Genomic DNA, 60,948 nt, shown 5'->3' with positions numbered 1-60,948 from the left:
GGGGCCCCAAGTTAAAATTCCTTATCCTGGGCTGGGGTTTGAATGAACTGCTTACACCCACCCACAGGGAGTGGTGCTAATAGGAGGTGCGGCCTTGTGGAGTGGGTGTAGCTTGGTTGGAGGAAGTGTGTCACTAGGGGTGGGCTTTGAGGTCTCAGATGCTCAAGCCAGGCCTAGTGCCTCACTCTCTTCCTGCCCACTCTGAACCCAGACATAGAACTCAACTACCTCTCTAGCACCATGTCTGTCTGCCTACACACCAACGTGCTTCCCAGCTAGGTGACAGACTAAACCTCTGAAATGGAAGCCTGTCCCAATTAAATCTTTCCTTGTAAGAGTTGCTGTGGTCATGGTACCTCTTCACACTAACGGAAACCCCTATGACAGCGGAAACTCCTTACTTCAGGGGGTAAGAGAATCCCAATTGCAATGATATCCATTTCCCATCTCCCACTGCACTGTCCTCTGAAGCTTTTTTTTTTACCGATGTTGCTTTGTGTGGTGTTTACATACTGTGTAGCCCAGGCTAGACTAGACTATCACTGTCTCAGCCTCCTGAACACTGGGATTACACACTGCGCATCCAGTGTACAGGTCTGCTGGATGTTGCACAGAGGAAGACAGACCTGTGCTCTCGCCCCCACGACCCATCTTCCTGCAGAGTCAGCTAGAGGTCCGGAGGCCAGGCTAGAAACCTTCCTTAGTACAGCAGAATCCTGGGTTCCACCACGCAGCCAGATCTGGGTGCAGAAGCATTTTTCTTGTCCCCATGTACGATGGGAAATAGTCACTTCCCCATATTAGGGACAAGGTAGACATGAGGCTCAGTAGGCCTCCAAGACTCTTTGCCGGGGACGCCCCCAAAGACTCAAATAAGACACACACTTTTTATTTTTCCTTCCTTTAATCTTAAGTAAAAGAGACACAGGGGTTCAAAAATAAAAATTTCTTTCCCCATTCCCAAGCCTGTACCCAGTATCCCCAGTGCCACCACCCTCTCTATTAGAAGCAGGAACGGAGGTACAGGTTAACTGCCACTGGGGGGCGCAGGGGGGCTTCTGAGCTCAGTGTTGGTCTCTTTCCAAATATAAATACATGTGTCAAAACTGGGAAATCCTCCACACCCATCACCCTGACACCCTCCATTTCTGCTGGTGTTTGGGGTGGGGAAGCCAGGCACCGACTGGCTGTGGTTTACTGCACCCTTTGGGCGTGAGCCCCATCATTCTCCTGCTGCTCGTTGTAGAAGAGATGGCACTCGGGGTCTCCCCGGATGGTGGGAGCTCCCTGGATTGGCTTCCCAGTATTGGGGTTCACACACCAGCACTCCCCACGCTGTCCATTCAGAGACATCTTGCACTGAAAGGTAAGAGGAGCAAAACATGAAGAGTGGCACTAAGCCTCCTCACCCAGCCCAGGGCTGAATGCAGTTCCCAGGTGCTTGCTGGGTTTTTACTGCACAGGGAGGAGCCTGTCCCAGCCATAAGTGAGCTTGTCAACACGCAGGCTCTTGTACAGGTGACCCTAAACTTCTGCCTGGCTAACAGGCAGCAGAAGAATGCTGTGCCCATCACCAAGGCTGTTGGAGACAAAGACCCAGAAATGACTCGGGTCCTGAGGGAGACCCAGCATAGACTTCCACCATGGTCTGAGATGAAAACCCTCACATCACAACTGACTGTGCCAGGCGCTATGAGAGCAAGATCTCCCAATCACCCACGGCATCATTTATAGTCACATAATACACAGTCGCTTTGTGTCCTAAGTACCCTTAATGTCCCCACTCGACAGCTGTGAAAACGAAGCAAAAACTGGTTAGGTGACTTGTAACTGTGTAGCCTTGGCTGTCCTGGCACTCCGTCTGTAGACCAAGCTGACCTCAGACTCACAGAGATCCACCTGCCTCTGCCTGCTAAGGTTAGAAGCACACACCGTGGCTTACAGTTTGCATTCCTAAGAAGCTCCCGAGTGTGTGGATACCAGTCTATGCTCTGCATCTTGGAACCAATTTAGCCATTGGCCAAGTAGCCACGTTACGCAGCTTGGACCTAAGGAGAGAGATAAAATCAAACTCCGGGTGTTGCCATCCAGGATCCCTGATCTCAAGCTGCAGTAGTGACTACATGAACGGGTGTAGTGGCTTATGAGATTCAGTACATCCGTGGTTCATTAGACATGACCTTATCTCTTCCGAGTCCCACCTGAAATAACTAGGGAAAGACAGACAGACCCTGGCATCATAGCAGGTGGGCTAGGTCCCTGCCTCATAAAGGAGGTGAGGAAGGCCCAAGAGAAGTACAGACTCGTACCCCAGCCCCTGGCTCCACATGTCCATTCTTTAAGTCAACCCTGACTGGCCATTAAAGTCACGCGGAGAATTCTGTAAAATTCCCCATATCCAAAAGATCCAAACCTCCCCTGTTAAAACCTGGCATCTAAATTTGCTGTAGCTCCCCAGAGCACCGTGTGTGCTCTCATCTCTAAGGTGATTCCAAGAATACAGTTCATGGACCAGTAGCAATACATGGGAGAGGCTTAGAAATGCAAACTGTAAACCAGATGGTGGCGGTGCACACTTTTAATCCCAGCACTTGGGAGGCAGAGGCAGGCAGAACTCTGTAAAGTATAGACCAGCCTGATCTACACAGTGAGTTCTGGAACAGCCAGGGCAGGGAAGGGAAGGGAACAAAAGGGAAAGGAAGGGTAGGGAAGGAGAGAGAAGGGAAGAGAAGGGAGGAATGCAAACCGTATATTCCTACCAAACCCATTAAGTGACAACCTCCAGAGAAGGGCTCAGCTCTCACATAAAGCAGAGATGTACTAGTTTAAGTTTAAATCTGCTTCTATAACATCGAAACCTCTGGAAAAGCTGGGCTGCAAAGGCTCAAACCTATTTCTCTCAGTTCTCCAGGGCACTCTTCCTGACAGACACCAAGCACAGATAGAAGCTACCTGAGAGAGTTGTCAGACCTGACGCGCGACCGAGGCCGAGGAGGGAAGCCTCATGGGGCCGATGTGCCATCCTTCTGGTTACAGAAGCCTTCACCCAGGCTCAGCTATTAGCTCCCAAGGGTTACACAGGCAGGTGCAGCACAGACCAGGCACGGTGGGGCTCGGGGGTGAGGGAGGGACTCCTTAGCCCAGGTTGGCTCCCACACTCACCTGTTTGAGGTTGTACAGGCCATGCTTGTCACAGTTGGGGATATGCAGGGAGTAGAGATGTTCCAGAGGACCCCGATCATCCGGAAGGCGCATGGTGGAGATGCGCTCCAGGACCTGGTCCAGCTCCTGCTGGCAAGGGGTCTGAAGAGACAAAAGGAACGCCTAGCATGAGAAAAAGGAGACCACAACACCAGTACTAGACAAGGCCTCAAACTGCCATATCCGTGGGGAAGAGACTCCCTCTGCACCAAACGGCTAGTGGGGCAGCGTCAGTGGCAGCTAACCCCACTGTGCTCATCCCTCTAGAAAGTCACATGACTGTGAATGTCTACTGTTCTCTCCTAACTCTGACAACAGCCATCAGGAACCAAAGCAGGCTCTACCTCAAAGATTAGAATTTACATCTGGAGCCATGGCCCAATCCAATTCTGATTTTATTCCTGGAATCTATCTATACCTCAACTCAATTCAAATGCTGGCCCTGAAGTTACCCTAGCCAATGGCCCAAGCTCCATTCTCTTACGGTGAAACTGAGCTGAGGAAAAGCTCACCCCAGAGGAGGGGCAGGTTTCATTTGCACATCTGGGTTTTTCTCTGCCAGTGCCCCAAAATGTCAAAAAAGAAACATGAAGGTTTTAGGAGAAACATCAAGAAACCATGTTCAACCCATTGTAGTGCCCCGTAGACCAAAGGTCATCAAATATGTTCGATTCTGTTTGCTTGTTAGTAGCACGGCATATGGGACATAGTGTGATATTCTTTACTGGTGCGAGGCTCCCTTCCCACACCCTCCTCCCTCCTCCAGTCGACCCCAGCCCTCCACTGACCCTGGCAGGAGGTGGGCGCAGCTTCTTGGGCTCCTCCAGGCTGAGGTGTTTGGCACCTTTGCCCATCTGCCGGTGCTGCTCGTTGACCTTCTCCCGGAACACAGCCAGTTCCTTCATGCCTGACTTAGGGGGCTTCCGGCCAGCACTGCTGCCTCCCAACATGTTCATGGTTCCGTCCACATGGTTCTCCACCAGGCCTCCCTCCGAGTGGTCATCCTCACTGTCTACAGAGAGAAGAGGAGACACTCCAGATTCAGCTTCCCAGAACCCTCCTTGAGGAGGGTGGCGGCTATAAAAAAGGAGGCTAATAGCTATTTTGTGTGACAACCGTGTGCTGGGTGCCCACACTCCACAACTTAGCTGGGCGTCTCCTAACTCTGTAGATGGCATCATGGGTTGGATGTAAAAAGCTCTGACAGACTTGTATGCTTGAACTCCTGCTCCTTCCCTGAGTGGTGGCACTGTTCAGGAAGGCTGTGGAGCCCGGCTGGCAGCGGGCAGTTGCTGCAGGTGGAACTTTAAGGGGCCTGGTCCACCCTGCATCCAGATCCCAGTCCGTTTTCTGGTTGAGACTGTGCTATGACAAGGGTCCACCACCCATGGGCACTGCACTGCCTCCCTCTTGATGGTGGATGAAGTCCTGAAACTATCCCTCCCCCCAATGAAAGCATCCTCCCCTGAAGCTTCCGAGGGACATCTGAGCACAGTGACAAACAGACGGGGGCTCCACTCGAATCCCCTTATCTTTCACATGAGGAGAAACTGATGCTCACAGAAGCCAGTCGCTTGAGTAAGATTACATCCCTGTCAAGTGATGGATCAGGTGTTGAGCTAAAGCTGTGTGACTGCAGAGCAATGGGAGGATCCAAATTCAGTTCTCCCCTCACCCTCCATGCTGCTGACATAAGCATGGAAGGATGAAGACAGTGACAAGGCCCTCGGCAGGGAACGGAAGTAGGCCGTGCCTGGATCCATCAGAAAACACCACGCTCCCCCACAACTAATCCCAAGTTTAAGCTCCTCATGTATGGTCTGATCATGGCAGACTAGTTGAGGTTTTGAAAACTACTACCACAAGATCCCTGGGCTGTGGCATGGCTGGTAAGGGACTACAAGGTGGACAAGCCACCTGCCAGTGAGAGTCAGTCTCTAGCCACTTCACTTGCTCATCCCTCCCTGACGAAAATGTCTGTCTTTTGCTCTTAGGCTGCTACAGCACTAACCACACTGTCTTTTACTGTGTTGAAGTCTACCTGTGTGTTGCAACCCACCCCACTGAAAGGCTCCAATACAGAAACTGTGTATGGCTTCTTTAACCCTCACCGAGCATGAAACCTAATCAAGCTATCTACTAAAGAACGGCCATCCAAAGGGGCTGGAGAGATGGCTCAGTGGTTAAGAGCACTGACTGCTCTTCTAGAGGCCCTGAGTTCAATTCCCAGAGACTGCATGGTGGCTCACAGCCATCTGTAATGGAGTCCTGTAATGGAGTGTGTAATGGACTCCCTTTTCTGCTGTGTCTTAAGACAATGAGAGTGCACAGTGTATACACATAAAACAAATAAATATTAAAAAAAAAAGAATGCCATTCAGTCTCTTGAGGCTGTCTTAGAACCTACTGTGTGCAGCGGACTCTAAAAGCAGCCCTAATTTCCAGTCTCCGCCTGGCTGACTCATTCCTCTCCAGGGTAAGGTGACAGATTGGGAATTGTATGGTCAGTCTGTGACCAGGGGGACAAGTCCCAGCATGTTCTAAAAGTCATGGCGCCTTAGCCCCACCCAGAGCCACAAGCCCACAAAGTCCTAATAAAAAAACTAGGTGAAGTCGGGCGACGCTGACACACGTCTTTAATCCAAGCACTTGAGAGGCGGAGGCAGGTGGATCTCTGTGAGTTAGAGACCAGCCTGGTCTACAGAGTGAGTTCCAGGACAGCCAGGGCTACACAGCAAAATCCTGTCTCAAAAACAAAGCAAAAAAACAAAAACAAAAAACAAAAAACAAAAAACTAGGTGACTGCACAGAGGGGTTTTTCAACAAATTCTGCATCAGCTTCTAATGCTCATTCAAAAACTTTACAGTCCCTATCCCCAAATGGGATAACTCTTAGTAGAAATGACTCAAGGCACATAGTTCCCAGTGGACCCCTCAGAATTCACAGTACAGAGGGCACCGCTAGTCCACCTCCTAGGCAATACTACAAACTGGAAAGAACAGGCAGGAACTACAAAAGGTAGGGTGTATTGTCCTGTCTACGTTGTTAGAAACTAGGTGTTCAGCTAAGGGAGGAGTCAGCTCTTTCACTCCAGGTACTGAGAACTGGGTACCAGTGTCAACAGCTGCCCCTGCGGCTGCTGAGGTGTCTGTCCTAGCATCCAAAAGCCATCACAAAAGTTTGTCCTACACCTTCCTTCTCCCTCCCCTTCCCATCCCTCTGTGTCTGATGCCTGTCCTGCTCTCACTGGGCTCAGCGGCACTTAGAGAAACTGTACTCATGAACTGGGTGCTCAAACCTTGCTGCGTCACTTCCCCAGATGAGTGTCCCTGCACATCTTCTCTCTGAGTCTCTGCTTTCCTGTATGTAAATGGATGGCTATCTAACGGCTCACAGAACTGAGCGGAGTTTATTAGAGGTGAAGCAGTTAAATGATGACTTAGAACAGAGCTATCACGCCACTGTTGGCTGTCCCTGTAATGATGGGGCTGGACATTGTCCCCAGTTATCTGCTAACTCGCAGTTAAGAAGCAAAGGGAAATAAGATCCTGGGCATCCGAAGAGCCATCGCCATGTCCCCAAATTGAAAGGACCTGGCGTTTTTCACACCAACCCAGGGAGAACTACTGCACAAGAACCTTGCCAGTTCACCACACTCTTGCTTCAGTAAGCCTGCTTTCTGAATATCTGGTGTCCAGGGGACAAGGGCGATTTCTCAAGTGATAAAGCCATGTAAGCACGAGGACCTGAGTTCAGATCCCTAGGCCCCATAAGAAGCACACACAATAATGTGTGTCTATGACCCCAGCACCCGTGTGACAAGATGGGAGCGGGAGGCAGGAGAATCCTCAGAACTTATGGGTCAGCTAGTCTTGTTCATACCTCAAAGACTGATACCCAAGGTTGGTCTATGACACCCACAACCACACTGTGGCGCATGTCTGAACCCCATACATGAACACACACACACACACACACACACACACACACACACACACACACACCATTCATACGTACACATTAAAGGTTGGGGACAAAACCGGATGTCGTGTCACATCCCTATAATCCCCAAATAGAAGACAGAGACTCAGAAGTTGAAGGCCATCCTAGGCTATGTGTGAGTTCACGGTCAGCCTGGGGTACAGGCAATGCCATCTCTAGGGAGGTAGGGAGGTAGAAAATGAATGAATTAATCCTTGGGGTAGATCAAATAAGTGGCATGGCAAATAAGTCCACATCCACCGACAGCCCCTAAGGACATCCATGTTTTATTGCCCAAAGAACTATACTAAGTATGATGACCTTGGAACTTCCCAAAGGGGGTCAGGTATGCGGCATTAAAGACAAAAATCTGCCCAGAGCTATTAATGCTGAGCCATTTCTCTAAACTGCCTGAAACCTGAAAAATTATTTCTTCTAGAAAGGCTAACTCACCGTGGCTCCTGGGTAGCATGGACTTCACCATAACTTAAGTAAAATTAAACTCCACTCCAGTAGGCCTGGTATCAGGCACAGAGAAAGCTAATGCGTTCACCTCTGCATCAAAGCTGGAGGAGTCCTGTCCTACCTGGGTTCAGTCAGACCCAGGAACCAGACCCTCAAACTCCTCCCATATCCCCTTCTCTGATGCTGCTCTGGGAAGAGAGGAAACTCAAGGCCCCAGACATAGGTCGAGCTCCCCTATTCAGCTGCCTGCCCTGTTCCTTAGCGTATGGACACTGAGTCACCATATGAGCTACACATTCCCTCTGTAGTATCAGGGCCCTGCAGAGCCATCCTCTGGGACTGGTGGTACAGCCGGGAACCGCTGTAACCACAAACCCTTGCATTCTTAGATGGAAACAGAGTTTGAGGGCAAGAGACCTTAAGAAAAGCTCAGGGAAGTCAGAAATAAGCCAAACCTTAGCAAAGAAACCTGAGACCTCAAATGCTGACAGCACCCCCTAACCTCAAGCTAATCTTTGAAACATGACACTGTTTGGTCAGTCCTTACCCCAAGGGCCAGAAGCTCCCCACAGCCCAGTGCAAAAATGAGTAGGCCCCACACAGTGTAGATCAAATTGTCCCACAATAGCTAACTCCCCTGTACCTTGCTTCTACCCATAGCCACACTAGTTCACAGCTCCACGGAACACACGGAACAGCACAGGGTCTTCCCAGGGCATCCAGAGCACTCGGCTTGAAGATCTATGGTCTCCAAGCCTTCCTGGGCCCCTAAACAAACAGTAGCCAAAAAAGAATCCCTCAGCTTAGTCTTCAAGGTCAGTTCCACACTGAATGCTCAGAACACCCTCTGCCAACTCTGGAGCCGTGTCTGCAAAGGCACGGGCACTCTTGAATGACATGTACTTAGACCTGGAGCCTACACTCAGGGCTAACCTGTCCATTAGACACGGTGGACATAGGGTCTGTAAAGGGTTTTCGTTCACTTGAAGGTCAGAAGAAACAAATTCGGCCTTTTAAGTCAAGAAGTCTTAATATTTAACACTGACACACTTGCATTTACGAAACCAGATGTTATAATTTTACACTGCTTTTTTATGGGAGGGTGCACAAAGGTGGAAAAACCTAAGATTCAGGCAGTGTGCTGCGATCATTGATGGATTTCCCAGAAGACTGGGGTCACCTGGGCAGTTCTCTCCTGGGAGACTACGTGGCTTCCTGTCTGTCCTACGAGGTTCCCACCCTCCCCAAGGTGAAAGTCAGTCCGTCTATCCTCAGAGAAACCACCTGGATTCAAGGACAGGTTTCATTCTCTTCCGTTATTGATCTCACCACTACCAGCAAACATGCCAGTAAGACAGGGAAATTCACGGCCAGGGCCGGCTGACTTATGGGCTCCTTTTAAAGGCAGCGGGACATCCATTTCTTTCTCTGGAACAGGTTGCAGGACCCAGGTCAATATACATCGATAAATATACATCGATCATAAGGCAGGCACCCAGGACAGAATGAAATGCCGGCCAGGAAGAGAGCAAAAGGATGCTCGGCTGAAAGGAAGCCTTGTACCTTACTACTCACCCCCGATAAGGTGTCTGTCAAGGGTTCGACGCCAGGGTCTGACTGAATCTCCACTCCAGCTTCCCCACTCAGCTTTAAGGCCCTGAACAAATAAATCACTCGAGCTCTCTGTGCCTCGGATGCTCACCCGTAGAAGAGCCAATGGCATCCAGCTTCTGGATCCTGCTAGAAGGGTCCCCGAGAGCTGTTCATGGTGTGTATGGAATGAAACACAGTGGGAGCATCTGAATAGACTCACGGATGCATCTATTTCTCCATGTCGGCCCCACCTCACCTGAATAAGCATCATCCCCCCACCCACATCCCACCCCATACATTTTCTTATAGCTACAGAGGCGATCTACAGGAAAACATTCCAAATGGAGAATTCCAGCTAGAGATGGAATTTTCCCTCAGAACGAAAATACCAAGCTGCATTCTTTTCTCCCTAAAGGAGTTAGATCCAGAATAGTATCTGTTAAGCGACTCCTTAGACGTGAGGCTAGGCAGGCTCTGTACAGAGGTCACTTCAGGAAACATTTCTTAATCACCTCCCCAAGAATTGGGTAGAAAAGGCTTCAGACTTCAAGGTAACCAGTAGGGACTTGCAAGGCCCCTGAAGGGACATTGAGACTCCTCGACACGGGTTGATAAGCATTAGCCGTTCTCCCCAGCATTGAGGAATGGATCAAGACGGGAAGTGTGGGATTTCACAATTCTATTAATATATAAGGTAAATTTTCCAAAGGAAGAGAGGGGGGCAATGGAACCAGAGCCCTGAATGGAGGGTCTGCAGCACATGGGGAAGCCCCTCCCTGACCTTGCAGTATTACCACAACATCATCTAGACACATGGAAACGAAAAGGGCAGCTCAGATCGAAGGGAATGGATGGCTTGCCCTGTTTTAGAACCCGCAAACCTGAGGCTCATGTCCACCTGGGTCTACAGGAGCAAACATCGTGGCCATCATCACAGGAGTTTCACAATCACCCAGGGCCCCATGCTGTCCTCTGAAGGAAACACCCTTATCAGCACGGCCAGGGAGCCCAGCAGGAGGCTGGCATCAGAAAAGGCCCACATGCCCACTTCATGCATTCAATTCAGACATTATCAGTTTCAAGGCTTAATTTAGACTTAATAAATGTCTCTCGGGTAAATAACCCTGTCTGATTGTAGCGCCAAGGACCTTATCCAGGGAATCAAAATCCCCATGTTCCACAGGACCCTGCATTCTGTCAGGGCCCTGGTTCTGCTCCCAGAGCTACACTTGAATGTCCATGATCTGTGGCTAAGCCTAAATAAAGCACTATTAGGAAAACCAACCCCAAGAGCCTAAAAGCAATGCGTCCACAGTCTGTTCTGAGTATTTGACACTGGTTCTTACCTAGGTATAGGAAGAAAATGAGCCCTTACGTCCAAGTCATCCCCATCTTCCTAGTAGACTAACAGGCATCCCCTGTCCTATTGATTACAAACAATATCTAAGTACTTCCTAGCCTTCCCTCATGATGATCTCAAACTGTGGGAGCCCGGGGCACCAGTGAGGTGAAGACTCACAGTCTCCAATGAGTGCTGGTTTTCTAGACCCAATTCAAGACCACAAGGACGAGTGCTGGGTGCTTTCCTAATTTTGCCCTGACTGGGCACAGACCTCACATGGCCACTGTCGTCAGTTTCTCCAAAACCGTGCCTAACCAGGACAGACTTTAGTACTCTTTCTCTTCTTCCTCCTCATATAACTTCTCTACTAATATCTATGACAACAGACAATTAATTCTCGAACTCAAGTGGGTAAAGTATCCCAAGAGCCGATTAAGTTCCAGAATCAAGGTATTATTCTTCCATTGTTTTAGCCAGACCCTTTAATTCTGATCTCTTAAGTCTAGACAGTGGGAATCATGGGTGATTTTTAAACATCGTATTGTTTTATTACTATCCTCATTCAGATTTTCATTACCAGAGATGGGGGGGGGGGTCAAGCTTTATACAAAATGGATGATCTTTTTCTTGAATGTGCAATGTAAGGTTATCTGCTGTGTAGGGGAAAGGGAAGAGTAGCTAATATCTAATAAGACCAATTAGAAGACTTCCTCAATATTCTCTGCTGTGATGTCTCCGTTTTGAGTTTTAAGGTTTTATTATTTAAGTACATCGGGGGTTTTTTTGTCTTTTGTTTTTTTTTGTTTTTTTTTTTTTTTTTTTTTGCCTGCATGTATGTCAGGACAGCATGTGCATTCAGTTTCTGCAGAGGCCAGGTGAGGATTTCAGATCCCCTAGAACTGGAGTCACAGACTGTTCTGAGCCACAATGTGAGTGCTTGGAATCAAACCTCGTTAAGGGCAGCAAGTGCTCTTAAGCACTGGGCCATCTCTCCAGGCCCCTCAGTCGGACGTGTGAAGTCTAGGTTTTGTTTTCTCTCAACTTTTGCATTGCTGGGACTGCACCCAGACCTGCCTTCTTAAATTTGATTACCCATCTCAACTGTTTCCTAGTGCATGCTGTACGAAGAGAGACAGAAGAGAGAAAGAAGAGAGAAAGAGGGCCCTATTTGTTTAGTTATATAGAAACATTTGCATATTTTAAGACCCTTACATGGAAGCTTAAAGTAGATGACTTTGTATTGTTTTTCTTTTGTGCTTCTGGGGAGAGGGCCCTGAACCTTGCACACACTAACTGCATGCTCTACCATGGAACTACATGTCTAGACTGGTTATTTAAATCCTATAGGTAGCTAAAGAACAAAGGTCTCTGCTGCTTAACAGGAGTCTCTGGAGAAGACAGAACTTGCCTAGATACATTTTATGCAGAGAGGGAAGGAAGGGGAGGGAGGAAGACAGAGAGAGGGGGGCACAGAGGTTCCCAGAATATAGGGGCAAATGCCCAAAACACAAAGGAAACATTGCATTGGTGAAAATTTGAAGCCACTCCCTTTGGATGGCTGATCACAACACCACACTAACCTACAAGGTAAGTAGCTATTCCCCTAGTGCATGCGCAGGAAGTAAGCCAGAAGAGCGAAAGGGGGTCCTACTTGTTGGTTTAGTTAATATTTAACCTGAAGACCTTAGTCTTTTGAAGTAGCATTCTATTTCCCCCATCTCTTTTTTTCCCCAATAGGTCCAAGACAGCAGGGCAGCAGTGGCCTCTGGCTCTGGAATCCAGAACACAGGGCTGCCTGAATTCTGAACTCTGCAAAGTGTGCCTGAATTCCAAATGGTGTATGGTAGGCCTGAGTCCTTAACACAGTAGAGGGCTGTTTGTCATGGGATAAGCTGGCCCCAGAACATAGTCCAGTTTAGTTACTGAGTGACCCCCTTCGGTTGGTAAGTCCACCCACCTATTTTCTTGCTAACACCCAGTTTCTGCCCTAACTCCCATTCTTTATCACCCTCTGCTCCCAGAAAAGAGCCCAGCCAAGTAATGCCTCGCATCTCTCAGACACTGCCACCACCACTGCCACGTTCTAGAAGAATGTCCCCTTGTCCAGCAAGCCAGTTCCTCCACCATAGATAGCCCTCCTCTCAGAATCATGATTGGAGAAGGAAATGTCAGTGTCCCTAGACCCACCAGCCTCAGGGGCCATCCCAGAGCTACTGTCTTGCCCAGCTGAGCATTAAAGAATTCAGAAAACACAGTCACGTGGAAAGCTGAGGCAGCACATGCTATCCCTGCACGGGACAGCAATCACACAAGGAGAAGGGCAGTGACCGCCTGGCCGAGGCATGCCCTCCATCCCTCCACTCTTGCAGCATAGGCCCTTGAGCTCCAAAGCCTGACTCTGTCCTTGTATGAATGGAGCAAGCAGTGCTGCCTTTGAAGTCAGAGGACCAAGGTTCTGACCCTGAATTTGCTTCCCCTGGTGCTGTGAGGGAGGCCAGGCTGGGTGTCGAGCAGGATTTGGCCTGAGTGTGGGGGCTCATCTGTAAGTTGTGGAGTTCGGCTAAGTCACAGTTTCCAAATGAAACTACACACAAAGGACCATCGGAAGTCTCTAAGAATAGCCCTGGACCCAAGCCCTGGAGATCCAGAGACAAGCCTGGGCTACCAAGGAACCTGTATTTTAAACAAGAGTCTGCAAGCACTAGCACCCCTGAGGTCCCATCTTGCTGTGGTTCTTCTGCAGGTTACCCCGAATGACTCACTTGGTAGAGAGAGAAAGAAATCTCTTCCATTGGAACAAGAGAACCTCGGATTAATACTCAGCAAAGTGTCAGCCTTAAGCTTTGTGCCCATTGGCTCCAGGGTTTTTAGAGACACTTATGAATGCTTGCACACATGCGTCCTCGGCCTGGCACCACGGGGACCTCTAACGCATGCCCTTACACTGCTGCCTCATCGAAGGCTCCCCCTGAGTGAGCACGGCCTCTCTGGAGCCTCCCTGCCTGTGCTCACTCAAAAAAAAGGGCTGCTTTATAAACACCAGGTTCATTCCTGGAATCGCAAAGACCTGCCGCGGGTCAGGGCTGAGGCAGACAGTTTGAGCAAACAAAAACATGCTCAAATTCAGCCCAGGTCCTCTGGGATTCTGCAAGCCCAGTTGTCCTTGAAGAGCCAGAGAAACGGATATCAAGATGGCAAACAGCACTATCGGTTTTCACTTCTTCCCATGAGGCCTAAATATTTCTCCTCCAGCTCACTCCCGTCATCCGGGAAGCTGGCAAAGTGACTTAGTGGCCAAACGCCCAAGTGAAGAGTTGGGCTAGAAGCTACAGGGACAAAATACAGTATTCCTCAAACTCTTTTTGTACATAAAGTATATGTATAAAAAAAATTCTTTCCAACTATCTATAGTTGGTGCTGCAATTGGCAAATGACACAAAATCAATAAGGTGGTATAATGGGGTGACACACGGTGACCATAAAGACAAGCACTCACCTGTTTGTCAGCACAGATTCAAAAGTCTAATTTTGACAGGGAAATTAAATTTACTATTTTTCTGTCCCTGTTCCTATTTGTCTGTCTGTCTCTGTCTCTCCCTTTCCCGCTTTGTTTTTCAAGACAGGGTCTCTTTGTGTAGCCCTTGTTGTCCTGAAATGCAATCTGCAGACCAGGGTGGCCTCGAACTCAAGAGATCCACCTGCTTCTGCCTCCCAGGTTCTGGGATTAAAGGTGTGAACCAATGGGGCAAGATTTCCCAGCTTACTTTAGAGGACCTGGAACAATATTGATCATCCATCATACACACATCTGCACGCAATGCAAAAATATGAAACTAGCCATTCATCATATGTGTGCAATTCTCTATAGATTAAAAAAGGTACTATTTAAATATTACATGCTCATAGACTTAGCATCCACATTTCTGGGTGGTAGACTGCTATTTTTGTTTCTTATTATTTCTAGACTTTTCTTTTTAAAAAACAGAAAGTCATTTCTCTGGGCCAGGGGTGTATGTAGCCCTGTGGTAGAAGGGCTTGCTTAGCATATACAAGGTCCTAAGTTCCATCCCCTGCACTGCAAAAATAAAAATATATTAAGATACTTCACCCTCTGTGCTGGCCAGCTTTACATCAACTCGACACAAGTAGAGTCAGCTAAGAGCGAGTCTCAATGGAGAAAATGCCTCCCTAAAATCAACTGGTAGGAAGGCCGGGAGAGCATTTCTTAACTAGTGATTGATATGGGAGGACCCTGCCTATTGTGAGTGGGGATTACCTCTGGGCTAATGATTCTGGGTTCTGTAAGAAAGCAGGCTGAGCAAGCCTTGCAATCTAAGCCAGTAGGCAGCACTCCTCCATGGCCTCTGCCTCGGCTCCTGCCTCCAGGTTCCCGCCCTGTTTGAGTTCCTGCCTCCCCTCAATGGACTGTGTGATTCAGGGATATATCTTTTTAGTATATCCCTTTGCTCCCCAAGCTGCTTTTTGGTCACAGTGTTTCGTGACATCGATGTAACCCTAAGACAACCACGATCCGCCCTTCACCTATCTTGTCAAACAGAGATGAATAAACTTGGAGAGCCCTCGAGCATGACAGACTAGACAAGGCCCTACCAGTGACATGCAACATCAAGACGACTTTCACCGGCTGATGCAATGTGCTCCGTACGGCTTGCCCATCAAAAGGTCTCAACGTGGAGCCCTCGTCATTTATTTCTCTGTGACATACAAAAGTGGAAAGTGAGTCAAGGAAAGATCCAGAAACAGTGGCAGACAGACAGTCGATGATTTAAGAAAGACAAAATGAAGGAGACGGCTCGGCCCAGAGAACAGGACGTCAAGCATACCATGGTGCAGTGCAGATCATCGGTGGTTCAGGGACTCAGCTGACGCGGGATAGAAATGTCCAAGGGGCAGTAAGGGGACAGCTGTTCTGCGTCCCCACAAACAAGCAAGGAGAGAGGAGAGATCCAGACAACGACCTAACTTGGGATTTCACAAGAATAAAAATAAGTGACAAACAGCAGGTAGGAAAAAATAAAAAGTGGAAAGTCACACATCTCTTCTAGGAGGGGCCTTTGAAAGGGTAAGGAGGAGGGGGCGTGGCTACCGAGGGTGCAGGGACACTTGACTTTGAAATGACAAAAGGCACCACTGGATAAAACGTCCTGGAAATTCGGCTCTACTCTCTGGGCTCTGTCTTTGAACGCTTCCTCCCGGGTTGGTGGCACTCTTTAGGAGGTCTGGTCTTCCTAGAGAAAAACGTTATTGGAGTGGGACCTTGAGAGTAAAGACTCTGATCACGCCGAGTTTCTCTGCTTCATGCTTGTAGTTCCAAATGCGATTCTCAGCTTACAACTCGGCTGCCCTGCCTGCCTCTTCTCTGCCATGGGGACTCTGGTCAGTCTGGTCAGTTCCACCACAGCTTCAGGAAAGGAACTCCTACGAGGACTCCCACGAGCTGAACTCCGACTTGGCTCATACACATGAAATCAATGAGTGTAATTAAAACAAACAAAAATCCCTGAGTCTGTGGCTTAACTCCTCCTCTGAAGCACGGAAGCCCCTTAAGGACACTAGCTTAGCCTTGACTTCCACGAAGAAGTATCCCTCATAAAGTGTCCTTTATAAAAAGGGACCACCATGGGAGGAGAGCCAGAGAGGGGAACAGCAGGATACAGCTGATCTGAAGGAGAAATGGCGGAAACGGGAGTCTCTGATTAAGGAGGGGGAGAGAAGTGAATCCAGATGAAGGTGGGTAAAATGGCAGGAAGGGTATGTGGAAAAGTCATAAGGAATCACGCTATTAACTATCGACCTAAAAATACCTGTAACACGCGGAAGCAGGTCTATGAATATACAAACATAGTTTAAGTGAAATTCTACATCTGGGCTGGTCTGGAAGGAGGAAAAAACCTCATGAGGCTTCAAACCTGAACCAAGAACCCAGGCAACCAAGGAGTGCTGAGAACAGGAGAAACAATCTTCCCCAGGGAAGAGCGCACCATCTGGCCACCCGATACCAAACGGTCAGCCCTGAACATTCTATAGTCTGAACAGGTTATATTTATATGTTTAAGAATGTACACTGGCTGGAGAGATGGCTCAGTGGTTAAGAGCAGTGACTGCTCTTCCGGAGGTCCTGAGATCAATTCCCATCAACCACATGGTGGCTCACAACCTCTGGAATGGAGATATGATGCCCTGGTGCGTCTGAAGACAGCTACAGTGTATTTTTATATAATAAATAAATCTTTAAAAAAAGAATGTACATATATCCATGTGTGCCTATATGTATGCATGTGTGTGTGTGTGTGTGTGTATGTCGTAACAATTAAAAGCAAGAGGCAATGAATTTGAAAGAGAGCAGCAGCAAGGGTGGTGCTGGCATGTGCATGGCATGTGCTCCCCCCGTGGCTCACACATGAACCCCTCATGGCCTGCCCTAGTGCCCCTCCCTCATGTACTGTTTTTTTGTGAACCCCCCACCCATCATCATCCAGGCCCCACAGCAGCAAGAGTGGTTAGGGAGAAAAGAAAACCAGCGAGCAATAAAGGCACGCGGCAGGAGGAACGTGTGCTTCTACCAGGGCCTACACCTCCAAGCCACAGCCCCAGACTGGATTCTGAGGATGTGATCTCTCAGTCCCGGGCCAAGAAAACGATACCCACTGACCTTTCCAGCCACTCCTCCACCACCTTCCCTCCTGCCGCGCTCCTGTCTCCGGAACACCACTCCCATACTCCACACTGACACACTGAACCCAGAGGAAGAAAAAAGAACTGTAAACCTGTGAGGATGCGTGGGCTTGCCAGCCACACTCTCAGACCAGCACGCAAGTGTCCTGAATATAAATAAGTGTCTTTAAATAGGTCACCGTGCATCTCTCTGGCTTCCACTTTAAAGTCCACTGATTTGTGACTGATCGAATGTTACATCCCATCCCATCGCTGTCCCTGACTGCGCTCTCTTGGTTTAAGGGGCAGCAAGCCAAACTAGAGACAAAGGGTCTGGGCCGGTGAGATGGCTCAGTGGGTAAAGGTACTTGCTGGGTAACCATGGTATCTTGAATTTGACCCCCAGAGTCCACATAAAGTAGGAGAGAAACAACTCCACAAAGTTGTTCTCTGGGCTCCACATGTGCTCCTTGGCATATACAAACTCCCCAGACAGACACCCCAAAATAATAATAACAATAATAATAACAACAACAACAACAATATTTTAGAAAGAATCCTCATTATTTCTGGCATATAAATGGGCCACCAAGCCATCAAAAGAAACATAGGGAAGATTTCAATGGCCATGACGACCCACAGGAAACCCTCAGACTCACAGCTCTGGAGTCACTGAAAGCTTTACCAACCAAAGGGGAGTTATGCAAGTAACTACATCCTTGACAGAACTGCCTTTTTAACTTGTGTGTATAGAGGTGTGTGAGTGTGTGAGAGTGTGTGTGTGAGTGTGTGTGTATGTACGAGCGTGCGTGCCAGTCACCCTACCCTATCTTGTTTCTTTGACACAGATTCCTTCACTGGACCTGAAGCTTGGTGGGTTTCAACTAGACTCGCTGACCAACAAGCCCACAGTGGGTGACCTTCTTGTCTTTGTTCCTTCCCCTCCATTATAAGCACTTGTGGCTTCTTTGAACTCAATTATATATATATATATATATATATATATATATATATATATATATATATATATATATGCACGTGGGTGTTGGGGATCCAAACTCAAGACCCCATAGCTAGTGGCTCTTACCTACTGAGCCAGCTCCCCAGCCCCCACCCTTCCCTCATCAGAATCCTTACGATGACCGATCAATCAGAATTCATCTAAACAGGCACTGGCTCCCTTAGCTCCCTCCTGCTCTCTGCTGAGACTCGGAAGAGATCAGAGTGTGGATAACATCGTTTGGTTATTTGAGTTTCTGTGCTAAGTCCTTTGTACACATAACTCCATTTACTGCAGTCACAAGAGGTTGGTGATTTCTTACCCCCCTATCACATTCAATAAGAGCCCTGGAGTTTGACAGCCAGCCGAAGAAAGACACCTTATCAGAGGCAGGGCCCAAACCAAACCCAGGTCGCTCGGCTACAAAGCTCTTAGCTCCTCAGAATGCCTTCTGATCATTAGATCACTTAAGGAAGGGTGACCAAGACATTTCAATCCCCAAGGAAGTGGGTTACCAGTTAATATGCAAGGTGGTCCCACCCAACCACAAAAGCCTTTCTAACCCAGTGAACCCAACCCACCCACTTGACCCCTTTAGCCTGCCGGCACAGCTCCCACCACTGTTGGTATAAAACTAGTCAGCGGTATCAGTTACAGGAGAAGATCCCAGGACACAAGGGAACTGCTATTCTGGGTCTTTTCTTGGCCTCGGGCAATTCGGAAAGCAAGTTCATCATCCAGAGGAGACTGGGCATCTCCGTCCAGAAGTAAAGACAATAGTCCCAAAGGAAACTTCCTGGGGAGTTGAATAAAGGAACATTTTTGAGAAGTTATGCCTCAATTACTGCCACACAGGAAAAAAAAAAAGAACTTTTCCAAGAAGCAGTACGTACCCCACTGCTTTTGTGCATTCGGGAACTCGGGTGAAACGGAGCACGGGAACGAGGATCTGGGGCCACGGGTTAGCCTTGGCGCTTGGCCCAGAATGCAGCCTTCATTTCTTCCTTTGACTCTGAGCTGCGAGGTAGGAAATGTCTGCAGCAAGGCATTTCCAACCGTCACAGATTTATCGTCCGCCCGTTGGGATAGTACCTTGGCTTACAGCTACCAACTTTCTCCCACCACAGTCTAACTTACACCCTGTCAGTTGGAAGCCACCCCCCCCATCTTTCCAAGCCATGGGGATGAACACCCTAAGTCCTCTAGACTTCCAAGCTCTGACAACCTGCCAGGGCCTTCAGTCCCCGGCCCTCTTCCCTCCTCGGCATCCTGGCTGTTTAATTTGAATGAACACAAGCTAACACACCTAAGCCATCTACTAATTAGAAACCTCCTCGGGCTTCGCTCCCAGCCAATTCCACCAGGGTCTGTGGGCTAATTCCTCTGCCCAGCACCTGGAGGTGTGCCAGCCCCTGTCCCCTTCCCCTCAATCTTCACTTCTGCCCTGCTTCCCAATGGCCAGGAAGGGATATGGGGCAGACAGCCAGAAGGGCTTCCAACTGCCTACCCTCGGCAAAAGAAAGAGAGAGAGAGAGAGAGAGAGAGAGAGAGAGAGAGAGAGAGAGAGAGAGAGAGAATGAATGAGAATTCCAGACTGTAGTGGACTGTACTCCTCTCAGGGAAAGCCAGTTTTCTGAGCAAGGTCTCCCTCTGAGTACTGACTGACACCCAAGCTGAGCCAGCCCAGATCTTCCTTGGCTTTATTGTTAAGGAACAGAAGGGGAGGGGCTAGGAGCCGAGGAGGATGAGATGGGGGATGGGAAGTGCCCCCTTCTCCCCTCAGTCTGTTCCTTATGGGAGGGGTGGCTCCAGAGACTTTCCCTGGGCTCACAATTCAAATCAACGAAGGGTTTTTCTCCTCCATCTCTCAGGATCTAATCCACCATTCCAGATTCCTCAACGACCCTGAAAACTGACAAGCAGCAGCCCCTCTCAGCAGTGAGGTCAGCTCTGAAGACCACGGAGCAAGAAGACATCAGTTTGGACAGAAGATCCAAACTCTTTTGCCAGGATCACCCTCAAACTCCAGGCACGCTAGGCTCAGAGACACCACTGACCTGAAAATCCCTCTTTTCCTGAAACAAAAAGGCAGAACCACGGAGGTCTTCACTGGGTTTGACCACTGCATGCCCATGGACACACCGTGCGTGCTAAGTAATGCAGCAGCTGTGTTAATGCACGCCTACTGTTCTGAAGCCTATGTCCAGCCAGCTTCCTTTGAGGAAGACCTACAGAGAAAGGGCAACCCAGCACAACCGCCTTGCCCCAGGAACACCTCAGCAACTCTCCAGCCCTCCAGGCTCTGACAGGCCTAGGTTCCAGGCCGGCTGGCCAGGTGGAGGCGGTACTAGCCCTCGGTTAGCTAAGTGAGCATAAAGGTTGCCACAAGCACCTAAGCGTCCAAGCTCCAGGGTCATCTCTGTCCCTCTGGCTTTCACTCTGGGCACCGTCAAGTGTGAGCTACAGCCCTGAACGGTCAGTCCCAGAAAGTTGGATACGAGCCCCAAAAAGCACTCAAAATGCCTAACTCACCCATAAGAAATGCAAACCATTTCTTCTTGGCTGCTTTTATATCGCTAATGCGATATAAATCCATTTGAAATCCATTTAGCGATAAAACCATTTTATATCGCTAATGCACAGTTTAAGGACTAAGCCCAATGAATATAGGTCAGACAGATGGACTTATTCCCTTCATAGGTGAAGACGTAGAAATCACGTAACATCACCACCAGACCAAGTACTGAGCATTACTGTACTATCTGCTTTTATTGTTGTTCATTTCTTTCTTTTGTTTTGTGCGATCACTAATCTGATTGGTCAACTCAGGGAGCTCTAGAATCAAATGAGAGATGATGTGCTTCTAGGCATACCTGAGGGGATTATCTCAAGCAACTTCAAGATGGAACAAACCTGCCCACTGTGGGTGGCACCATCCCGTGGGCTGGGATCCTTCACTGTGTAGCAGGAGAAAGTGAGCAGAGAGGAAAAGCATTCATCCCTCTGTGCTTCCTGAATGTGGCTATGTTTACTCCTACTGCACGGCTTCCCCTCCATCATTGACTGCATCCTTATGCTGAGGGCCAAAATAAACTCTGCCTTCCTTCAGTTGCTTTTGTCAAGGAATTTCATCGCAACAATTAGAAAATTAAAACATTTTGAGACCTTAAATCCATGACAAACCTCCTACTGCAGCTTCCCTAAGATCGTAAGCATGAACTACGTCTATCTGCATTATCTACTTTGACACAGACCCATGCAAGTGTAACCCAGCAGAGTCATGAGCGCCACCAATTTCTGTTTTACATACACATAAGGAGACCGAGGTTCGAGGAGACTAAACCTCTTACATCTGGATATACAGCTGACATGTGAGATTGGAACCTACAGAAATGAGTGGTCTGCCTGTCTTATCTAGTCTGGCCTTCACTTTAAGGGCCAGACCAAAGAGCAAAAATGAGATTTGTCAGGGTTAAGTCAGATAATATGTTTGACAACTTATTGTGGGTAAGTTCCCATGGTCACCTGTGACTTCCCATGGTCACAACTGGTCTAAGATACATACACACCCTGAAGGAAATAAAAAATTACCCCTACTTTACCAAACCTGTTTTCTGAGAAAGGCTCCTGCACACCACAAGGTTAGTCTTATGGTTTTGATTTTGATTTGGGGGTACTGGAATTCCCAACGAAGGCCAGTCTGTCCTCTAAGACTTGATACACCCTGCCTCTGTCTCCTAAGTGTTGAGATTCCAGCTATGCACCATCAATCCCGGTCCCCACACACGGTTGTCTGCATTGGGACCCAGTTAGCTTGAAGGCAAAACCAGGCTACTCCCCCAACAGCTGCCGATCCACTCCTTTCTTCTCGGGGACCCCGTGAGCCTCTGGCTTCTCATCTTCCCACTCATCACATGTTTTTGAAGTGTCCTCTCCTCACTAAAGCTGGCAAGGGTGTACCATGTCGTACCTGTCACCTACACACAACAGTTATCCAGGAACAAAACCTCTGCCCCACAGGCTCAAAAGCCATTATTTCAATCCCGACCTGACCAGAGGGCTTCAGCAGTTAAAAGCCAGCAAAAATCTTAGCTCTTTAACATGGTGCCTCTACTGAGCCCACGTAGACACCTAAGATGGAAATACAAAAAGCTCTCTCCCCTAGGGGGGAAAACTGGACCAAAGGAAGCAGTTGTTTCAGAACAGGACAAGGACACAAGAGGGGCTGACCCATCTTCTGATGGCTGCCTGCCACCTCAGGAAGACGTCGGCCAGAGATAACAAAGAGAAGCAGAGGGGTCCGGAACATCTGCCAGCCAGATCTCTGGCTCCCTAGTGAAGCATATGGAACTCCCTCATCTTTGTCCATTTTAGCAAAAGCAGCACTGCTAGCCCCTCTCGAGCAGTGCCACGTCCCCTGTCCACGTTAGCTCCGTCTCTAAAGCCCAGCCCCCTCTCCTCTTCCCTGACCATCAACCCAGCTCTTTTCACCCCATATTGAATTCTGTTCAACACCCAAGCCTCCACTCACCTTCACAGCCTCCCTGATTGGAGCTGAAGAGGGCCGACCGATTACCAGGCTACTTTCTCTGAACACTGTGCACCTACTTAGCATATGGTCAAGCATTGGCCAGGCCAGCAGTGCAAGAGGCACAGAAAGAGACAACCATATGGGCTGGAGAGATGGCTCAGCCGTTAAAGGCTAGGCTCACAACCAAAAATATAAGAGACAACCACATGTGTGCTGGGTGTGGGGGGATTTGGTCTAAAGAGACTTCAAGGACAAAGACAGAGAAGAGCTAGAAACAGGGAGGGCAAACACTGGGAAAGGTGGCAGAGCGCTGCATCATGAGACCCAAGCAAGGGGACTATAGGTTTCTGCCCTCCTTCTTTCCCCTTGGCAGTCCCATTCCACTAGCAGTGAGAGCTTTCAGAGCTTCCAATCAACTCCAATAGCAACTAGTCTGATGCTTTGAAGCAGAAGGACCATTCTGGGAACCAATCAGCTTATCTAATGGCGAGGCTTCTCAGGGTAAGCAATCAGATGGTCTGACACTGGGTGGATGGATGGACCCCCGCTTCCAAACACTCCAAGGCATTTATTAAAGATGTACTTATTTGTCTTATTATGAGTGTTCTATCTGGATGTGCATGCTAGGAGAGGTCATCAGATCCCATTATTTGCTGGGATTTGAACTCAGGAACCTCTGGAAGGGCAGTCAGTGCTCTAAACCACTGAGCCATCTCTTCAACCCATTACTACTACTACTACTACTACTACTACTACTACTACGACAAGGTGTGTGTGTGTGTGTGTGTGTGAGAGAGAGAGAGAGAGAGAGAGAGAGAGAGAGAGAGAGAGAGCGCTCGTGAAGAGGAGAGATACATAAGTGAGAGAGGAGAGATACATAAGTGTGTGCACACACCACTGCATGCCTCTAGAGGGAAATTTGAAAGAAATTGGTTCTCTCCTTCCACTTGTAGGTTCCAAGGACTGAGCTCAAGTCTTCAGGCTTGTTGCAGGGCAAGTGCTTTTATTTCAGATCCAAAGTGCCTACAGGGTTAATTTCCCTGAGTTGCCCCGCCCTCGGGAAAGGCTTTGCCTGAATAGTGCAGGACTTGGGCTGAGGGGAAAGGCAGGGTGAGCCTTCCAAGCATCTTCCTTTGGCTCACTAGCAAACTCAACATCCCAAGCTGAGTAAGAGCTGCCTCTCAAAAATCACAGCCAGTGGGTTCCTTCTCCCAACCCCAGCACCCGTTCTAACGAAGAGCATCCTTAGCCCTGGTTTGTTGAAGGATTTTTATTTATAATGTCTTTAGTATGATTGCACAAGTTTGGTTTCTGTTTGTTTGTTTGGGTGTTTATTTATTTGGGTTCTGGCTTTTTGGGGGGCATGAGGGGTGTGGAACAGAGTTTCACTGTGTAGCCCTGGCTCACTCTATAGACCAGGCTGGCCTCAAAACGCAGAGATCCCCTGCCTCTGCCTTGAGTGCTGGGATAAAGGCCACTATTGTCCAGTCAAGTTTCTCTTTTTTAAAAAAATTGTTATTATTGTGTATGGGAGGGTGGCCCACAGGCCATGGCACATGTGTGAAGTTCAGAGGACAAATTCATGGAGCAGGACCTCTCCTTCCACCTTCACATGGGTTCCGGGAATCAAGTTCAGGTTGCCACAGTAGACACCTTCACTACCCACTGAGCCATCTCAGTCAGCCCACAGGGTCATCCTCCTTCAAGCTTCCTTCTTTCAAGGAACTGGGTCACCGTTGACACACAAAAGAAGCTCTGCAGGAAACTTTTCAGACACTCCAAAAAGGTGAAAGGTAAAGGCTGTACAGGAACAAAGACTTGACCTTGAGGCTACTTCCGACCCTCGCCCCTGGGCTAGCGCAGGCAGTACCTCGGTCCCTCCACCGCTCTGACACTGAAGTCTTGGTGCACAGAGCCACACCCTACTCAGTTTACAAGCCAACCAACTCCAGGGGTCCCCCAGAAGTCCAGGAGCAGTAGCCCCCTACTTAGCATATGCCTCACCCTTCCAAGGCCCTCAGTGAAGGACTTAGCCAGACTGGTTCAAGTTCTGTCCGGAATCAGGGCCAGTTGGTGGTGCTAAGAAGGTGGTGCTAAGGATCCGCAGAGACAGTGGGTCCCACTCATTTCAGTCTATTTTACCATTTTGAACTCGGTATGCAAATTTATGCAAGACGAGATGCAAAGCAGCGCTCCGAGCCAGAAGTCCCGTTGCTTTCTCCCCCTTAGTCTTGAAGCCGAAGTGAACCACTGTAAATCAGGGCCTGCCTCTTCCCCCCTTCCTCCCCCCCCCCCCCGGCCTTTAGATCTGGGTCTCCCCACTCATCACCCATCAGAGAGCCAGCCCTTGTCAGCTCTGGGACTTTGACTGAACATTTCTATAACACCTTTATATGTGCTAAGGGCCAGAAGGCCACTTGGGCAGCCCCGCCCCTCAGCGTAATCCCCTGCATTGTATAAAACAGAAGGGGGGAATGGAGGGCAAGAGACTGGGGAGATGCTGACGAACCAGCCTAGCCTGAATTCTAAAAAGGGCTTAGCCTGGCCCAAGCCTACCCTCCCCCCTCAACTCCCTGACACCCCACCTCCCACCTCCAATTTTTTCCCCCAGTACTTCTGCCCACTCCCACATCCTCACAAAGCATGGACTCGTGACCACTCTCAGAGTTCCTTTTTCTTCCAGGCCTTGCCAGTCTGATTTCTGTTTCTATGAACCAAAAGGCCCAGCAGCCCATCACCCCTTGGGATGTAGGATCACCACCGGCCACTTCTACCCACTGATGTGTCCACCCCCACCCCCTGCCTTCCTGCCATCCCCAGGAAGCCAGCAATACAGTCCCCGAGTCCCTGGGAACAGAGACAAAAGAGCTAACAGCAAAGCCGGAACTGCTGGGAGGTGCTGCGTGGAAATAAGAGGGTACGCTTAAAATTCTCAAAAGCGACCTGCTCAAAGAAAAATGCTGGTGGGGGGAGGGTGGGGGGTTGGGCCTTCAGAGAAGGGAGGAGATGGGCAAAAGACATGCACGGCCTCCCTCATCGCTAAGATCTGTCTGGACCATGTATAATATCTCCCTCTTGCTACAGTCTCTAGAGAGTCCTTGTCCCAATCCCAAAATGTCTCTCCCACGATCCTAGAAGCCTCTGTCTTTGCCTCTCATCAAGGCAACCTTGCAAAATCAGGCTCCGTCCCTGAAGACCCCTGTGACAGCCCTGCCATGCTGCTGATCCCTTAAGTGTACCTACTTAGTTTCCAGCTCCCACCCCCACCCCACCCCCTACCTTGGTTAATGTTCCAGACAGGAACACAAGAGAAAAATGTGGAAGGCATCTGGGCCTTGGGAGAAGGCTGAGGCAGCCAGCAGAACAGAGTCCCATACCATAACCAGGCAGAAAATCCAGAGTGACATTCTTTCCCTGAACTCACCCCATTGTCCCCTGGCTCCCCTAACACCCTCCTCAGCCCACCCCCATCCCTGCAGCCAGTAAGGAAAAGTGACCCAGGGAACCTGCCACATCTGTTGCCTGCAGAAGACTCCAACCTATTTAAGAGTTTTGGGAAACAGAAAGGCTGAACTTCAGCCTTAGAATGAAAGAAATGAAAGGCGGGGAGAAAAAAAAAATATTAAAACCATGAGAGGAAAGCACACCATGGTTTAGTAAAATGGTCAAAATCCAGAGGATTCTGCAAGGCCTTGCATTACCCTGTTGAAGAAAATTCTTCTGGGGCCCCAAAGGTAAGAGGGAGGAGGGAGCATGAGGAGAGGACTTCTTTTTCTTTTTATTATTACTTAGAAACAGGAGGCACGGATTAATCCCAAGGCTGAGAGAGAAGAAACCCTGGGACTCCCCTCCGACGAATCCCCACCTCGATCTGTAGTCAAGGTCAAAAATGCCTCCAAGAACTACAAGACTTCAAACTTGACCTCTAACTCCACTGGGACGGGGACAATAGCAGAGCCAGGGAAAGAGAGGGGAGCACAAAGAAATCGAAAAGCAGGAAGGATTCTTGTACTTTTCTCTCTCTCTTGTTTTCTCTCTCCAGGCTACCCCCAGTCTGAGAACATGGTAAAAGCCTCCCTTTCAAACATTAGCGAATAGTGAATAAAATTCAGTGCTGTCCCCAAGACCAAATAAAACAATTACAGCTTTCTCCAGACCAAAGGGGAAGAAAAAAAAAGTGAGTTCCTCGCAGTCAGCTTGTGTCCCTTAACTTTTTTTTAAAAAAAAGAAAGAAAGGCTCCCTAACAAAGAACCCCACCTTTCCCACCCAGTGGGACAGGAAGAGTTCCCTAGATTTAGGAGGAAGTAGGGTATGATACACACCCACTTAAGAGTTGTACCTTCCCTGGCTCTCCAGCGGCTCCAGCATTCAGACCGGAGGCCCAGACGCTTAGCGGCACAGCCGGGGTGCCGGAATGCAGCTGGCCAACCGGCTTAAGTTACACAGATGGAGCCCGCTCCATTCTCCACGTGCATCCTTACCCTTCTCCTCACCTCCCAACGCCAGAAGGAAGGAGTCCCTCCGTTCGATCTTTTCTCACCCGAGGTCTGCGGTGTCACCTGCGCGCGGTGGCCAGCAGCATTCCCACCGGGGAACTTTCGACCGGCGGTCACTGACTCAAGTTTTGTATCAAAGGAGTTTCAAGTTCCTACAGGATCCTAAACCCCCACCCCACTCCCAACCCCCACAGCCCCTAGATCAGACCACTTTCCTCCCTGCTAAGTCCTATTAAGGAAGACCCACCCAGGTGACAAGGTGTCTTTCCTCTCCTCTTTTACCCCATCAAATCCCGCTTGCTCCACGCCCAGCCTCCCTCCCGGGTTTGCCTTTCGGGTTCCCGCTCTCAAGATTCTCCCTGGATCCGATCAAGGTCTGGGCTCTTTCTTGTCTACAACGGTCCCAGGGTCCCGTCGACTCTCTTTCCCCACGTGAGGATTGCCAGCCAGGAGACCCCGCTGAGCTACGAGTTTCTCCCAACCCCCGAACTAGTGCTCACAGTCCGCATTACCTGCAACTTGCTGTGGGGTGGCGCCCACGCGTCTCTTTTCACAGGTACCCGCGCCGGTGACCAGTGCCTTCAGGGGCAGCTCGGAGCCCGGGTTGGGGTAACAGCGTAACGTCTGGGCGCAGCGCGGGATGTAGACGCCGCAAGCTTCGCCCTCCTGTCGTGCGCACACGGAGCAGCAACCGCAGCCGGGCTCTCGCACCAGCTCGGCGCAGGGCGCGTCGGGTGGGGGTCCGCAGGCGGCCAGACGCTCGGGCGTGCAGGGTGGGCAGCGGAACAGCACCTCGGCGCGCACCCCAGGACCGCAACCGCCCGCGCCCAACAGCAGCAGCAAGAGCAGCGACGGCAGGAGCAGCGGCAGCGCGGGGCCGCCCAATCTCGGCAGCATGTTGGCTAGTGGGAAACCGTAGCGCGGCGAGCTAGCGGGCAGGTGGCACGGCCCTGGCGAGCGCGGGAGACGCCTCCTTGCCTTCTTTCTCCTCCCCCGCTGCTGCCGGGTCCTAAAAAGCCTGCTTCTCCCCGCCCCCCCTGCCTTCTCCCCTCCCCCTTTTGGAGACCACTCCCTTCCCCCCCAAGGCACTCCTGCGTGAGAGCACGTGCTTGCGCACACGCCCACTTGCCCACCCTACGTTACTAGGGGATTCGGCGGGTCCCCCTACTCTTCCCTAGCCAGGACTTTGCTCCCTTCAGCCTGGAATCGCCTGCTCAGAGAGAGTAAGAATAACTTGCCAGCGTGGGTAGAATCGGCGTGGAGTAGGAAAGAGCCCGTGCTTTTGTCTCCTGTCTTTTAGTTTAGTTCGATTTGGAAGGACTTAGTTTGCTCACTTCCCACGTGGCCGGCTGTGAACTGACTGCTGGGGAAACACAAAAGCAATCTTGACCTTAGAAATTTCGGAGCTCACACACAGCCCTCGTGTTGCTAGGAACAATGACCTTGAGTGAGTCCCGAGGAAGTTCAGTCCTTCTAGACCAGGCTCGTCCCAAAGGGCACCTCGTAGCAACAACTTCATTTTCCCAAGCCAGAGCTCACGGCGACAACAGATGAAACCTGGTGTCTTTCCTGATGCCTTATAAACCTCCACCCCACGAGCTCTAATCCCCTAGAGACTCCGGTCACCATCCACAAACCCTGCTGTATTTGCCCACCCCAACACACACTCCCCCCAAACACACACCCCCGCCTCCCACCCCAAGAAGTCCGAAGACACACCCACTGAAGGGGTCTTGAAAAGGTCAGATTAGACACCCCCCTTCCCACGTATGTGAGAAAGCCCTAGCGCTAGGCTGATTAGAGCTCGCCCAGGTACACAAACGGAAACGTGAGGCTGCCTCCATTGTTCTGATTGAGTCACTCAGCCTAGCTGCCCCCAACCTCACTCCAGCACGGACAGGACCTTAATTATTGACTCCTCTGCCTGGGTTGTGACCTTAACAAAGACCTTTGCTCAGTGAGGCGTCTCCCTTCCCCCACAAGACTTCTCCAAACCATCCAAGTTCTAACTTTTGGGCTCAGGGCCTATCTCAGTTCAACTGCTTTTTGCTCATCTGTCTGCGTGAGTTTTATGCCTCCTAGAAGACAGTTTTTTAACTTTAAGAAACTAGGAGAGAAAGCGTGTAGGAGAGTTTGGACTTTGTAGAAAAGACAACTATCCCAATAGAAGGGGGACGGGTGTGAAATTAAAGCTTGGAGATTCCATAGAGGGAAATGGAGAGTTAGCAACAGAGCGTTCTCAATGACCAGCAGAAATGAGGACAAAAAAAACGAAGAGCGATACTGAAACTGAAAAGTCATTTCGGCCAGAGATCAAAATCCCTGGGGAGATGGGGGAACTGGCCGAGAAATCAGCTAATTAATTCAGATTAATCAGTAATCAGAAATCACGATGAGATTTGGCTTAATTTGGGGCGTGTCATTGACACCGCATCAGTGTTTGAGCAGAGGGATGGACCTCTGACAATAACCGGAGCTATACATAATGGTGACCTTACAGAAGGAAAACAACAAAGGCTGGTGGAGGCTCCAGTTCACATGTCCGTGTGTCTTGGTGTCTTGTACCTGCCTGTTGTCCTCACCGACTGAGGACTCCCTCATAGTAGAGATCTCATCTGGCACCATGGCGCCATAAACATCCACTGAGATGTGAGAGCCACATTGCTACCTACATTTCCTAGTAGCCACATTAAAATACAGTAAAGAGCCAGGTGTGGTGGCAAGCGTTTAATCCTGGCACTTGGACAGCACAGTCTGTCAAATCCCTGGGTTCGAGGCCAGCTTGGTCTGTGGAGCAAGTTCCAGGACAGCCACAGTTTACACAGAGAAACCTGGTCTCAAAAAGAAAGAAAGAAAAAAAAGGGGGAGGGGGAGAAGTAAGTGGAATCTGTTTTAATAATATGTTTGAATTCTGTTTATTCAAAATAGTATTATTTAATCAGTAATAAATATTAAAATCATAAAGGGGAGATGATCCATGCACACCCCAAGATGACCTTGGACTCACAACCCTCCTGCCTTGGTTTCCAGAGTGCTGAGATCACAGGTATGAGCCACTGTGAATTTCTAGAATCCTTCTTTCTGGTAAATCTAATCATTGCTGATGCCTTTCCCCTCATCCCCAGTTAATAGCCAGTTAATAACAGCTTTATCCTGTATAACACCAGATACCCACACCCCAAGGGTAACCTTATCTCAGTTCTTCTGTACCCAATAACCTCCGAGTCCTACTCAAGAAAAGCCTGCGGACACAGGCCTCTCTCTGATGCAGATACCTTCTGTGAAACACAAGGGAATTAGTGAAACGGAATCCACATACTTCTTTTTAAAGGAGGTTAAAGCCCCTGTGTAAGCAGGATATGGGATATTCTGGTGCAACCCTTGATTTCAAGACCTTGAAGCAGCAAGATCCCAAGTTCAAGGTCAGCCTGCACTACCTAACAAGATCCAGTCCAAAAGAAAAAAAGAAAGGAAAGGAAAGAAGGAAGGAAGGAAGGAAGGAAGGAAGGAAGGAAGGAAGGAAGGAAGGGAAATGAAGGGAAAGGGGAAGGAGGGACAGAGAGAGGGAGGGGGAAGGGAAAGGGGGCAGGAAAGGCAAGGGAAGGGGAAGAAAGAGCCAGGGCTGGGGAACAGGACTCATGTGCACATCGTGACCTGCTATTTAGGAAAGTGAGCTTTGGTGATCCTCAGCCTTTGTCAGCTGATGTGTGGAAGCAAAGAACAGTAGCACTGTGTGCTAAGGTAGAGAAGCAGCTGAAGACCCATGTGCTTTGTGTGCACCAAGTGTACGTGTTCTTGTCTTTATCTTCTGTGGTCAGTCACGGTCATGGGCCGGTCACAGTCACCCTTGGGACACAATCCCATGTGAGCACACACTCTTCGACTTCCCTTCTGCTGCAGACTGACTCAGCTCTCTGAACTAGAACGCCCTCTGTACCACACCCTCAAATGTTTACCACCTTTGTATTTCAGTTGAGCTATGTTTGAATCCATGGAAATCTAGAGAGGCTTGACGAGGGCCTCAAACCAACGTACGAACTCTTCTGGGTCCTGATCACTTTGCTCAAGGTCCTGAGCCTCCCTACACCAGTGCCCAGCACACGCAGACTCAATAATCATATTTATTGAGTGAACCCGAAGTCTAGAGACTCCTAGACTCTTGCTTTGATCATTGTTCCTGAAATATTTCTTACTTTATATTTCTCACAAAATCTTTGTAGACAGACGACTAGCTCTTCTGCTTGACAGCTTCTCTTTGTTGGGCAGTGTGGACTGGCGAAGAGATGGAAACAAGCTGAGACTGGCTTTCTCCCTTCTAATCTCTGCCTTCTTTCCATTAAACAATATTGCACAAACTCCACCCTCTGTGGCTTACCGTAACTAAGTTCCGTCTGCACTATTCCTTACATAATCTTTAATGTAAGTTCATTTGGTTTTTTTTTTCTTAACTTGAGGCTATTTAAAAGAAGGAAACTCTATACCATTACCATAATTGGAAACCCAATAAGGATAGCCATATACAGATGGTAACCATAAAAATAAACACAATAAAAAGTCCTGGCTGGATACTGTTACTTGCTGAAGCCTCCAATCCTGGAACACGCTCCTTTGGGCGAGCCAGTATGAGATGTGCTAAGGGCCAGCCAGACCCACACTGAGATTTTATTTCCACCAAGTGATCAGGAAGGTAGGAAACAATACTTCTAGATATTTTATTGGAGTATAACATGCAAGCCAAGAAGACATATCATAAACTTGATACATATTTGCAAAGTGCTAGCTGTTTAACAAGAACCAGATTAAGAGAGGCATCGTGAATGAGCATCCTCTATGTCTTCTACAGTTATTGTTTCCATTACCCACCAGGATCAATGTTACCTGCACTTTGATGAACCTGGATGCATTTTTGATTCTTCTGCTTTTCACTTCTTCGTATGTGAAAACATTCACTGTGCTGTATCTCTGTCTTTAGTTTTGGTGGGTTTTTTTTTTTTTTTTTTTTTTTTGGCCTTTGCTCAATATTATGTGTGAGGTTAGCCCATATTCTAGTGTATTGTTATATGCCATTCTTTCTCATTAGTGGGTACTGTTTCATGGTTTTGCTACCACCAAAATCTACTTATCCATTCTGCTATTGATGAGTATGTAGGTAGTTTCCACTTTGTTACTATCAAGAACCAGCCGTGGGCTGGAGACATGCTTCTGCAGTTAAGAGCACTTGAGGCTTTTGCAAAGGACTAGAATTCAGTTCCTAGCGCCATGTTGAGAAGGCTGCAACCACCCGTAACCCTCGCTCCAAGAACTCTGACACCCTCTTCTGGCCTCCACAGATACCAGCACACACAGATACGCAGACAATTACAAAGCAAATAACAAACAAACAAAAAGCTTCCTAGAACACATCATATTCCTAAAACATGCCAGATGTTACTTGTTGAACGTGAATCTAGCCTGTCGGGTCTTGTGACTTAATGTAAAAGGATGTCCCGTACAGACAGACTCATGTGTTTGAACATTTGGGTCCCCAGCTGTTGGCTTTGTTTTGGAAGACAGGAGGTGGAGAGTTACAGGAGAAAGTAGGTCACTGTGGACAGGGTTTGAGATTTTCCCAGCCAAGTTCCATTCCTGTCATCTCTCTGCTTCATACCCCTGCCACGGTACCTTCTCCATCATGATGGAGTGTACCCCTCTAAACTGTAAGCCAAAAGCAGCCTTCTTCCCTAAGCTGTTTTCTGTGAGAAGTACCTCAGATAGGTCTACACCTGGATGTGGGATTTCTGAGTCATAGTGAATGCGTGAGTCCAGTTTTAGTGGGAATGGCCAAGGAGATTCGCCAAGTCAGCACATGAGTGCATACACTTGCCGACAATACATTAAATGTTCCCATCCTTGGCACCAGTTCTGCATGTCACTTCTCTCCTCCCCTGTTCTGCTGAATGCACAATTGTATCTCATTTAGGGGATTATTCCAATGGTTAATGCAGGAGCTGAGCCTCCTTTCTTTTATATGATAGAATTATACTAGGGAGGGATTGTACGGGAAAAATCTACCTTTGAGAGCACATGAAATTACCTAGCATGCAAGTTGCACGCTGGCTCTTTCTACGTGGAGTTGTTCTAACCTGAGTGTTACTATCTCAGGGGAGGAGACACAAAGGATAAGGGGCATGCCCTGAATGAGAAGGGTCCCGTGTCCCCTCTACCATCCTGTGGAGTTAGTCACAGATTAGTGCCACCTCCTTTCATGGCCACTAGAACTCATGAACGACGCGCTATTTGTTTGAGCATTCCATAAAAGACGCAGAACATCATGTGGGAAAGCCTGGGAAGGAAAACTGCGCTAAGGCCAGGGCCACATTCTTGATGGGAATTTTATGAAGAAGCTTCCAGTGCCCGGCCAACCCCTTGATCTGGGGACCATCCTCATCATTCTTGAAAATCTTCCCAGATGCTACAACAGATTCTGGTGTGGCTCTAGGAGCTCCGGAGTCAGGGTGAATGCTCCTGAAAGGACTAGCTGGAAAGATGAAGAGGAAAAGAGGGGGAGGGGTAACGTGAACCCTAGGTTCTGGAGCCACACTGTGTAGGCTCAAGCCCGGTCTTTCATATTAAACTTTGAGCCTCAGTTTCCTCCTCTGTAATCAGGGTGATAATTTTACGACTTGTTTCCAAGGAGTACTGCAAAGAATAAACGAGACAAACAAGAAAAAGCAAGCATGTAGCCTCTAGCTCAGTGGTTCTCAACCTTCCCAGTGCTGCAACCCTTTAGTACAGCTCTTCATCTTGTGGTGACCCCCAACCATAAAATTATTTCTGTTGCTACTCCACAACTGTAATTTTGGTACTATTATGAATCATAATCTAAATATCTTATATACAGCATATCTGATATGTGGCCCCTCTGGGGGGTCAGGACCCAACCCACAGGTTGAGAACCACTGTTCTAACTGAAGATAAGTGCAACCCTTATCATTTTGTGCATGTGAGAAAAGACCAGAGACCTTCAAACACAAGCAAGAGTGGAGCATGAGTTTGGTAGTTCCCCAGAGTGAGATTTTAAAAAGACTACCATCACTCTACTCTCTCCCTTTCATAAAGCTGGGGAGAGGTTGCAAATCAGGAGTTAAGGCACTGCCCAGTAAGAGGGTAAAAATTGTGTTGGGAGACAGAAATAGGATGAACAGAGGCATAGAACTTCCAGAAGATGAGTAAAGGATGATTAGAAAGCAGACAGTAAGGACAAAAAATGGAGCAGAGACTGAAGGAAAGGCCATCCAGAGACTGCCTCACCTGGGGATCCATCCCATCTGTGGACACCAAACCCCCACACTATTGCTGATGCCAAGAAGTGCTTGCTGACAGGAGCCTGGTATAGCTGTTCCCTGAAAGGATCTTACAGCACCTGACCAATACAGATGCAGACCCAGCCAGCCATCAGACTGAGCCCAGGAACCCCAATGGAAAAGTTAGAGGAAGGACTGAAGGAGCTGAAGGTGATTACAATCCCATAGGAAGAACAACATCAACTACCTAGACCACCCAGAGCTCCCAGGGACTAAACAACCAGCCAATGAGTATACATGGAAGGAGCCGTGGCTCCAGATACTTACGTAGCAGAGGATAGCCATATCTGACATCAATGGGAGGGGAGGTCCTTGGTCCTATGGAGTCTTGATGCCCCAGTGTAGGGGAATGCTAGGGTGGTGAGACGGGAGTAGATGGGTGCATGAAGGAGCACCCTTGTAGAAGCAGGGGTAGGGGAGGATGGGAGGGGGAGTTTGGAAGGGTAACCTGGAAGGGGGATATCATTTGAAATTTAAATTAATAAAATGAGTAATAGAAAAATAAAATGCTTATATCAATATAAGAAAGAAAAGAAAGAAAGAGGGGGGAGGGAGGGAGGGAGGGAGGAAGAGAGAGAGAGAGAGAGAGAGAGAGAGAGAGAGAGAGAGAGAGAGAGAGCAGACAGTGCACAGTGATCCTGTGCAAGGAAGCTGGATTGTTAAAGCCTTCTGTCTAGGCTAAGTTGAAGACCTGGTTGATCTGTACCCAGAGTAATAATGAAGTGTAGGGATGAAAGTGGGGTGAAAAAGACAAATAGCACCACCGCTGTGCAGACACTCTTTCAAGCACATATTCTCCTAAGTGTCAGAGGAGGCTCAGAGAGGGTCAGTGACCTGCCTGTGGTCACCCAATAAGTGTATCAGAACCTGACGTGCCCACTACCCCGGTGAACGGAAGGAACAATAATTCAAGGCGTGCACCCATGGGCATCCCATGTGTCCTGGTAAAAAGAGTTCACCAGAATCCTTCTGAAGAAGGAGAAGATTGCTCTGGGTGTTTTCAGGCACCAGATCAAGGAAAGGATCGTTACAGAGGTGGCTTGTGGGATGAAGGACACAGATTCTGAAGTCATACCCTACATGACCGCTAGGCTCTGACCTGCAGATGTGACACTCTAAGCCTGAAGAGTGAAGCTGCGATAGGTATTTCCATCAGCCTGGATTCCCGGGGACTGCATGAAAAAGAGAACTGGCCTTCTTGCCAAACGCCTTGTACAAATAATGAGTATGAAATAAAACTGTTGTAAGTTACTGAGATTTATAAATGATATTTGCTTTTGTACTGTAGACCAGCCTGTCCTGATTGATGTGACAAGTTCTGAGCGGTGTGAACTTTGGACGAGTTACTTAACCTCAGAATGCCTCAGTCTTCCCGTCTACAGAATGGAGGCAGACAACCTTATAGGGTTGTTATGAGTTCTTGGGATTTTAGGCACCTAAAATCTAAATACAGGGGCTGGTTCTGCGGTTACGGATACTTGCTGTTCTGGCAAAGGATCTGGAGTTTGGTTTCCATGACCCACATAGATTTTCACACCCATCTGAAACCTCAGTTCCAGGGGATCAGGCACTGTCTTCTGGCCTTCATGTGTATGTTACACATACATGCAGATACACACACACACACACACACACACACACACACACACACACACGCACCCATACCTAAACTCTGAAAGTCTATGAATTACTTAGGCCTCATATTCTGAAGTATTATGTTCCCAGTTGTTAGGATAAAATGGAGGAAGGTCCAGGTACCTTTGGTGGGCTAGGGGCCAAGACGTGCTGCTAAGGTGGCCTTGCCATGCAACACATCTAACACAAAGGATTTATTGGGATAAGGGGAAAGTGAAAGGCCATCTTAGGACGTGAAGAGAGATAGCAACAGACAGAGAGACGGGGAAACACAGAGAAGGAAGAGGACAGAAAGAGTTCAACATGTAGGGACTGGAAATGCACTGCACGTGGCAGCTGGTGACAGGGAAGGTGAGGTAGGAACTGTCCATTTCAATGAAAACTCACGTGCATCAGAGCTCTTGGTTTATACCAGTGCTTCTCAGTCTGTGGGTCATAACCGCTTTGGGGTCACATATCAGACATCTTGCAGATCAAATGCTTACAACTCTTAACAGTAGTTAAATTGTAGTTATGAAGTAGAAAGAGAAATAATTTTATGGTTGGGGAGAGGCACCACAACACGAGGGACTACATTAAAGAACTGTGGCATTAGGAAGGCTGAGAACCACTGGTTTATTCGCTGATCTTGTCATCGGCTTCTTAGATAATGCTGACACGGTCTCTCCAACTCCATCGAGCCTGTTCTTTCTTATCTGTAATGTGGACACGTGTTAATCTCATGGGGCAATGTGAGGATTCTTAAACACTTAAATGTATAGGGCTCAGGAAAGATCCCTTCTTGATTGACATTTTGTAGGTAGGGAGTTAGAGATGGTTCTCTCCCAAAATAGGAGATACCAGAACATGGAAGGAAAACCCCCCAAATCCCACCTAAAAGAAGTATTCAAGGGCAATGGGCTTATCTAGAAGTGACAAAATGACCACTGTCATTCACTCACTGGTCACAGCCATACTGCCATTACCCGTGTTCTTCTGGTCATGTCTCACTGGATGATAAACTAGACTGATGGATGTATGGATGTGACTCACTCATTTTTTTCTCCCTTGAGGCAAGATCTCACTATGTAGACCACGCTGGTCTCAAACACACTCTATAGCCAACCTTGAACTTGAACTCCTGACCCTCTCACCTCTGCCAGCTGAGGACGGAAGTCAGCACTTCGCTCATCCTAGACTAGCATTTCCCCAGCTGAGCTACATGAAGTTTATGTTTTAAACAACCACTGCTACTTTGTGACTCTAGGATTGAGTGAGACCATCGAGGTAGTTGTCACACTACTACAGTAGACAGTGTCTAGGCCTAGGGTCATGGGAGAGACCTACTGAGACATCCCATAAGAGAGTGGCTCACCCTCTTGGCTGGCAGTTAGTACAGACTTCTGGCTGTGAGTTGAGCTGAGTGTTCAACAGAGGATCCTCCTTGTGGCTTCTCCATGTGACTTGGGCTTCTCAAAGCATGGTGGCTGGGTGTTGAACAGCAGTGCACTAAAAGTAACGGATGTTACAAGACATCTTAGCATTCAGAGGTTGTCCTGCATCCTACCGCTCGGTCACAAGAACTGCCCGTGTTAAATGGGGTGAAGAAATACATGTGGTACTGAAGACGCTGTGAGGGTGTCCCCGAAAGCACCAGTGGTAGGGCTTCCATGCCCTCCTAACTGAAGAGAACATTTGTACACAGGCCAGGTCTTGTCCTGAGGAGCTGTCCTGTCTGTTGTTCAAACTGCTGTCCCATACCCTGAGGAGCCAGGAGCGACCACTGCTCTGAACGATGAGTCAGGCCCCTCCAGGCCCACCACTCCCTCCCAGCTCCAGGACTTACAGTCTTCAGAAATGAGTTCAGAGCTTCAGGTCTAAGGTAGAATGCTAACCCGTGGAGCTGATTAGTTTTTCCTCCCCATTTGGAAGGTCGTTACCATCAAAGAGATGGAGATTCTCTGTAGTGTTAGGGCCACAGGGCCATTTCATTTCGTTAAAGCACGTCTGAGTAAACCCTTCTCAGCCAGAATCCTCTAGACGAGTTGGCAAACTTTTTCTGTGAAGGGCCCTGATAAGTATTGCAAGCTTCACAAGGCTTCATGGGGTCCCTGTTGCAGCCACTCAGCTCTGCCATTGTACTACAGAGGCGGCCAAGTACAATATTCTGACAAATGAGTATGGCTGTGTTCCAATAAAATTCTATTTACAAGAGCAGATGGAGGTCAGAATTGGCCCATGGACTATAATGTGCCGACCCCTGCTCTGGGGCCGCCTCAGCTCTAGAGAGCTGACTTCGAGGACGTCTGTGTCTAGGAGAATGGTGCAGTGCCTGAAGTATCCTTTCCCTGCCTGCATCCAACCTAGCCTCAGGGGATCAAGAGTATCGATCAATATGTGGGAGAGGCGACCCAGTCAGTCCATAACTTCTTCTTCTTTTTTTTATTATTCATTTATTATATATAAGTACACTGTAGCTGTCTTCAGACACCCCAGAAGAGAGCATCAGATCTCTTTACAGATGGTTGTGAGCCACCATGTGGTTGCTGGGAATTGAACTCAGGACCTCTGGAAGAGCAGTCAGTGCTCTTAACTGCTGAGCCATCTCTCCAGCCCAATAACTACTTCTTTATGGGGGTTCCCACTTTTGATCCTTATTCCCTCCCAGAATTCCGCAGTGAGGTATTGAGTCCCCAGCCTCACAACAGAAAAATCTTAACCAAACCAGAGAGCTGGCCAGGCCCCGGAGGATCCTGTGTGTTTATCAAACACACAGGATGGAAGCTCAAGGAAAACCAAGATGTCTCCCTGTAACATCTGGAGAGAAAGAAGGCAAGGCAAATGCCTAGATCAGAGCCAGAAAGAACCAGCTTCCAGGTCAGGCTTGTAGGACAGGACATCGGTAAAGACAGCAGGGTAGCAGCCTGTGAGAACCAAGCCTGCTGTTCCTCCAGTCCGCAGGCCTTTCTTTAAAGAAACAAGTCTACATCTGTTTAGGGACACTATCTGCTAAGCACTAACGAAACCTTTCAGACCATACAAACAAAAGCCAATCTTATTCCAGTGGGGGAGCTCCTGTAACCATGGATTTCTTAATCCAAAATCTGTCTGCTGGTCCCTCATCCTTCTCCCTGCTCCTGGAATCCCTGACCCTTAACCCAGAGCTTGAGACCTCGAGGCTGTTCACTCCCAAAGACCTGGGTTTCAGTCTTCACATTTGCTTTGAGCATTGGGCGTGCTTTCTTTCTCCGTCCCTTTCTTCTTAGTGGGGTGGGGGTGGGGGTTCTCTGTCTCTCCTTCCTGCCTTGCTCAAAGAGTCTCAGCCACACAGAACTGTCTGAGCAAACTTGTTCAGGCCCCTACAATTATCTCATCTCCCTGTTATCCCTCCACCCCACCCCCCCACCCCCATCCACATCCCCACCCCCGTTTCTGAGGCCACTAGAAGGCAAAGCTAAACAAATAAAGAACGGGATGCAGCCCAGGCATTCTAAGGCCCTGGCAATGGGAAATTGCAAGCTTGCAGCTCAGCTGGCCTTGGGCTCCCCACAGAACTGGCCTCCCCCATTCTCTCTCTCTCTCTCTCTCTCTCTCTCTCTCTCTTACTTTTTCTGTCTGTCCCTCTGTCTGTCTGTCTCTCTGATTCACTCTGTCTGTCTCTGTCTGTCTGTCTGTCTCTCTCTTTCACGCACGCACACACACACACTTTCTGTTTCTGTCTCTGTCTCTATCTGTTTCACTCTTTCTGTCTGTCTGTCTATCTGTCTCTCTCTCTCTCCTCTCTCTCTGACTCACTCTGTCTGTCCCTCTGTCTCTGTCTCTCTCTCTGTCTCTGCCTTTCTCTGTCTCTCTCTGTCTCTCTCTCTCACACACACACAGACACACACACACACACACACACACACACACACACACACACTGCTGAGCCCCTCTACAGCTGGAACCTAAGCTTGCTACAAGGCAGGCAGGGCATCTGTGTACCCAGCTGCAAGTGCACACTGCTCCACTTTCCTCCACAGAGCAGATACTCTTAGCACTGAGGCTCCTTTCCAGGCCAATCACTTGCCAAGAAGCAAAAGGCTGCCACGGGCACCTTTGATCTGACTTCATTTCTACTTGGTAATGATGAAAAATGAGTTTGAGTTCACCCTTCCACAGCCCTGCCTAGAAGGATGCATCATGTGAGTATGTGTTACAGTTTTACTCAGCAATCACTCGGTAATTAACCTAGAGACTGTCTCCTCCAATCAGGACTCAGCCAGTGAGACTGCCATTGCTCCGTCCACCAGGAGTGAGGGAGAAAGGGAGGAGGCTGAGTGACCAAAGGAAAAGGTGGAATAGTCTAGCTAGGAATTAAACTGTGGAGGTGGGGGTGGGTAAGTGGTGTTTGGTTTCAGACCACAGGACGAGGGACTGAGGTGCCTAGTTTACATATCAAAGCCGACCTGGCCTCCAAGTTCTCCTAGAATCCCCCAGTTCCTACTTGGCACACCCTGCCTCCAACCTTGAACTTTCCAGCTCAGGGCCTGGCTTCCCAGAGGCCCTTCCCTATATAGTCCTCTCTCTCTCTCTCTCTCTCTCTCTCTCTCTCTCTCTCTCTCTCTCTCTCTCTCCCTCTCCCCCTCTCCCTCCCTCTCCCCCTCTCCCTCTCCCCCTCTCCCATTCTCTCTCTCTCCCTCTCTCCCTCTCTCCTTCCCCTCTCTCCCTAATTCCCTCTCACCTTCTCTCTCTGTGAGCGCAATCCTGTCCTCTCTTTCTCCCCCTACTCTGTGGCAACTTCCCTGGCCTCAATCCTTGGGGACAGTGAACTCACCCAAGTGCAGATTCCCAATAAGCCTTCCTTGTATGTAATCTGGCTTGAATTGGCTTATTTCACCAGCAGAGAAATAACCTATCAAGTGGGAGAGGGGATAGCAAGGAATTGTCCCCTAGAAGAAAAGAAACACCCTTAATTTGGAGATTTCTTAGGCCACTTTGAGGATCAGGGATGTTCTCTGTGGGACATTTGTGTCCTTGGATTCAGCCCTTAGCAGACTATGTCCTTGAACAGGAGATGAATCTCTTCTTAGTCCACTTTGCTTCACCAGAATTAGAGACCCTCCTGAAGCTGTTCTAAAGCCTAAGGTATTTCCTGCCCTGCTCTACCTCCATCCACCTTCCTCTCAATAACACCGAAAGTAGGTATTTCTGATTTTTCTCTGCTCCGTCCCCTCAGCTTCTACCCCACAAGCCTTCAGCCCAACTCTGCTCACACACAGAGCAAGGGTCCTCTCTCTTCTCAGTGTTTGTAAAGGAACAAGTCTTCTCTTTAGTTGGGAGGAAGTTCTAGACTCTGTTCTCTCCCACATCTCAATTCCACTTTCCCCTTGGTTCAACCATGTACCACAAATGCCACGAGAAACCATTGTTCTAAAGTTACTAGTGGTTGTTCGCAAGGGAACAAGGTTATGGGAAGCAGTTGAGCCCTGTCTCTGAAGAGTCATCCAGCAGTGAGGCCTCTATCCCCTCCTCGTCCTGGTTTATGATTTATTTCTTTATTTGATGTATATGAGTGCACTGTCCCTGTCTTCAGACACACCAGAAGAGGGCATCAGATCTCATTACAGATGGTTGTGAGACACCATGTGGTTGCTGGGAATTGAACTCAGGACCTCTGGAAGAGCAGTCAGTGCTCTTAACCGCTGAGCCATCTCTCCAGCCCCTCTTCTTTTGTTTTTTTTTTTTTTTGTTTGTTTGTTTTTTTTAGTAGAATATCTTTTATTTATTCTTTACCAATTTCATACATTTAAATAAGACATTTGGGGGGTTGGGGATTTAGCTCAGTGGGGTTAGGGATTTAGCTCAGTGGGGTTAGGGATTTAGCTCAGTAGTAGAGTGCTTGCCTAGGAAGCGCAAGGCCCTGGGTTCGGTCCCCAGCTCCGAAAAAAAGAACCAAAAAAAAAAAAAAAAAAGATATTTGGATCACATCAGCTCTAATTCCTCCCTCCTCCTCCTCCTCCCCACGAACCCCAGCTCCCTCCTCCCACTCCTCCTTCGCACCCCAATTTCTCCCTCCTACTTTCCCAGGCATCCTACTTCCTCCATTCCACTCCCCCAATCACTCCCAACTATTCTACTCTCCCTTCATGTCCGATGCTCTCTTCAGTCAATACACAGAGTTCAATTAGTGCTCCTATTAGGATGTCGATTGATCGAACTGACTTGATCTTGTGCAGGTAATCATAGCTACCATGGGCTCATGGTTGTTTGTTTTGTTTGTTTGTTTGTTTGTTTGTTTGTTTTTTTGGTTCTTTTTTTCGGAGCTGGGGACCGAACCCAGGGCCTTGCGCTTCCTAGGCAAGCGCTCTACCACTGAGCTAAATCCCCAACCCCGGGCTCATGGTTGTAATCACTATGTCATATCCCAAAGACAACACTTCACAGCACCCCTCCCTATCCTTTGGCTCTTCTTGTCTCTACCCCCTCCCCCTCCTACCCCACTCCCATAAAGGCTCCCAGAGGAGCCTTGGTAGAATAAATGTTGCTATAAGATGTCCTATTTAGGGCTGAGTGCTCAACAGATACCTATTCTCAGCCCTGTTGCCATTCATGAGACTCTGCATCAACTGTTGACCATGACAGAGATCAAGGACAGAGTATAACCATGAGTATTTAGAAGGCGGTGTAACAATACATCAGTAAGTAAAACAACAGGAGTAGGTTTCCTCTCCCAAGGCCCTGTGACCTTGTAAGTCATGAGCATGACCAGGTTTACCTCACCAGACCTGGAACTTCTTCCTGTGGAACAGGTTTCAAATGTAATACAGGAGCAGTTGGTTACACTCAAACCTTTGTGCCACTATTGCTAGGGAGGGCACATCTTCCCTATCGGGTTGGTACTGTAGCATTCAGAGTCGGTGACAAGGATAACATTGATATCTTTTCTCTCCTCACACCCCACCCCCGAGTATTCTACATAGCACCACAGGAGCAGGGAGGAAAACTTCAAGTTAATTCCAGTTTGACTTTTTTTTTCTTATATCCTAAGACCAACATGTGACAACCTACCTTCTTTCACCCATAGTCTCTGGGTGTATGACATCTTCACCCTTGAGTCCCCTCTGATGTCACCTCCGTAAAACCTTCTTTTCCTCTGTGTAAACTATTCTCTCTACACCAGCTCACAGCACAAACTATTAATACTTAACTTATTTTGTTTGGTATTTTTGTGGTTTTTCTGTACTGTCCAGGTTGACCTTAAACTCACAGCAGTCCTCAAGCCTTAGTCTCCTGTGTCCTGAGACTATAGTCTGCACTACCATGCCCGGTTTACTTTGCTGATCTTTGTCATACTGTGCTCACTCAAAGGAGGTCACCACACTTTCTCTCTCATGTTCTGCCTTTCCACAATCATCGATGACTCCTTTTATCCCACCCCCACTCCTCCACAACTACCTCCCTGCTTCTCTTTCCTGCTCCTGACTAAATGCTTTCTCTAGCCCTTGTTATCAGTAAAGGAGAGGCTTAACTGCTGACTTGGATTGGTCCTCATTGGCTGAGAGACTCCTGGGAAGCTGTCATTGTGGGCAGAAGGGAAATCTACCACTATTATCCTCTCATCTCCCACCCCTATCCTCCACCCCCCACCCCCACATGGTTAGGGTACTGGACCAACACTTCCAAATTGTGCTTCCTGACCAAGATCCAGAAAGGAGAATCAATAATTATTTCCATCCATACCTTTCACAAAATAATAACCAACCCAAGGCTCGTCCAAGTCAATGGCCTCAGCCTTTGTCCAGAATCCTGATCTTTGAACTTTCAGTGTGTAATGGGCCGTTTGAGTTGTAACACAAAAGAGCTCTGAGCTTGCAATGACCTGAAAAAACATCACTCACTTCAGGCACTTCAGAGGCAGTTGGTGGAGGGTCCCAACCCCAACTGTCTCAGGTAATTCACAATGTGACTTTTTTTTTTTTTTTGCAAGCCCCGGTTTCCTTGTCTACAAAACACCTGACTGACTCTGAATACTTCTGTCAGACATTTTTGAAGTGTCTATTCCAAAAGGGGGATCACTTCAGTGCACGTTAGACATGATGATGGGGTCTTAATGTAGGACACTGGCATCTTGGAGTAATCATCTGATTTTGAAAACTATGGTCCAGACTATGGTTCCTCCGGTATTCTCTAAGACTTCTTCATAGCACCTTAATCCTGTTCTGACTAACAAATCCTAGGGAGCATGCCAAGCCAAAGCAGCATCCATGGGCAGAGGGCTTCATACTCCAGGCGTGTGTTCCATCACTACCTGCCATCCAGTTTGGTCCCAGCTCCCTGGAACAGAACCTTCTCTCAGGGGAAAATATTGTTGTTTTTCTTACTACTTGTTTGATCCTCTGGAGTCAATATTTGCAGAGATAAGCTCGGGGTGATGAAGTCACACACTGGGGTTTGCTTATGACTCTGACCCCATCCATTGCCATCTGGTCTCTTTCCGGCCAAAGAGTGAGGTGAGTGGGTGTGTTTTAACAGAAGGTCATGCTACTCATCCAGTTTGCCATGGAGCACTGTGTGTGGTAGAGGGCTGGGTCAGCCAGCTCCTGACTTGTAGGGCTAAGTCCTCAATGCCACTGTCAATGCCAGTCAGAAGTTACCATGGTCTTCCAATGGAATCAGCAGCCTGGACTCCTGTCCCCACTCCCAGGCCTTCCCAGTGACTCTTCCCTATTAAATAGAATGGCTCAGAAGGTCCTCTTCTATGATGACAACAGCAGCAGTGATAATTAACGTCCTGTTTTCACTTCTCATACAAATACGTAGGTTGGGCTGGAGAGGTGGCTCAGCGGTTAGAACACTGACTGTTCTTCCAGGGGTCATGAGTTCAATTCCCAGCAACCACATGGTGGCTCACAACCATCTGTAATGGGATCCGATGCCCTCTTCTGGTGTGTCTGAAGACAGAGACAGTGTACTCACATACATAAAATAAATATTTAAAAAAAAGAGGCATCAATGAGAAGCAGGAATCAGACTGCTCTTTTGTTGGCAGCTGGTAAATACAGAGGAGGTCTCAAAGCCAGAAAGAGTTATGGGGACATCTACCCAGTGTTTCCAGATTTTTATCACTATCAAAGAAAGAACTCAGAGATGAGACAAGGTAAAGAATTTGAAGGAAGTTTGTTCCAGGGCAAAAAGTAGACACTGAAACTGTGAGTGTAGACTCCTCAAGAGAATGCCATGACCCAAGACAGGATAGCTTGTGAAAGGCAAACCTGAATGGACGGGAGGATTCTTCTGGAGCCAAGGGAAGAAGGCCAGGAACTGCAGGGATGGGTCCAGAGTTTTCCAGATAGGGTTTGCAGATAGGGTCTGCTTCCTATTTTTGTCCTTTTATGGGATTTGCATTTGTGTATCGCTTTAGACACAAGAGAAATAACTCATTCTGCAGGACAAATTATAAAAAAAGAACACAAGGCTGAAGCAAAAGATAGCTAGTGGTTCTTATTTTAGTTTACTTTTATTAATTTTATTGGCTTATTTATTCATTTTCTGTGAGCCTCATTGACCCAGATTTGGATGGTTTAGTGTTTGAATGGTCACATGATGTCCCAACATAAAACAGCCCTGCTTTTGTATTAGTCTTCAGTCACTGTGCCACCCGACCTCCATCTTCTCTCTAGGCTAGTGACCTAGGTTCTCAAACTTCTTAATGCGTGACCCTTTAATACAGTTCCTCGTGTCACAGTGATATGTAAAGTTATTTCATCACTATTTCATGACCGTAGGAAATTGCTACTGCTAGGAATTATAATGTAAATATCTGATAGTATGATATTCATGCCACCCTCAACGGGGCCACGACCCCCAAGTTCAAAACCACTGCTCTAGGCCATCTAGCCTACTCCCATGTTCGTTATTTTATTTTTCTTTAACTGTTTTTTGATATATATATATATATATATATATGATATATATTTATTATGAATAAAATATATTATTCTATATGCAATCATAGAAACCAAATTCAGAGCCTTGCATGTGCTAGGTAAATACTGTGAGATGCTTGTCCCTATTTCTGAGTTACTTCATAAGATTAAAGCAAGTAAGACTTCCTTATGCTCATTTAGATCATGCCATTTTGATTAACCGCTACAAACCTTTGATTTTAGGAGGAAAAAATTTGCTTGAAGGTTCAGTTTGGTTCCTTGGCACCTAGCAAAAAGCAATTCCCCTCTAGTTAGGATGTAGTCTGTTAAAACCTCATCTAAGAGCTAAACTCAAGACAATAGTCTCCCATCAACTCTAACTCAGTACACTCCACTGTGCCCAAGGGAGGAATTTGAAGACCTGTTGCTGTGCTACCAAACATGGACTAACTGTGAGGAGAAGCTATGACCTCAGAGATCCTCCTAAATGAATCGAGGGTCAGCAAGGCTGGCCACGAGTCAGTGGACAGTGACCTTAGAGATCAAGACTAAAGGTTAGACTGAAGGTTACTCTAGAGGCTGGACTAAAGCCAACTTGGATCAAGAAGGATCCATGATTGGCCACTACTGTTCTACATGTTCCATGCCTGGTGCAAAGACATGGCAGTCTCTCGTGTTTAAAAATACCATTACACAGGGGCCACAATTATGCTCTCCCCACCCCCACCCCCATACAGGGTTTCTTGGCTGTGGGGAAACTCTGTAGATCAGGCTGGCCTCAAACTCAAAGATCTGCTTGCCTCTGCCTCCCGAGTGCCGGGACTGAAGGCATTCATCAGCTGCCTGGCTTAATTCCACCCACTTTAAAGCGGCCATTTCTCGTGCCATAGGACATTTCTCTTTTCGAACCAGCTGGAGGATATGGGTTCTAAAACACTGCTTTTAAAATAGCTTCTGGCAAGGGGCCAACTTGCTCCTAACTCATCACAGGCCCGAGCTTTTGTAAAATACAGCCTTTAAAACAAATGGTTGGAACACGCAGCTTTGGGAGGTGCAGGAATGCCAAGCTGGCCTAGAAGCTTCTGAGTGCGGGCTCTTCCTCCATACTTATTGATAGAGCCCTAGCGTACAAGACCCGATTAAGGTTCTGAGGACAGAATGGAACCATCAAGTTCCCTGCTTTTAAAAGAACTCTCCAGCCTGGATTTCAGCAGCTGAACTGTTAAGCTCACCTCTGGGGCAGCCTTAAGGATTCATGACAGCCTCTGGCACTGTTACTGGCTTGGTTGGTTTAGGGAGAGAGACGATTCTGTGCTCCAGCACAGTATCAGGACATGGCAAAATATCAGTTTGCTCCTACACCACCCCCAACCCCCACCCCAGCAAACTAAGCTCCCGCTTCATCTTGACGGTGGCCCAACTCAGCAGGAATGTTTGCAGGGCCAGCTGTTTTAGTTCATACATTCATTAATAAAAGTACTGAATGCGACCCCTTTCTTTCTTTTGTTGTCTAAAAGAGGACACGGAGGGGGCAGGAGAGCCCCAGCAGACATAGGGGACGTGCCAGACGTGCCGCAGGAAGGGCTTTGCAAGAGGAGGAGCTGTGAGGAGGGAAAGCAGGTGGGTGGAGGGGAGGGGTGGCGTGAGTGGAGGGGACCTATGACCAGAGGGGCAGACTGACATGTGGAACCAATCCTGAGGCAAAAATGGGGGTTGGGGGGGCTACACCTGAGAATAAAGGAGACACCTGGCCTGCTTTCTGGAACAGGGAGGATTAAGGGCTGATGACAGGGCAGACGTCCAGTGAATTGGGAGCCAACCCCCGGGGCTTTGATTTCTGGTCTCTTGGTAACTGAAGAGGATTTTTTTTTTCATTGTGTCAGTCCTCATCCAAGGTCCAGTCAGGCAAGTCAGTGAAAGACTTGTAGGTCTTTTTTGGTCAATCCCAGGGCCACTCCTGTGATAAGTACTTTCCCGCTGAGCTGAACCCCTGGCCACAGATCTCTTACTCAGAGACTAAAATGGAAGGAATTTGGTCATAGAGGTCTTCTGCTGGAAGACCTGGGGCTTCCCAGGGAGGCTGCTGCCTCATGTACAGCGTGTACAGCGAGCTAGTTAAATAGGAATCCCAAATGCATAGTACTCTCTAAAGCGCAGGGCTGGCTACCCGGCTCAGTGGGAAAGTGCTCATTTAACAAGAACAAGAACAGAGTTAAACAAACAAACAAAAAGGCAGAATGTAGTAAATGACCCAAAATTTTCTTTATGGAAGTAGTTGGTAAGATTTATCTTAAGTTTATGTTGTCTAACCATGATCAATTTTTAATGTATTTTAAAAAAGTGTTAGTTTATCTGTAGTTCCAATTTCACGTGTGCTATTTAACGTCCTTGAGCTATTAAGTCTGGCCACTGTCCATCCAGCAGGAAGGAGGAGGCTGCTAGAAATGAGGTGGGGCCACAGGAGTCACATCTGCTGTCCCAGACATAGGAAGTAGAAGGAACTGGGGAAGAGCCACATGGTTCTTTCTTTCTGCTGAAGCTTTTCAATCATCTATCCAGACAGCATCGCCTAGAAACCAGAGCGCAGGGCAACCCCAGAAATGCAGGATCAGGAAAAGGGAAAGAGTTCGTGACCCACTTCCAACCCCAGGTGCAGTCCTGGTTAATGACCCAAGCAGTCTTCTGAAGTCTGTCTGCTCCCTGTTCCAGTTACTACCTGCTGCAAAGGAAGCAGACAGAGAAACACATTTGAGGACAGAGTCTATACACAAGGCTTCCAGAGGTAGGAAGTCAGGAGGAGTATGTGCTGGGCAGGTTAGGCCATCATCTCCAAGTCTGGTCATTCACTCACTCAGTGTCTATTTATTAGATGAGCCTGGCAATGGAGAATATCTCCGTGGCAATGGAGAATATCATAAAAATGCAATAGGCACCCCATACTCGCCACACTCCATACATGCCTGTGGACCTAATTGGTTGGGAAGATACCGAATCTCGTGGGTATTGCCTCAAATGTAAGAAGCAAGTGGCAAATCCAAGAAAAATACGAGCAGAGAAATGACAAAGGCAGAGAGGTGGTAATGACAAAGAGACAGGGCAAATGACGCCTACAGCTTGTACTGAATACACTCTGGTACCAGATGTTGGTGGACAGGAGCTGAGCATGTGGTCCCTTCTCTTACCAGGAGCTCACAGTGCCACTCAGAGGAATTTCCAGAAAGTAATGGCAAATATTTGCCCAGCCAACTTAGCTCCTTGCACTCCCATAGAGACCCTTGGAGAGGAGAATAGACTCAGTTACCCAGAGAGCTTGGCCTCTAGCCCTGTGGGTGTGGGGGCTTCAGTGTCCTGTCAGAAATGCAGAGCAGCCTCTGGTGATCTCCACCTGGTCACCACCTCAGGACCTGGCAGAGCTGCAATGCTCTGGTCCATGGTTTCTCCTTTGTCACTTCTGTCAGCCATCCGAGAAGGGATGGCGCTTCATCTGGTCACCTGTATGTCAGGTGCACTAAATTCAAGGTTCTGAATGCATAACTGAATGCAAGAAGTGTGGGTGACCTTGGGGAGAAGCATCCAAATACCGGACCATGGTGGCCAGCGTGGTGACCCAGCTCTGCCACTTACCAGCTTCAGAAGAAGTATAGAAAATCTGAGAGCTTCCTTTGCATCCTGTGAAAAATGCAACTAGAAACATTATCTCATAGACGTGTGAGTCTCAAAACAGCGAATGTAAAAGTGCATAACGCTGTGCTGGGCCCTGGCATTATTTATCATTTATCATTCATCCTCCTTAGGTTTAGAGAACAATAATCATCAATTCACTCCCCATCGCCAACATTCAAGTGGTTGCTTTTCAGTCTGAGTTATGGCCCACAAGAGTGCCGTTGAATCACTTTGGCATGTGTAATATTATACATATTCAGTAGCAGTAACAATCTGCAGCAAAATGGCAAGCAAAAAAGAAGGAGGAGGAGGAGGAGGAGGAGGAGGAGGAGAAGGAGAAGAAGAAGAAGAAGAAGAAGAAGAAGAAGAAGAAGAAGAAGAAGAAGAAGAAGAAGAAGAAGAAGAAGAAGAAGAAGAAGAAGAAGAAGAAAAGAAAGAAAGAAAGAAAGAAAGAAAGAAAGAAAGAAAGAAAGAAAGAAAAAGAAAAAGATGAGGCGAAAGCATAGCATTGCACAAGCCAGAGAGTATGTGCAAAGTAGGCAACACCTGAAGAAGAGGCCTTATGGGAAAAAGACATAGATTATCACACCCTTAACTAATACCACAGAAGGGTAAAACCATGCCTCCCCACCTCCCCGCACGCCCCGCCAACACCAGAAATGTGCCTTCATTATCCTGTTTTTGTCCCAGGGACAAAACTCTCTTTAGATGTGGGGTGACATTAAGATGTCCCCAAAGATGGTTTGTACTTTTCAATAAGAAAATCTCCTTAAACTGTGAGGGAAAGATTTCTGTAAAGTTCTGTCCTTGAGCTAGGAAGATGGTTCAGTGGGTAAAAACACTTGCTGCACAAACATGAGTTCAAATCTCCAGAACTCACCTAATCGTTGGATATGGAGTATGAGTGTCTGTAATCCCAGCAACAACAGGCGAACCCCAAAAGCCCACAGGCGAGCTCACTCTGAATACACAGAAAAACTATGAAGAAGACTAGTTTCGGTGCAAGGTGGAAGGCAATAGCTGACATGGAAGGTTGTCTTCTGTCCACCGTACATGTACTGTAGCGTGCACACACTGGCTTACACACACACGCACACACACACGCACACACACACACACACACACACACACACGCCACATTCTCTCTGTCTCTCATTCACACACTTACACATGCACAATGATGTACTTACTCCTGATTACTGTCAGGTTTCCAGACCCTGGATCACTCTAGCAATGTGGTAAGAAGGCCTGTTCCTCTCTGACTTGTGATGGACTGGTATCTCTTTCCCTGTTATCACCCAGGCCCCACGTCCTCATGTCTTGAGAAACTGTCTCCATTAAACCTTTGGGTGAGCTCCTTCCCCATAGACCGGTTTTTGTTTCTATTACTACTAGGAAAAAAAGTTCCCACACCTGTAGTGGGGTGTGTGTGTGTGTGTGTGTGTGTGTGTGTGTGTGTGTGTGTGTGTGTGTTCATCTGTCCAGTCGAGTGCAATCTATTGACCTGTAATGTGAAATGCACTTCTTACTGGGATCCAAAGTCCTGGATGATCTTGCTTTACATTAAATCTCTCTGCCTATGACAGAGATTCTTGGTGTGGCCAGACTGTAGTCTGATTCCTGAGTCATCTTCTAGAACCATCTGTGTCACATTCTATGTAGCAAAGAGTCCTACGTGCCAGCCTTTCACTAGGAATCCGTGCCTCTCCGCAGCTCATGCCCTCCACTCTCCTTCAGTGGTGCCTCATCCACCTGGCTTGTCTTTGGTAAAATTCCTGTTGGGTTTGCTTAGCCAGAATCCTTCCCAGCTCCTGAGGGTTCTTAGTGGTTTCCCATCCCCTGACCCTGACCCTACTCCCTGGTTACCTCAAAGTATGGGCAAAGATTTGAGCCCAATCTCTCTCCCAAGTAAAGGTCCCCTCTGTGGTAATCCCCCTAACTCTCATACTAGTTCTGAATAAAGTCCTTGCTGTGCAGTGGGAAATCTTATCTGGTTGGTTAGATGTAACTATGAGGGTACTCTAGAGCCAAGTAGATCAGAGGCTTCTGCTCTACACCATGGTTTCGCTCAATGATGAAATGAAATTTGAATAATCTACCAGCAGGTAATAGAACTATAGAAGGCAGACCTTAGTTCAAGAAATTAATTTCCAGGAATCACGCCTTTAAAAGGTAAATCTAGGCCTTGGTCCCCTCCTGTGGCTTTCTCTGTGCCCTGGCCATCATGAGAAAAACAGATCTTGCCACATGCTCCACCATGATTATCTCTCTTCACTTGAGCCTAAAGCAGAGTCCAGCTGAGCAAGAACCGAACCCTCTGAAACTCTGAGCCAAAATAAACCCTTCCTCCTCCAAATTGTTTCTCTCAGGGGTCTCCTCATAGCAGTGGGAAGTCCAGAACAGTGTTTAGACAAGTGTCTTAAAATAACTGTTTTTCTTTAACATCCGCAGCTCTGCTTTTTATATTTAAAATATATTAAGATTTTTTTTTGAGTAAGGATGTTTTGCCTGCATGGATGTCTATGTACCGTGTGCATGCCTGGTGCCCAGGGAGGTCAGAAGAGGGCATCAGATCTCCTGGTGATACAGGTGATTGTGAGCTATGAGACAAGGTCCTCTGCAAGAGCAGTAAGTGCTCTTAGCCACTGAACCATCTCTCCAGCTCTACCCTTTATAATTTCTAAAACCCTGGTTCTGTCTGACCTCAAGCAAACATTGTTCTCTGTCCTCTCCCTCCCATGTGCCCCAGTCTGTAATTACCCCTTCCTCCTCCCCTCCCTCCTCCCTCTGCACTGCAGAGTTCGCTCTTCCTCTATTTCCCTGATGCCCATGGATCCAGTCCTCTCTATTCCTACCCCCAACTACAGAATACCACAGAGGTGCTTGGACATTGTCTCCAAGTGCTGGTGTTCCCTCCAGTGTGGTAACGAAGGAGCCACAAGGGAAGGCTTGACATTTTAGCAAGAGAGCATGGAGAGGAACCGGAAGGGAGCACGCTTCCAGGGAAATGAGAAACTAAAGGCGGACGCCTGTGGTTAATTCCGAAGACTTTCCTGAGCAGCGGGTCAGGAGGATAAAGGGGAGAGAGAAGACTGTGGAAAATATCGGTGCAGAAAAGTGACTAGAAGGGCAGGTAGGTAACAGGAGAGTTGGGAATGTCTGGGTGGCAGGGGGCTGTCAGCTGACCACAGTCTGCAGAGAGAAGCTGTCCTGGGGCTCATCTTCTGGAGCCGGCCTCTCACCTTGAAGAGTCCTCCACCACCTCCTGCTCCTCTTCCCTTACTCCTTCCTCTAATCATCCATCCATCCCCCCCCCCCCCCGCTGCTCTATCTTCCCACTCCCTCCTCTTCCCTGAGCCCTAGGAAGCACCCTTAACTAGACAGCTGGGATGGCTCAAATTCAAACACACTTAGCAGTGACCATTAGTCACCCAGTAATTTTATTCTTTCATTCTTCTCCAGGTGTTTGTGAAGCCTGACCTCAGGACCCGTTGTTTGTGCAGCTCCTTGATAACCAACAGATCCACCCCCCACTAACTTGCCAGCCTTCTCCTCAAGCTAAAACACCAAGGACAAAGGAATGTTGTCTTAAGCCACCCTGGATAGCATCTCAGTCATTGAATACTGGAGTCCTGTACAGATATGGCGATGTGAAGGCACCAAGTGGTTCTAATTCTATGAGTCCATTTCTCCATCTCAGCTCCCCCAAGAGCAGACCATGGGGTCAAATCACCTTAGATTCTTTGAGGACTGAGACATGTTAGGCTATCAAACCACCTCCTCTCTAGGGATGCTCTACACTTGTCTGGGCCAGGAAGGGTTCCTATTGGATGATTGCTCGCAGCCAGTGTTGAAAACCTGTACTATAACAGCTAAAGCTAGGTCAAGCTGGATAAGGGGGAGTGAGGCATATCAGTTATAACACAACAGGAAGCAACTGGGTATGGCAACTGGAGATTCCTCTCTGTATCTCAAGGATCAGCTCCTAGTCTACTGCAGTTGGCAAGCCCCTAGACAGCCAAGATCTCCCAAGCTTTACTGCTGTTGGCCTAATGTCAGATTTCTAACTACCACACAGGCAAAGCTATGCCTCGGGCTCTGGGTACCAGGCGTCTGACTCATCCAGGGGGTTGTGAAATGAAAGTGGATTTCAGAATGACTTTACTAAAAGAGATCTCAGCCTTGGGGTACATTTCAGGGCTAAAGCACTTGCCTAGCATTCATGCGTAAGAGCCTGCTTCAATCCCCAGCATTAAAAAATAAAATGAAACATTATCTTGGGGTTTCATTGCTGTGAAGAGACACCATGACCATGGCAACCCTTATAAAGGACAACATTGAATTGGGGTTGGCTTTTATATAGTACAGCAGTTTAGTCCATTATCGTCTTGGCAGAAACATGGTGGCACGCAGGCAGACATGGTGCTGGAGAGGTAGCTGAGAGACTTAACATCCGGATCAGGAGGCAGCAGGAAGGGTGAGCCACTGGGCCTGGCTTGAGCATTTGAAATCTCAAAGCCCACCCCTAGTGAGACACCTACCCTGACAAGGCCATACCTCCTAATGCCACTCCCTATGAGTCTATGGGGACCGTTTTCACTCAAACCACCACAAACATGAGTCAGGTGTGGTAGCACATGCCTATAACGCAAAACCCAGGGCAGCCTGAGCTTCACAGAGAAATCGCTTCAAAACAAACAAACAGTAACAACAAATGCCCATGAGTCAAAAAGCACAGATTGCTGGCCCCACCTGTTTCTGATGCTACAGGATAGCAGTTTCTCAACCTGTGGGCCTCTTTGGGAGTCCCATATTAAATATCCTGTATATCAAATATTTATATTACCATTATAGCAAATATTTACATTACCATTCATAACAGTAGCAAAATTACAGTTATGAAGTGACAACGAAATAATATTGGAGGTCACCACAACATGAAGCACTGCAGTAAAGAGGTGCAGCCTTAGGCAAGTTGAGACCTGCTGCTTAGAGCCTCTCATAACTCCCAGCTGCTGCCCTTGCTGCTGGCCTAGGAAAAGAAACTGACTTTGAGAACCACTGCTCTGCACTCCAGAAAATCATCTCAACCCCCACGGATCCCCTTGCATAAGCAGCTTCTCATAAGCATTATCAGAATTCCAGGTGCCTAATTTGACCATTAGAATGATACTGATAATGACGGTTGGGGCCCTGACCCTTTACAGAGGCTCCAGGAGGCAGCCAGTGCGAACAGCCCCTAGTCTGAGAGGAAAATAGTTCTTAGGTGATGGAGCCAAAAACTGGCAGACAGCACAGATCATGGGACTCACGGTGGTCTTCTTGTCTTCTGCATCTGTCCTAGTCCATAGAACTGCTACAGTGAAACCACCCAGAAAATAACACAGCAAGATTGACAGTTATCTCTCCTGCCTTCGGGAATCATAAGATCCAAGTCACTGGCAGCCCCAGAGAACCTGCTCTTCTACTGAGATGGCTGTGACCGCAAGCCCCAGAGGGTAGGAACCAACCCCATGGGAGGACCTGAAGGAGTGAGCTCATCCCTCAAGGCTGTTGTGGAGCACTAGCGATAGATCCTGTATCACCCAGTTACCTCCTAAAGACCCCATCTCTTTCCCTCTTCATCCCTCTCCTCCGCTATCTCTGCCTCCTTTTTCATCTTTTTTTTTTTTTTTTCGGAGCTGGGGACCGAACCCAGGGCCTTGCGCTTTCATCTTTGACAAAGAGTTTTACTATGTAACCCAGGCTGGCCTCAAGCAAGCAACTTCCTGTCTCACACACACTAGGATTACAGACATGTCCAGATCCCTTTTATCTGGGGGCTGCACCTCTTGCTACTATTGCTTTATGGAATGTTATGGGTTTGGTATTAAATCCAATACAGGCGTGTGTTTCCAATGCTTGGCCTCAGTGGGCCAAGCCATTTTGGAAGGTGTGGAACCTTGGGAGGAGAGTCCTATTGAGAGGAAGATCTGGGAAGGAAGCTTCTCTAGAGGATGCCAGTTTCCCAGGCTCCTTTCCTTCCTCTGCTTCCTTTCTGCAATGAGTTGAACATGGTCCCACACATGTGCCTATCATCATAACATCACAGACCCAGAAATATGGAGTCAAGTGACCATGGACTGGAGTCTCTGATGCTGTGAGCCAACATAAATCATTCTTCTCTGAAACTGCTCATGTCAAGCACTCTATCAGGACACTAAATGAGTTTTGGAAGGGACACTATCTTCCAATCATTATCACGCACACACACCCTCTGCATCACACTTTCTCTGGCTATGTCTCCGTACCCAGAGGCATCAAAGCTCACCGTGAGTCAGTCCATCTTCACTGAGTGAGGTTTGTGCTCAAGCAGCAACTGCAGACTGTGCTGCAAAGAGGAACAGAGAGATCCAGGGAGAAGGGTGAGGAGTGACAGAGGGAGGACCCTGAAGTGGACGTTTCAGTTGTGTCACGTCACACAGACTCATGTGACGTTTTGCTGAGGTAAGACCCATGGGAGGACATGTGATATTTGGAGAGAGTATAAATAGGATTCAACGGACAGTGATGGGAAGCTTGTATAGCTAGCCTTGCAGTGCTTCATTGGCGTCTCCTCCTCACTGACCTTCACTTTGTTGAGAGGGGGAAAACAGAGTACTTCTGGCTTCCCAGGCACATGAAGTTCCTATGGCCTGCTATACAAGGGGAGGTATATCAGAGAATCCTTCTGTGGCCAGCTCTCACCATGGACGACTGGGAGGGTTGAGAAGCTCCTGGGGTCATGTTAAAGCCAAGCATACTGTGTGCATCCTAAGCAGCCAGGGCAAGTCTTTTTGAGATGACATTTTTACCAAAACCAAATGAAATGAGGGTGTAAAGAAATGAGGAAATGAGGACGACACACAGAAATGGAAGCAGTGTGAGATGTTCTCGCATCTTCTCAAGCTCTTTGGCTGAGAAGAGTGAGCAGGCAAAGGCGTGTGGAGAATGAGGCTGGAGAGCCAGGAGGATGTCTTTAAAGACCGTGCCAATACACACTAAGAATCCAAGGAAGGCTCCAAGCAGAGGAGTGACAAGCCCTGGTTGGGACTGGGACAGTTTTCCTGTGCTTGCCCAGTGACAAGTTGACTTCAGGGAGAACAAAGTACATGAAATGGAGCTGGTGTCTAAATGGCAGAGAAGTTTGAAACCATACGGGAATGCTGCTTACTGGCTTGCTTCTTCTAGCTTGCTCAAGTTCCTTTCTTTCATAGCCCAGGCCTACCAGCCTAGGGATGGTACCACCCACAGTGGGCTTGGCCCTCCTATATCAATTAGTAATCCAGAAAATGTCACTGACATACCACAGGCCAACCTGAGCAGTTCTCTCTTCCCAGGCGACTCTAAGTTTGAGTCAAGTTGGCAGCTAAAGCTAATTATGACAGCCATGATAAATTGTGATCCCACATGAAAAGAAAAAGGAAACAAGCTAAATTTGGAAGAATGGACTCACTGGCCATTTCAAAATGTTTTGGCTTTTTTTCTACTTGCTCAGGCTTCTACTGTGAACATGTGTGTTATCAACCTCATGAGCGGGCAATGTGTGATCTGATGAATCATTAGCTCCACAGTGTGTGTGTGTGTGTGTGTGTGTGTGTTTATGTACTATTTCATTTATTATCCTCTGACCAAGCCAGCTCAGTCAGTCAACAGGGTTTCAAGGGAGGGAGCGAGGATTAAAACGAAAAAAATCAATTATCAATTAGACAATACTATAACATGACCCCAGCCAGTTCCGAAGCTCAAGCAGGTTTAATACCCCCACCCCAATCTGCTTTTATATCGTTCTAAGTACAGTCCTAAGGCATAAAAAAAGTAGTTAAGGAACAAGCAAAGCACAAACAAAGGTCCCATGATCACTGTATTCAGAGTCTTAACCAGACCATCAAGATACAAAGAACACAGTCCTCAGCTGTACTCTTCTGGAGCTTACTTCCCAGTCCTAGCCCAATGTCAAATTCCTGCCTGAACCTGCTTCCGTGTCCTAGTACAACATCAAATTCCTGCCAAATTCCTTGAAGTGGCCCTGAGAGCTCTCCACAATCCGCTATGAAGGTTTAATTTAGTTCAAAAGTTTGGGGCTGTGAAGATGGTTCAGTAGTTAAAGTGCTTGCCACATAAGTGTGAGAACTGGAGTACTGACCCTCAAGAGCCTAAATAAGTGCTGGGTGAGAGTGGTAGCCAATAGAGACAGAGAAATCCCCCAGGCAAATTGACTAACTAGATTAGTCAGATCGTGGAGCTCTGGGTTTGATTGAGAGATCTTGCCTTAATGAATAAGGCAGAGGTTGATTTCTTGCAACAACCTCAGACCTCCACAGGCACACACACACGCACGCATGCACGTACGCACGCACGCACACGATCTACACATGAAAATGAAAAAAGGGACAAAGTTTCCCAATTCTTGGGACACTATTATATTAAACATTTCTGTGGGCTTGACAGGATCAGAAAGATGAGGGAGGCTTGCACGGAACATGGGGACAAAGCTAGAAGGGCGAGGAGGGCGAGGTGCAGGGGCCCTCAGTCAACAATGATGCCTTTAAAGAAGGCTCAGTTTCTGCAGGCCTTTCCGGCAGATGTAATCTCTTTGGCCTCACCAGCTTGCTAAGCACAGTTCTCCAGTGGTCTGGGCTGTGTTGTGAGTGGGCTTTTTTGTAAGGAGCTAATCGTCTTCAAGAATCTACCAGGAGCCTCTGTGTGCTGAGCACTGGGTTTTGTTTTCCTCTAATCCCCATGATGCCTGGAGACTGACTGGGGGCTTAACTGGGAGACACAGAGAACACAGAATGGTAAGGAGACAGCCAGGCTCCTCAGTGGCCACCTGCTCTTTTATCTGTTCTGTTGGTCCCTAATTATGCAACCTGCAGCCGAGGTCTTGACCTTTGAGCCTTATTTCTTCATCCATGTGAAGGGGGTCAGAGCAGCACAAAGCCGGAAGAATCTGTGGTCAAGACACCGGGCAGTATTTGACAAATAAAAAGGCAATATATAAATTACTGTTTTCTGTTCCTATGCCACTAAGTAGATATTTCAAGTCCCTTTACATTTCTCTCTCTCTGCAACATGTTAGACTTTCTCCTAACCATCCAATGCATGATAATTACCCAGCAAACGGTGTTTTGTTTTGTTGACAGGGCGTCACGTAGTCCAGGCTAGCCTTGAACCTGCTGTGTAGTTGAGGCTATCCTTGAACTTCCCTGATCCTCTCACTTCAGACTCTTTTTTTTTTTTTTTTTTTGGTTCTTTTTTTCGGAGCTGGGGACCGAACCCAGGGCCTTGCGCTTCCTAGGTAAGCGCTCTACCACTGAGCTAAATCCCCAGCCCCACTTCAGACTCTTAAACAGTGAGATCGCAAGTATGCGTCACTAGGCCTGGCTCTCCAACAAACATTTTTGATCCTCTGCTATGGATCCAACACTGCCTTACTTGGGAGAGCAAAGATGAACTGACATGACCCTCCCTGGGGCTGTTTGCAGGTTAGTGCGTGAGAGAAACACAAACACCATAACAGAACAAGCTGGTAATTAGTAACAGCGATGTCCTAAAATGCTCTAAAGTTCCAGAAAACACTTTCACTCTTCGATCTCTCAATGTGGTTCCCATTATTGTGTTTATAGTATTTTTTTCACAGGGAAAGAAGGAATCAAATATTCCTGGGAGTCTGGAGGCACCAGATACAGGCGGTCACCTACAATGGCAGACACGGCACTACAAGCCGGCACCGTTACCACCTTTGCTCTCACGAAGAGCACACAGCTGCTATTCTCTGTTTACATGGTCCTTGGTGGCAAAGTCAGATAACTCTTCCTAGAAATAAGGCTCAAAGCCAAGGTCTTATTCCTCCCATGACACCTCCTTGTCTCTGGAATAATATTCTACAAGCACCGAATTCAGTGCTTAGGCATTATCCCTGTTTTCGCACATGGAGAAACTGATGCTCAAAATGTAAGTGATGTTGCTTAAAGTCAAAGAGCTAGTGAGCTTCAGGACCAGCTGCCTCTGAAGCTGTGATCCCAGCCTAGATGCTCGTTTCCCATCCCCTCCTACAGAGGCAATCGTGAGTGCTCTCACAGGCCCACAGAAAGGCGACCTGGATTGTAAGTTAGGAGGCATGAACACTAGACCTGAGTCTGCCATTCATTAGTACAGTGGCCTTGGACAATGTGCTCTCCCTCTTTGGGCTTAGGGGCACTCATTCATCAAAGATAATTTGGGGCTCATGCTTCCTGCAGTCCCCACATGGTATACACAATAAACGAAGAGTAGGAAGCTGGAGAGATGCCCAAACAGTGAGAAGGGCAGAGGCTACGTAGACAGGAAGCCCTCAATCCTGTCAGCATCCTCTGCCGAGAAAGGCAAATCTTTGCCAGTGTCAGCAAACTACCTGGAGTGCCGTGTACTGGCTAAAGCGTCACCTATAGTCTCTGTCTCCCCGCAGGGAGAGGACACGGTGTGAAGAAAGAGTCAGAAATAGAAAAAGGGCAGAGCCAGGTGGTGCATGCACACAGAAGGGAGGACCTGGGAGGAGGGCTGGGAGAGCACAGGCGAGAGCTCCCCACCCAGAAAAGCCTTCTGGAAGAGGTGCCCCTGTGTTTGGGATTTTTCTGAGGCTAACAGACAGGTCATTCTGGAGCAGAGGGTGGCAAGATGAGTTGGAAAGCTGGAAGCTGTACGTGGAGCATGTGAAATCAGTGAATTAGGAAAGGGGCTAACTCCTTTGACAGTAAGAGCTCGCAAAAATAAATCCAATGAGAGAATAAGCCGTCTTAACACGTTACAGAATTACCTGGAGTCCAGCATGACCAACTGCTGAAGAAGGGGAAGAATGGGCTTATTGAACGAGGCCCAGCACCGAGGATGCTTTTCCTTGACATTCCCAGAGTGACTCAGGTAGAAACCAGGGCGGAGAAATGAGAAAGGAGGGGAGGTGGCCAGGTGAAAATGAAAACCAGAGTTCTGAACCGAAGCTTAGGTGTGAAGGAAGGCAGTGTTGTGAGATGACTTCAAGAAAACATGTGAGCTTCCCCCCCCCCACCTCCCCTTAGGTTAAAGACAGGAAAATGTCAGTAAGATGAACTGAGGAAATGTCTCAGTTGGTGGAATGATCCTC

General features: G+C 48.0%; 1 protein-coding gene across 2 annotated transcripts; it reads right to left on the bottom strand.

Moving 5' to 3' along the window:
• Positions 1-885: 885 nt before the first annotated feature.
• Igfbp2 (insulin-like growth factor binding protein 2) lies at positions 886-28,254 on the bottom strand. Of its 2 annotated transcripts, none has more exons than NM_013122.2 (4): positions 27,799-28,254; positions 3,990-4,213; positions 3,163-3,303; positions 886-1,359 (listed from the first exon to the last, which is right to left on the bottom strand). In NM_013122.2, the coding sequence occupies exons 1-4, from the start codon at positions 28,181-28,183 to the stop codon at positions 1,195-1,197; spliced, it is 915 nt and encodes a 304-aa protein (NP_037254.2). In that variant the 5' UTR covers positions 28,184-28,254; the 3' UTR covers positions 886-1,194. The 2 variants fall into 2 exon arrangements, with proteins under 2 accessions (NP_037254.2, XP_063122808.1); XM_063266738.1 differs by lacking the exon at positions 27,799-28,254 and adding an exon at positions 27,284-27,302.
• Positions 28,255-60,948: the final 32,694 nt, after the last annotated feature.

The sequence above is a fragment of the Rattus norvegicus genome, chromosome 9 (assembly GCF_036323735.1).
Source record: "Rattus norvegicus strain BN/NHsdMcwi chromosome 9, GRCr8, whole genome shotgun sequence".
Classification (NCBI taxonomy): Eukaryota; Metazoa; Chordata; class Mammalia; order Rodentia; family Muridae; genus Rattus; species Rattus norvegicus.
Note: the sequence above shows the minus strand (reverse complement) of the source record. Positions and strands in the feature narration are given on the sequence as shown.

What these genes read in the sequence shown, in the direction of transcription:
- Igfbp2 (NM_013122.2), bottom strand. Translation starts at nt 28,183, where the DNA reads ATGCTGCCGAGATTGGGCGGCCCCGCGCTGCCGCTGCTCCTGCCGTCG. An exon ending in CACCCCACAGCAAGTTGCAG is followed by an intron (nt 4,214 to 27,798) that starts GTAATGCGGACT and finishes TTCTCTCTGTAG; the next exon opens with ACAGTGAGGATGACCACTCG. An exon ending in TGCGCCCACCTCCTGCCAGG is followed by an intron (nt 3,304 to 3,989) that starts GTCAGTGGAGGG and finishes TTGTCTCTTCAG; the next exon opens with ACCCCTTGCCAGCAGGAGCT.